We start from the raw sequence: 72089 nt of genomic DNA on the forward strand, positions 1-72089 counted from the left end.
TGCTAAAGTTGCCAATAGAACCTAAATCCCCCCCCCCCCCCATTAGGTTCTAACAAGTGGTATCAGAGCCATTTGAAAATACTTTTCAAATCCTTTTTATGGCAAACCTAGCGAGTGATTATGCTCAAGGGCAATCTACTAATCGTCCTCCTCTTTTTAATGGCATAAACTACGGGTATTGGAAAAATCGTATGTCCCTATATATCCAATCCGTAGACTATGACCTATGGAAAGTGACGGTGAAAGGTCCCTATACACCTATGAAAATAGTTGATGGGGTTGAAATTCCTAAGGGAATGGATGACTTTTCAAAAAAGGACATGAAATTAATTTCGCAAAATGCTAAAGCTATGAATATCTTGCATTGTTCCTTAGATATGAACGAGTACAACCGGATATCGATGTGCTCATCTGCTAAAGAGATATGGGACAAGCTAGAGATATGTCACGAAGGCACCAACCAAGTGAAAGAAACAAAGATCGACTTACTCCAACTCAAATACGAAACATTTGAGATGGAATCCAACGAAGATGTTGACACCATGTTCCGAAGGCTTACTCAAATCATCAATGAGTTAGCACAATTGGGAGAACAATATCCTACCAAGCAAGTTTGGAGGAGAGCTCTTCGTGCCCTACCAAAAGAATGGGATGCAAAGAGAACCGCCATCATCGAATCCAACAAAGGGGACACTGCCGCCTATGATCTTGATCAACTACATGGGACCCTAAAAACCCATGAGTTAGAAGTGTCCACAAGAAAAGAATCAAAGAAAGAAGATGTCAAGCACAAAGGGATAGCCTTGACTACACAAGTCGAAGAAGATGACGATGATGACATGGCTCTCTTCGCAAGAAAATTCAAGAAATTCATGCGAGGAAACAAATTCAAAAAGGACAAGAAACCTGAGAAAGAAGTGACCTGCTACAACTGTCAAGAACAAGGTCACTACGCCAATGAATGCCCACTCAAGAAGAAAGTGGACAAAGGAAAGAAGAAAGCCCTACTAGCTACCTGGAGTGATAGCGACGACGACGACGAGGAAGCAAACTTCTGCTTAATGGCTAAAAGTGATGACATCGTCTCTGACGACGATGACGAGGTACCTACTTACGATGAACTCTTACATGCTTATAAAGATATGTTTGATATGGTTAAGGTTCTTAGAAAAGAGAATAGAAATCTTAAAAAGGAATTAGAAACTAAGGAGCATGATAACCTTAGACTTAAGGATGACTTAGATCACTTAGAAAAATCTTTCGATAAATTCAATGTGAGTAGCAATAAATTGAACAACCAACTTAGCATGCAGAAATGTAGCTTTGATAAGGGAGGAATAGGCTATGGTAAAAAGTCTATAGACTTTGCTAGTCTAATAGCTAAAGCTAAAATGAGATCAACCCCTACTTGTTCTTATTGTTGCAAATCTGGTCATGTTAGACATAAATGCAGATCATTGAAATATCAATATGTTCAAAAGAGCTATATGAAATGGAGGCCTAAGAGTACTTAACAACTCATTAGTCGGCATTATGAGATCAAAATCTAAGGGAGTTCAATATAGACCGGCTTAAAAATGCCTTGACTTGCGGCTGGTCTCCCTGTTGAACGTTGCTCTGTCCAAGGAAATAGGTTTTTAAAGTGGCCATATGCCCTACCTACTACTGGGAGCACTCTTGGAAAGTGGCGATGATGTTGCTATGAGAGACTGAACTCTTAGAAGTCTATTTTGTATCTCTCTTTTCTAACATTGTGGACCCAAAAGAACTAAAGGGTACCAAAATCAATTATTTTCAGGGAAACAAGAAAAATGCTCTCCCTAGCATATGGTATCTAGACAGTGGATGTTCTAGACATATGACGGGGAACAAGGATCTTCTTCAATCAATCAAACCAAAGGAGAAGGGGACTGTCACCTTTGGAGACAACAGCAAAGGAGTAATTGAAGGCATCGGCTCAATAGGTATATCTAATTCTTGTCTAATTGATGATGTACTCCTAGTGAAAGGACTTAAGCATAATCTACTAAGCATAAGTCAATTGTGCGATAGAGGTTATGAAGTCAAATTCACTCCCCAACACTGCACTGTATCATTTATTAGTGACAAATCCATAAATTTCAAAGGATATAGAAGTGAGAACGTTTACAAGGTCTCTTTAAATAATTTATCTTTATCAAATATAAAAAGCCTTGTATCCGTTAATGTTGATGACAACATTCTTTGGCATAGACGATTGGGTCATGTTGGTCCTAGTACCATCGAAAAACTTTTAAAACTTGACTTAGTCGTTGGTATGCCAAAACTTGATTTGAAACTTGATTCTGTTTGTGATGCGTGTCAATTTGGCAAACATACAAGGGAATCTTTTAAAAGCAAAAATTTTGTATCAACTTCTATGCCCCTTGAACTTCTCCACCTAGATCTATGTGGTCCCTCGAGGAACGCTAGTTTAGGAGGAAAGCTTTATGCGTTTGTCATTGTAGATGATTTTTCACGTTACACGTGGACATTGTTTTTAGCTCACAAAAATGATGCCTTTGAGTATTTTAAAACTTTTGCTAAACGAGTTGAGAATGAGAAAAATCTTTCAATAAAACAGATCCGTAGTGACCACGGAACTGAATTTCAAAATGAGAATTTTTCAAACTTTTGTATAGAAAAAGGCATCGGTCACAATTTTTCTTGTCCTAGGACTCCTCAACAAAACGGGGTCGTTGAGAGGAAAAATAGGACACTAGTAGAGATTGCAAGGACCATGTTATGTGAGCATTCTCTACCAAAATATTTTTGGGCTGAAGCAATGAACACTGCCTGTTACATCATCAATCGCGTATCAATAAGGCCAATTCTCAAGAAAACTCCATACGAGTTATGGAGGGAGAGAAAGCCTAACATTTCATTCTTTCGGGCTTTTGGTTCTAAGTGCTTCATTCACAACAATGGTAAGGACAACCTTGGCAAATTTGATGCCAAATCCGATAAAGGTATTTTTCTTGGGTATTCTACTACAAGTAAGGCTTATAGAGTATTCAATAAGCGCACCTTACTTGTTGAAGAATCAATGCATGTTATATTTGATGAATCTTTGTTAAATATTTCTCGCACTAACAATGATGATATAGAAATACTTGAAGAAGAGATGGTTTCCTCAAGCTTAAATGATATAGATGCTACAGTTGAGGAAACACCACTTCCTAAGGAATGGACACATCACAAAGATCATCCTAAAGATCTGAAAATTGGAAGTCCATCAAAGGGAGTATCTACTCGCTCTTCTCTCAATAATATTTGTAATCATCTTGCTTTTGTTTCTCATGTTGAGCCAAAATGTGTTGATGATGCTTTACTTGATGATTCCTGGATTATTGCTATGCAAGATGAGTTAAATGAATTTAAACGCAATAATGTTTGGGATCTTGTTTCTAGGCCGCATGATAGACCTGTGATAGGTACTAAATGGGTGTTTAGAAATAAACTTGATGAGCATGGCACCATCACTAGAAACAAGGCTAGGCTCGTAGCTAAAGGATATAGTCAAGAAGAAGGCATTGATTATGATGAGACTTATGCTCCTGTTGCCCGTCTTGAATCCATTCGTATGTTACTTGCTTTTGCATGCTCTAGAAATTTTAAATTATTTCAGATGGATGTTAAAAGTGCTTTCTTGAATGGTGATTTGAAAGAAGAGGTCTATATTGAACAACCTGATGGCTTTGTTGATAATTTGTTATCTGATCACGTATATAGACTCAACAAAGCTTTGTATGGATTGAAACAAGCTCCTCGAGCTTGGTATGAAAAACTCTCTTCTTTCCTTATTACCAATGGCTTTACTAGAGGAATTGTTGATATTACTTTGTTTACCAAACATGACAAAGATGATTTATTAATTGTGCAAATTTATGTTGATGACATAATTTTTGGTTCTACTAATGAAACTCTTTGTCAAGAATTCTCTAAGTTGATGCAGGAACACTTCGAGATGAGTATGATGGGGGAACTTAACTATTTCCTCGAATTACAAATCAAACAGTGCAAGGATGGGTTCTTTGTGAACCAAAGCAAATACATCAAGGAGATTCTAAAGAAGTTTGGAATGGAGAACACAAAATCATCATCCACACCGATGAGCACAGCAATCAGACTCGACAAGGATGAAAATGGTAAAACTGTAGATCAATCTTCCTTTCGTAGTATGATTGGCTCCTTATTATATGCTACTGCTAGTAGACCGGACATTATGTTTAGTGTTTTCTTGTGTGCACGATTTCAATCATGTCCAAAGAAATCACATTTGTTCGCCTTAAAACGCATTTTCAAATATCTTTCAAATACTCCAAATCTCGGCTTGTGGTATTCGAAAAATTCTTTCTTTGATTTAAAATCTTATTGCGATGCCGACTTTGGTGGATATAAGGTGGACCGGAAAAGCACTAGTGGAACCTGTTTCTTTTTAGGAAACTGTTTGGTTTCTTGGTTTTCCAAAAAGCAAAACTGTGTTGCGTTATCAACGACCGAAGCCGAATATATGGCTGCCGGTAGTTGTTGTGCGCAAATTCTTTGGATGAAGCATCAATTGCTCGACTATGGCGTCTCTTTTTCAAAAATCTCTATTTTCTGTGACAACACTAGCGCCATATGTCTTACAAAGAATCCGATTCAACATTCGCGCACCAAACATATTGACATTCGTCATCATTTTATTCGTGACCACATCGAACGAAATGAAGTTGAACTTCAATATGTTGACACTAAAAATCAAATTGCCGATATTTTTACAAAACCACTAGATGAAAATACTTTTATTCGTTTGCGTGGTGAACTTGGCATGATTGAGTTGTAATCACTTGTGGACATAAATAAATTTAATGTCATATTAAGGGGGAGCTTAATATAAAATTTGAGCAACTTAATTTTGGATAATACAAATTAATTGTATTTATTCAAAGTTATAAAGCTCACATTTTATGTGAAATTTATGTGTTGCTTTTTAGAAATCATATTTAATTATCATGTTTTGTATTTATTTTTCCAGTCTTTTTGATTATCACAAAAAGGGGGAGAATTAGTTTGGTTAAATACTTTAACTAAGGGGGAGAGTTAGTTTGCTTAAATGCATAGAGAATAAAAAAATTGGTTATTTGATAAACAAACTCTTCTTAACTAATTGTTTAATTTAGGAGGAGTTTTATTCATGCAATTATATTGTGCAAATTTAAATTATTTATTTAATATTGTACATTTATTTCTCCTATTTAACCAAGTTTTGTGATCATCAAAAAGGGGAGATTGTTACGCCTTAAACGCATACAAATCTCGTGTTATGAGATTAATGTTTTTAATGCATTAACAAATCTCATATTATTATGTTTTGATGATTACAAAACTCGGTTAATTGTTACTAACCATTTAAAGTGAGACTTTGCAGATTAGATCATATTAACAATCAAATTCTTGGAAGTTACTTTGAAGTTGTAAAAGAAATGGACAAGGACAAGCCAATATTATAAAGCAGAAACTTGCAAAATTCACCGGGCACTTTCCGGTCATCCAAATCAGATCTCCAACAATGAAAATCAAGATCAGGATGTTCTCAAGCTTCTCTCCAAATTTCATAGCAATCCAACGGCTGGATATGGAGATATGAGTTTTTTTAACAAAGCTGCACAGTACTTACTTCTGCAAGGAATGAACTATGAAGACTCAACTTCAGAAAATAACTGGGAATGCTTCGGTTATTAAAATCCGATCTCCACCGATCACATGGATTTCTATGATGTTTTAAAGTTTGTATCCGAATTTCAAATTAATCCAACGGCTGAATATGGAGTTATGATTTTTGCAAATATGTTGAACAGTAGCTATTTCTGCAAGGAGCTAACTGCTGAAGTATCGGATTCAGAAGACTACTGGAATCGATGGAGGCATCCAAATCCAATCTCCACCAATCACGATCCATTTCAGGATGTTAAAAAGATTGTGTGTTAATTTCAGGCCAATCCAACGGATGGATTGTGAGATTCGAATTTTTGAAAAGTAATGCTCAGAACAAAAGCGAGAACGTGATTTTGCGACTTCCGAGATTTACTGAAAATGTTTGACTCGTTAGAATCAAATCTCCACCGTTCAGATCGAAGATCCAGATGTTTGCAAGCTTCAGTTTAAATTTCAGATCAACCCAACGGTTAGATTGGAAGATATGATTTTTCCACAAAAGCTGCTCAGTGCTGGAAAAAGAAGGCAGCGGCGCCTACACTTTGTCTCTACTCCTTGGCTTCCCAATAAACGCTCCAAGCACACAAATTCAAATTCAAATCTTTGCCAACTATAAATAGAGGCTTGCCAAGACCATTTAGAGACATCCCAACTCATCTCTTCTCTCCTTTGCAAGCAATTTCTTACTATCAAAGTGTTTGTGTGATATATTTGAGAGTGTTTGTAAAAATAGTTTGTGAGTTGGTTGTGCTATTGTTGTAAACACTTGAGTGTGAAGCCAAGTGTGTTGTGCTATCGTTGTAAGAACTTGAGTGTGAAGCCAAGTGTTGTGTTGAGGCTATCCTTGGAGCCCTTAAGGCCAAGAGTGTTGAGTTGTATCGGCGCGGTGATCGTGTCAAGTTGTAAGGCTATCCTTGGAGCCATCAAGGCCAAGACGTTCGAAGTGCTAGTGGATCCTTGGTTAATCGACTTAACCAAGAAGGGGAGACGTAGACGATTTATCGTCGAACTTCCATAAACATCTCTTATCCCTTTTACTGCTTTATTTACATTACGTATTTATTTACCGCACTTATTTATTTGATTGCTTAAGTCTTCCGCTTGCGTACTTGCATAATCACTTTAAATTGCTAAAGTTGCCAATAGAACCTAAACCCCCCCCCCCCCCCCCCCCCATTAGGTTCTAACAATATGTATTGTTAATAACATTTTAGAAGACAAAGAATCTTGTGCATGTTTCTATTTGGTAAATCCTAGTTTATATTCAAGAATGGATGTATTTGAATGTTAGGATTAATTTGTCAATGCATGTATAGTATTTAGCAGCTTGTTAAAGAGTATATTTATGCATGTTCCATGGTTGACAATAAGAGTGTTTCCTGCAGATTTTCTGGAAATACAGCTCGCTCGATCGGTAGGATTTCACCGATCGAGCGAGGCCTTTATTTTGCAAAACAGAGGGTTGAGATTTTATGCCCGCTCGATCGGTAAAGTTTCACCGATCGAGCGAGGCCAATATGGATGCAGACCCAAGAGTTTTTACTTTGTGCTCGCTCGATCGGTAGAGTTTACCCGATCGAGCGGGGCCTTCTTTAAAAAAAAATAAATTTTTTTAGCTCTTGGTTTGAACAATCTTTTATTACATGATTAATTGTCTATTAATCGTTAATTGCCCTAAGATGAGATTAGCAACCCGGGTCCCCACACTGCTAGTGCCCGACCCTCGAACGAATGGCTAAGACGCCCAAGAATACACTAGATAAGATAGGGAAAAGTGTGAAATGAGCTAGGAGAAATGATCTCGGATGACCTATTTATAGGCATCGATCGGATGTTTCGATCCCTGCATGAATGCCACGTTCCAAACTGTGAACGTCGGAAGCTCCGATCCCCACTTCGGACCTTCCGATCCCATGCATGCAGTGATGTGTCCAAAGCCTCTTGACACTTAAGTATACGTCCTAGTTTGGACCCTCTGATCCATGGTTCAGACCTTCCGAACTCCCGCGTGTCGGTACTTCATTGCCACCTCACACTCGATATGCATTACTTAACACTAATCGGACCTTTTGATCTGAGTTTGGACCTTCTGAATTCTTCCTCTGCATCCGATCTTGGCTTGAACAGTTCAATGCTTCCGAACTCATCATCTTTGGACCTTCTGAACCCTTTGGTGGTTCCCAAGTCTGGAAATCATATTCTGAACTTGATTATGCCATTGATTTTTTTTATATTAATAACCTTTAATCTTTTTTAATATTTAACCAATTTAAATTGGTCATCAGGTTACTACAGTTTATAATCAATAAAAAAGTTATTCTTTATTTTCATTACAAAAAAAAAAATTTGATATATATTTCTTCACCCTAGATCTTTCCTTCCGTTCCTCTTCAATTTAAATAATGACTCCAAGCGAGTCGCGTGTTGATTCTGGTTCTTCAAAAATAATTATGATATTTTGATAAATATATTAAAATCGTTAATGACACTCTAATAATTAACCCTTATATTCATTCAAATAAATGAATGAAGAGATGCATTCTCTAATAAGGGTATTTTGTTATTAAAATGTCAATATGAGATCGATCAATCATTAACTTATCAAATAATCTGCTTTAAATTTTAAGATTTATTTCAAAATACCTAATTTAAAAATAGACCTACTCTAAAAATTAATTAAGACGGAGGGGTTTAGAACAATTGCATTAATAAGGTTAGGGTTAACCTGGAGTTTATCCATTGTGCACCTAAAGATAACAATTGCGGGTTTACATATCATAAAAAAATCATATAAATAGTACCTTAAATTAAATATCATTTTAATGTTAAAAATAAGCTCAAGGGTTTCATAACAATTACACTAATTAAAATCGGCTTATATACAGACAATTTTATGTTCTATCCAATTAATTCAAAGGAATTGAACAAAATAACACCCTAAATTACAATAAGTAGGTCTTTTGTGACGTTCTTACAGATCATACTGGTTGATTATGATCCATATATGTATTGAAAAATAATATTTTTAATGAATCAAGTGGGTCCAAAAACCCGTTGCACAAAATTGATCCGTGAAAAGGTCTCATAGGAGTTTTTGTGAATTTCAATTAAGAATAAGGGTGATCATGGTGTAGTTTGGTCGGATTTGTCATAAAATTGTGAAATTGAATTGCCATGTGCGATTCGTTAGAAATACTTTTAAAAATCACAGTTTTTCAAATAAAATAGGATGTGTGATTTTGGGCGCCTTTTGGTCAGTTAGGCAGTTTTTAGAGTTACTATCACGCACCGATCCCTCGCCCGCGCTAGCGGGACTGCACAGTGAGCCCTATAGAAACTACTTTGCATTCGTCATTGATAAGTACATTTTGTATGCATTAGTTCGTGATATTTTTATGTTATTTTGTGTGCATTCATATTGTTTTGTGTGTTTTTATGTGTTTTATTGTATTCATGTGTATTTCACTCTCCAAATTTTCTTTGTAGGAAAAATAAAAATTAAAAGAGTTTTGAAGATAAGAGAAGAGAAGAAAATAAAAAAAAAAGTAAAAAAAAAGAAGAAAAAAACAAGCGCTAAAGAAGTTGGTTGCACAACATGTAGTGCAAACGCACAACATGTAGTGCAAACGGAGAAAATAAGCGCGTTAGCGCATGGAAAAGCAGGCATGAGAAAGCGCAATCGCGCAACAATGCAAGGTGTTTAGTGCATGAAGTTGGCGCTGAAAAGAGGAGCAATCGCGCAACAATGCAAAGTGTTCAGCGCATGAAGAAAATTAGAACACGCGCAAGCAAGCTTTACACCTCGCGCAAGCGTGAAGAGAATTTCAGAGATTTGAGGGCAGGTCGCACGCGAGCGAGCTTATGCCAGGCGTGCATGCGAGAGGAGTTAAAGCACTGTCTTGAAGGATTGCGCGCGAGCGCGATATTTTTCAGGCGCGAGCTCGTGTTCCGACGTCAGAATTATTTTGAGAATTATATTTCATGAAGGAAACAAATTGATACAGGATCCAGACACTATAAATAGGAGATTTTAATATTTTTAAAGGGTTCCAGAATTTCAGACGGAGTCAACGTGGGAGGCGGCTACTGCTTGGGAGAAGATTTTCTCTTCTTTTCTTTTATTTTCTTTTGATTTTTTATGATTAAAAACCTTGTTTAAATCATGAATTTATTTATTGAATAGTTTTCTCTTTCGATCAAGGCCACGTGATTGGGCCAGACAATTTATGTAGAAAAATTGATTTGTTTATTTGAGATTTTCAGACTTGATTTTCTTTTATTGATTATCGAATTTATATTTGTCTTGTGAATTTCTTGGCCAGTTATTTTCTTGCATGTTAATTGATTCTAATTCGACAGATGAGGTTTCGATTTTGATCACTTCGATATTCAACATAGTGTAAAATTGACTAGAAATAGAATTCGGTTTCATTATGCGGTTTGGCTGTAAACTAAATTTTCACAGTTCGTCATGCATTCAAATTTGATTATAATTACGAAAGATTAATCCGTCAATATTGGAATATGTTTGATTGTTCTAGAAATAGTCTTTTGAACAAATTGGAAAATTTTTCGTGAATTAAGATTAAGTCCGAGTCTTAAATCGACTGCTTGTTACATGAATTGTCTGGTACCTACGTGTGTCACTGATCGAGCTTTTTCCAAATTGAATTCAACCTTTAATCTCTGCTGCGTTTTAGTGAATTTAATTTTTTTGCAATTTTATTTACTAGTTTAAAATCTGAAATCGCTCTTTTTGATTAGTCTAGATTAAGTAGAAATAATAATATATTGGTAGTCATATTTATACAGTCCATGTGGATTCGATACTTAGACTCTCTGTCCACTTTAATATTACTTGACCTAGTCCACTTGCTAGTTGATACCGATTTAGCTGGTCAGTCATCGCTTTACTAAAATGATCAACCCAAATTGCTATAGAAGTCCATTGTAGCCCATATAAACTCATAAATCTTTCATTTTTCCCATGTGAGACAGGAGTAACACAATCACTCCTCTTTCAGAAGACGACTTCTTCGTCGCAACCTGACCTTTGATCCACTAGGACCGAGAATCTAGAGATGGCTCCTACAGGTTCAAGAGATGGGGTATCACAATCACCCCTTCTTCAGAAGGCGACTTCTTCGTCGCGACCCGACCTTCGATCCACCAGCACCAGGAATCTTGAGATGACTCCTACAGGTTCAAGAGTTGGCTCCCATCCACGTAGCACATATTTTCTGGGGTCGGCCAGCTGGTGACCGTCTCTGATACCATTCTGTCACGTCTCGGGCTCTAGCCTGCGCGACTGCACAATGAGTCCCTATAGCAGCTACTTTGTATTCGTCTTCGCTTTACGAAAATAATTAGCTCATGTTGCTATAAAAGTTCATTGTATCATATTATAAATTTATTTTAAATCTTTCATTTTTTCATGTGGGATAGATGTATCATAGTTACAGTGATGATGCATGTGCTCTCTTTCTTTACCATATATATTTATCCTCAAATAAAAATATACAATTTTATTTAACTCCAACACAATTTTATTTTACAGACTTGCATGATCAAAGCATGCAAATTAAATATATTATAAAAGTAGAAAATTAACCACTTGTCGTTTGGTTTGAGTGATATGATAAGTAATCCATAGATAAGTAATATAATGTGAATTAAAAATAAATAAGAAAAAATAGTTAATTCATTATTTGATTTGATGGATAGATTATAATTTATTTGATTTAATTGATGTAAAATTATTAATTAATAAATAGATAAATAATATGACGAAAATAAGACGAAATTAATTGGGATAAGTTATACATAGATTAATAATACATTAAACCAAATAATGCCCATCGACAATGATCGATATTCAATTAATTCATTCAGATATTATTCCAGTCTTACAACTGATGAGTAGAGACAGAAGAATAGATGAAACAAAATCAAAATCAAAATCAAAATTAAAATTAAAATTAATTTGAGCACAAATGAAGTTGCATGATCAAAGTTGTCATGCAAGACTGATTAAGAATATCAAATGATCAAACAATAATGCATGGGAAATGAAAGGTACTTGAAAGAAGTACTTCTTGAATTCAGCCTCCGATGGATGGATGAATTTAATTAAATTAATCAGTTCACCAAATTGCATTTTGTCCTGATCTCACCCTTATCAGTTCCGGTGAGCACGTCGATTTTGCCCATCTTCACCATGGCGGCGGCGAACTTGGTAGCCCATGTGTATCCATATTGAGCATTGTTCAACACGATTTTCTTGGTTAAAGGGCTGTTATACAAGGTTTGGTCCGAGGTGAAAAGACCCTTGTTGAGCTTCAAACCCACGTAGTACTTGTTGTCCAAAATCTTAGGGGTCAAAGAATCAAGATTGGTTGTAGGGTTTACTGTTGTGGTCCCATTAACCGGGGGAGGACAGATTGTTTTCAAGAATGTTGCATACTTGGGGTCTAGGGTCGGGTCGACGGTCGGGTATAGACGAGTGGAGAAGGAAGTGCAGTGCGAAATGCCGATGGAGTGAGCGCCGGAGAGTGTGACCATTTCATCAAGGGTCAGCCCTTTTCTGGCGAAGTTGTCTCTGAGAGCTGTGGCATTGAAGAATGGTGGGGGAAGGTTCAGAAGGGGATCCAGTATTAAGGAGACGTTCCCGTCGCGCCGACCGAACGGGACTTGGTAGTATATGTTCCCCACTTTCCATGCACTATCACGAGCTGCGAATGCGAGAATGTCCGCACAGGAAACGACGCCGGGGCATCGGATCTCCAGTTCGGCTTTGGCGGCATCTATGATCTCGAAGCCCCGCAGGCTTCCCTTGTTTGGGATGCTTTCCTTTTCGGAATTTGGTCCATCCAACAGCACAGAAGCATCACATCCCTATAAAATTAAATTATATATATATATCCATGAGCTAATTAAGATCAAATATATATATTATTATTGAAAAACAACAAACATCTAAGATGATCATTAAAATTAATATATATATATATTTATATCCTACTTACCCGGACGAAGCAATCGTGGAAATGCAACCTTATAATGCCAGCAGCAAGGCCAGGGTTAAGCCTAACGAATTTGCTCACGTACTTCTGCACTATGAATTCTGCCGGAGGACAAGACTGCCTGTAAAATCCCACCCTAAATGGTGACTGCAACTTCAGCGGCACCGCATAAACCGAACAAGATAAAATGAATTCTCGTTAGAAATACTTTTAAAAATCACAGTTTTTAAAATAAAATAGGATGTGTGATTTTGGGCGCCTTTTGGTCAGTTAGGCGGTTTTTAGAGTTACTATCACGCACCGATCCCTCGCCCGCGCTTGCGGGACTGCACAGTGAGCCCTATAGCAACTACTTTGCATTCGTCATTGATAAGTACATTTTGTATGCATTAGTTCGTGATATTTTTATGTTATTTTGTGTGCATTCATATTGTTTTGTGTGTTTTTATGTGTTTTATTGTATTCATGTGTATTTCACTCTCCAGATTTTCTTTGTAGGAAAAATAAAAATTAAAAGAGTTTTGAAGATAAGAGAAGAGAAGAAAAGAAAAAAAAAAGTAAAAAAAAAGAAGAAAAAAACAAGCGCTAAAGAAGTTGGTTGCACAACATGTAGTGCAAACGCACAACATGTAGTGCAAACGGAAAAAATAAGCGCGTTAGCGCATGGAAAAGCAGGCATGAGAAAGCGCAATCGCGCAACAATGCAAGGTGTTTAGCGCATGAAGTTGGTGCTGAAAAGAGGAGCAATCGCGCAACAATGCAAAGTGTTCAGCGCATGAAGAAAATTAGAACACGCGCAAGCAAGCTTTACACCTCGCGCGAGCGCGGAAGAGAATTCCAGTGATTTGAGGGCAGGTAGCACGCGAGCGAGCTTATGCCAGGCGTGCATGCGAGAGGAGTTAAAGCACTGTCTTGAAGGCTTGCGCGCGAGCGCGATATTTTTCAGGCGCGAGCTCGTGTTCCGACGTCAGAAATATTTTGAGAATTATATTTCATGAAGGAAACAAATTGATACAGGATCCAGACACTATAAATATGAGATTTTAATATTTTTCAAGGGTTCCAGAATTTCAGACGCAGTCAACATGGGAGGCGGCTACTGCTTGGGAGAAGATTTTCTCTTCTTTTCTATTATTTTCTTTTGATTTTTCATGATTAAAAACCTTGTTTAAATCATGAATTTATTTATTGAGTAGTTTTCTCTTTCGATCAAGGCCACGTGATTGGGCCAGACAATTTATGTAGAAAAATTGATTTGTTTATTTGATATTTTCAGACTTGATTTTCTTTTATTGATTATCGAATTTATATTTGTCTTGTGAATTTCTTGACAAGTTATTTTCTTGCATGTTAATTGATTCCAATTCGACAGATGAGGTTTCGATTTTGATCACTTCGATATTCAACATAGTGTAAAATTGACTAGAAATAGAATTCGATTTCATTATGCGGTTTGGCTGTAAACTGAATTTTCACAGTTCGTCATGCATTCAAATTTGATTAGAATTACGAAAGATTAATCCATCAATATTGGAATATGTTTGATTGTTCTAGAAATAGTCTTTTGAACAAATTAGGAAATTTTCCGTGAATTAAGATTAAGTCCGAGTCTTAAATCGACTGCTTGTTACATGAATTGTCTGGTACCTACGTGTGTCACTGATCGAGCTTTTCCCAAATTGAATTCAACCTTTAATCTCTGCTGCGTTTTAGTGAATTTAATTTTTTTGCAATTTTATTTATTAGTTTAAAATCTGAAATCGCTCTTTTTGATTAGTCTAGATTAAGTAGAAATAATAATATATTGGTAATCATATTTATACAGTTCATGTGGGTTCGATACTTGGACTCTCTGTCCACTTTACTATTACTTGACCTAGTGCACTTGCTAGTTGATACCGATTTAGCTGGTCAGTCATCGCTTTACTAAAATGATCAACCCAAATTGCTATAGAAGTCCATTGTAGCCCATATAAACTCATAAATCTTTCATTTTTCCCATGTAAGACAGGAGTAACACAATCACTCCTCTTTCAGAAGACGACTTCTTCGTCGCAACCTGACCTTTGATCCACTAGGACCGAGAATCTAGAGATGGCTCCTACAGGTTCAAGAGATGGGGTATCACAATCACCCCTTCTTCAGAAGGCGACTTCTTCGTCGCGACCTGACCTTCGATCCACCAGCACCAGGAATCTTGAGATGACTCCTACAGGTTCAAGAGTTGGCTCCCATCCACGTAGCACATATTTTCTGGGGTCGGCCAGCTGGTGACCGTCTCTGATACCATTCTGTCACGTTCCGGGCCCTAGCCTGCGCGACTGCACAATGAGTCCCTATAGCAGCTACTTTGTATTCGTCTTCGCTTTACGAAAATAATTAGCTCATGTTGCTATAAAAGTTCATTATATCATATTATAAATTTATTTTAAATCTTTCATTTTTTCATGTGGGATAGATGTATCATAGTTACAGTGATGATGCATGTGCTCTCTTTCTTTACCATATATATTTATCCTCAAATAAAAATATACAATTTTATTTAACTCCAACACAATTTTATTTTACAGACTTGCATGATCAAAGCATGCAAATTAAATATATTATAAAAGTAGAAAATTAACCACTTGCCGTTTGGTTTGAGTGATATGATAAGTAATCCATAGATAAGTAATATAATGTGAATTAAAAATAAATAAGAAAAAATAGTTAATACATTATTTGATTTGATGGATAGATTATAATTTATTTGATTTAATTGATGTAAAATTATTAATTAATAAATAGATAAATAATATGACGAAAATAAGACGAAATTAATTGGGATAAGTTATACATAGATTAATAATACATCAAACCAAATAATGCCCATCGACAATGATCGATATTCAATTAATTCATTCAGATATTATTCCAGTCTTACAACTGATGAGTAGAGACAGAAGAATAGATGAAACAAAATCAAAATCAAAATCAAAATTAAAATTACAATTAATTTGAGCACAAATGAAGTTGCATGATCAAAGCTGCATGCAAGACTAAGAATATCAAATCATGATCAAACAATAATGCATGGGAAATGAAAGGTACTTGAAAGAAGTACTTCTTGAATTCAGCCTCCGATGGATGGATGAATTTAATTAAATTAATCAGTTCACCAAATTGCATTTTGTCCTGATCTCACCCTTATCAGTTCCGGTGAGCACGTCGATTTTGCCCATCTTCACCATGGCGGCGGCGAACTTGGTAGCCCATGTGTATCCATATTGAGCATTGTTCAACACGATTTTCTTGGTTAAAGGGCTGTTATACAAGGTTTGGTCCGAGGTGAAAAGACCCTTGTTGAGCTTCAAACCCACGTAGTACTTGTTGTCCAAAATCTTAGGGGTCAAAGAATCAAGATTGGTTGTAGGGTTTACTGTTGTGGTCCCATTAACCGGGGGAGGACAGATTGTTTTCAAGAATGCTGCATACTTGGGGTCTAGGGTCGGGTCGACGGTCGGGTATAGACGAGTGGAGAAGGAAGTGCAGTGCGAAATGCCGATGGAGTGAGCGCCGGAGAGTGTGACCATTTCATCAAGGGTCAGCCCTTTTCTGGCGAAGTTGTCTCTGAGAGCTGTGGCATTGAAGAATGGTGGGGGAAGGTTCAGAAGGGGATCCAGTATTAAGGAGACGTTCCCGTCGCGCCGACCGGACGGGACTTGGTAGTATATGTTCCCCACTTTCCATGCACTATCACGAGCTGCGAATGCGAGAATGTCCGCACAGGAAACGACGCCGGGGCATCGGATCTCCAGTTCGGCTTTGGCGGCATCTATGATCTCGAAGCCCCGCAGGCTTCCCTTGTTTGGGATGCTTTCCTTTTCGGAATTTGGTCCATCCAACAGCACAGAAGCATCACATCCCTATAAAATTAAATTATATATATATATATATCCATGAGCTAATTAAGATCAAATATATATATTATTATTGAAAAACAACAAACATCTAAGATGATCATTAAAATTAATATATATATATTTATATCCTACTTACCCGGACGAAGCAATCGTGGAAATGCAACCTTATAATGCCAGCAGCAAGGCCAGGGTTAAGCCTAACGAATTTGCTCACGTACTTCTGCACTATGAATTCTGCCGGAGGACAAGACTGACTGTAAAATCCCACCCTAAATGGTGACTGCAACTTCAGCGGCACCGCATAAACCGAACAAGATAAAATGAATAATGTGATAAATGTGATCAGTAATTTGCTTTTAGCCATTTTGTTCATGTATTAATTGAACGCCTTAAAAATATATATCTATCTCAGGTTGCTGAGATCGATATATATTTCAAGACAAAAATGCGATGAAATATGGAGAATTGATTGTCAGTTTTTATAAGCAAATCATTATGATTTTTAAAAGGACTGACTTGTGTGGAAATTCACAAGTTTCAATTTCTTATAATATTGGTCCCCACTAATATCCAACTTGTTGAATCGCATATTTTATTTTAATAATTTTAGTACTTATTTGGGTAGCACTATCAGTGATTATATATTATTGTTTATTATAAATGAATAAAGATATACATATAGATCATTGAGGAATGTAAAATGTTTCTTCTGCGCAAACTATATATATAAAGTCAACCACGTTTTATTTTAAAAACTTTGATATTTTAATACATCATGCTTGCACATTTAGCTGAGAGAAGGGGATGTTGGGGAAAAATGGCCACGCCTCGAATTAATTAATTAATCCTTGAAATATGATAATAGGTATGCTTCTCAAAAATTAAAAATAAAATTTCTTGATCAGGGCCCCGGGTCAATTTAACATAAATATTGGAAAAATTTTAAAACATTTTATCTAAGATTTATAAATTAACATTTTTTTTATTAAAATCAAATAATAAGAAGACAATATCGAATATATTCAGAGAGTGCTCGCAAATTCCAATCACTAAAAACAAATTGAAAGGTATCGACAAGACATTATACAAAAACTTACGCAGTTATAAAACACGCTGATGCTGTCCTATGATGTTGGAAACATCAAAGGGCAACACCTCCTGAGACTTAACAAGTTCGAATGAAAATAGATAAGTTCAATCAATAACGAATTGTTACGAATAATAACGCAGCGAAAATAAATATAAAAAAATAAATAGTTAACACAAGAGTTACTGTGCACAAGTGCGATGCCTTCACTACAACAAAAATGATCATTAACAACAGTAGAAAGACAACGCTTTTTACAAAAAAGCGTTGTTAAAAAAATAAACACAACACTTTTACTGGAAAGTGTTGTCTTTATTTAATTTTTTATGTCATCAACAACACTTTTTATAAAGCGTTGTGTATGAGCGTTTTTTTAAACCAACTACAACACTTTATTAAAAGCGTTGTAAATGAGAGTTTTTTTTAAACTCTATCACAACGCTTTTTAATAAAGAAATAAATAAATATACTACTAGAATGCTTTGTTTAAAAGCGCAAGAAAAGAATACCCAAAACTATCCAGCCCATTTCACTTTACTCGATGAAAATCGATCGAAGTCCGATGCACGTCGTTGCTAGGCACAAAAATCTTTGAAGATCACTTGGATTTCGCCTTGCCCATTTCTTCCTTCGATTTCGTCTTTTCGAACTTTTCTGTCATCGTCAATCATTCAAATTAGAAATCGGAAGTGAAGAATATTGGATGCGGAGATTTGAAATCAAATCATGTAGATTTCGAAGGCAGAGATTCAGAAACTTCAATTGAAAAGCAGAGGAAAAATCAATCGATGGCGAAATCCAACAACGGGATGGACTGAAAATTTCTCGGCGCAAATCCTCTAGTGAGAATTTGAATCTTATCTTTCAAATTCTTTATTGTTAGAAACCCTAGTTTTGGCGCTGTTCATGGGGTTGTTTGTTGGTAATTCTGCCAGTTTGTTTAAATTCGAATTTGATTTTTGGGGACAATCTGATTTGATAGTTTTTTTTCTGGGCAGAAAGTTAGTGCAAGCTAAAAAAAAATCCAAGGAAAATGACAGAGACGGTGGCACTGGGTGAAATCCAAAAGAATTAAAATCTTGGAACCTTTGGATTCCTGCTGCTCCCTTCATAAGAATCGTAAGCTCAACCCTCACCTTTCGCATGTCCATAATTCCATTTATTCTACTATCTTAAGATATTTGAACTTCTCGTGAATTTTTAAGTTTATATTTCCTACTTTTTTGTAGTTCGTATCAAATATATCCTCTATTTTAGCACATATTTTGTATTGTATTTGTATTGAAGTAGCATGATTTTGTCTCAAAGACTTTGTGGCTATTTCTCTTAATGTTTGACAGTTATATGAGATTCTTTCCATGTATTCTCCTCGTTGGACAGCAGAAACCTTAGTAGCCATGCAAGAGGTGTGAAAAAGTAATCTCATATACTTTCAAGGTTTCACTTTCTCAAATCTTTCAATAAATGTAAGATATTATTGTGTGGATTGTCATATTTTGGAATCTTAGTTTGTGTATTATAGAAATGAAGAAAAAGTATCTAAATGACCAATTGTGTAGCTCATATGGTTTTATCGGTGTCAGCTCTTTTGATCATAATTTCGGTTCACTTGCTGTAGCAGTTTGTGCGCTGCCACAGCTAGCGCTTGCGCAAGTGTGCAATCCTTACCTGCTCTTTGTTACGGTCTCTTGACGGAATTCCCAGGAACACCATAATCCAGTTGGTAAATTACTCTAAATTTTTTTTTATCAGCTTTGTGTTTGAGTGCTTATGTGGTATCTGTGTCAATGAAACATATGTGAAGTTACTAAAAGTTATGGTTGGATATGGTTGGATTCTTCCAATAAAATTGTTTTAAGGCTGTACATTGTGCTTAGTTTTTGAAGTTGTTAGTGATGCTGCATGTTGTTTTATCCCTGCCCATAATTCGAGCTTTAGGACTGAAACTTGCCAACTTGCAGGTTTATCAGTAGCAAAAACTTGATGTTCATGCTTTTTGCTTAGCCCTTCATATTTGCTCGGGGTCATGGGCTGGGCAGAAAGCGTGGCGCAGATGTCAGCACAAGAGTTTTATAATCTAGGCTTTGCAGACTTGTCTTCTTCCATTAAGCCTGGTTAGTTTGTTTACATACCATGCAGCTGCTCTGTTTTTTCTTGCATGAATTACTTTTCAGTGCATTTCATCTTATTTTAATCGATTTGATGGTCCTAAAAGTCCTAAATTTATTTATTTGAATGATTTCATGTCGTTATGTTTTTATCAACTTCGATTATTCTAATGTTTGACATAGTATGTTCTTGATAAGTATGGTTTTGAATCATTCTCTTGTCTTCAACTTTTAAGTTAATTTTACCTTGTTTCTTATGTTTGGTTGGAAGTTGTTGTGGTCAATGACAGTGGAGGTGTCAAAAATGTAAGCATAAAGAGCACAGATTCTTGATTAGATTCTGGAGGTATTATTTGTTCTCTTATGCATATGATTATTTGAATTGTATTTCAGGCCTCTCACTTGCTCAAGTATGACTCGATGCTGGGTACGTTCAAAGCTGATGTTAAAATAGTCGATAAAGAGACCATCAGTGTCGACGGGAAAGATTAGTGGCAGCTAAGTTCCAGCCCAAATTGTTGACTGTAGGATGCTGCCTGCAGGTGAGAAAATATGTGGTTGCTAGATTTATTTTGAAATTTTTCCCTTTTATGTCGTTATATTCATGAACGATGCATGATGATCCAGAACTTACAGATATGAAAAAGAAGGCAAACACTAAAAGTTTGAAGGAAATGGATTTTCTCTTGAGGTAGCTTATGTACTTAGATCATTCATTTAGCAAAATGTATGTGATAATTATGGAGATTTAGAGGTCACTGTTTGATTATATCTTGGATAGCAATCATAAATCAAATGTCTACACTCTACAACAATCAATACCTAATTTGCTGTAACTGATAGAATTTATGGATTTTACTCTACGATTTTCAATTTTTTTTCCCTCGAAATAAAGGATTTTGAGACATGGGAATTGGGAAGAATATTCTTTAGCCATCCAACCTATCGTTTACAGATGCATCATTTTTTTTGTTTCGTCTATTATAATTTTTCCTCCCTTTTTTTGACTTATTGATCATGGCATAAGTTATTTTAATCAACAAGTAAATTTTTAGATAAAAAGGAGTCTATACAACTACATTGGCATGTCTAGGAAAAACAAAAGTTTTTATACATTCTTGAGGTCAACTGGATCTTAATGCTGCTATGTTTAGCCGTCACTCTCGATTTTAGAGACATCAGGAGATTAGGCAATGCTTCAGGTACATATTTTTTGTTTCCTGAAGATCCAAGGTTCTTAGTCTAACTAAAGTTTTATGTTTTTCTTCATGAAGGGTTGGCAGTTATCACCGTCATGTTGGTCACTGAAGCTTTAGTGGAATCTTTATGGTCAGCTGATTTATATCTTGAGTAATAATAATTGAGGGGAGAAAACAGGGGAGACAAGAATGCAGATGATTTCTTTGGAGAAATTTGGAGAAATGATTTAGAGAGATTTATTTTGGATTGCGCTTGGTATTATTTTGGGGGAATAAAGTCAATGTTTTATATTCACTGAATCTTGTTGTTTTCAAACTTTGTTTAATAAATCATTTTTGGAAATTAATAAAAATTGAATAAGAGATTTTGTTATGAGAAATTTTTCTGGTATTCTGTATCCAACACTGTAAAAATTGCGTTTTTAAAGCTATATTTTGGGGTTTAGATAACAAGCTTCTGGGTTGACTCCACCTAGCTCAAAAGTTGATACGTATAATTGCAATTAATTGTTTGATTCATGTTTATCTTTTTTTTTCTTTTTGTTATATGGGTACAAATTTTTTGAAAGCAAGAAATTGTTCTAAAGTCTGTCCTCTTATAATCTTATTCCTCCTAAGTTTTTTTGGTTGATGTTGTGGATTAGTTCAGTCAAACCAAACATTCTTCACAATCCCTTGTCAATAATTAGTATATAGGGATAATTCGATTAGATCCCAACTAGAGAAAGGAATTACATGATAATATATCTGTCAACTGTGGATATCTGGTTAGGAGAGAAGTCGTTGTAGAATTATATCGGATGGTTCTTTCATACTTAGATTGATAATTGATTATCTATGCTTAAGCATAATAATTATTGTTTATTTTCTTTTTTAGTGTTTAGTAATCTTTTATTGATTTGTTCTACTCATCGAGAAAGCTATTCAACCTATAGCTTTTATGAAAGGTCCAGATGCATTATTCAAACTTGTTTTCTTTTCTTTTTTTAAATTTTTTTTTTTGAAATGCTTTGCATATTTTTAAACTAAAGGTCACTCAAGATATAAATCAGTAGCAACCATGAAGATCCAATGTTTTTAGTCTAACTAGCGAGATACATTGTGATATTCTTATGCTGATATCTAGAGGACGCCAGGTTCTAGTCTTGTGATATTTATGTCAACTTTTTGTAGTTTCTACGTTGCCATGCTGGAGATCTAATTCCATGTTGGTTGTATTTTGGATTTATTGTTGTAGATTTGATAATTTCAATACATTAGTCTCTGATATGGAGTAAGGGAATTGAATGATGAAGATTATTGTTTGGTTTACTTTTGTTGGATATACATTAATAAGGCTGCTCTGTTGTAGCACCTTGAGTTGGGGCAGATGGTTGTCTCTGTGAATTACATCTCTTGATTTAGGGGCTTCTGGATTTGTTGCGTTTCTGGGCTGTTGGAGGCAGTGTTGTGCAGTGGATTTGGGATGTTTGGAGTGAATTTGGCACTGTTTTAGGCACCACTGTTCTTTTGGACGTGATTCAAGTTTTTGCACACCAAGTATTTGAGATTTTGATTCTCTTAAATTACAACTTTCTTGCACGAGGTACTTGGCTGTTCATTTGCTATTTTATTACGCTCTGGTATTGATTTATTATTAGAAGATTCATGTTGTTTTTTATTGATAATTCTGATTTTTGGAAATTTTTGATGGTGTATTGTAATATGATCTTTAGCCTTTTCTGTCTTCATGTTTGGGATGTTAGCTACTGTCATGAATGCAATATTTTTGCAATCAACGATGGAGAGCATTGGCATTTCAACAAGAGTTCAGACTGCATTTCGCATGTCAGAATTTCTAAACCATACATAAGAAGAAGAGCCATTCGGCATTTAGAGAAAGGAAGAGTTGTAATTTTTGCAGCTGGTACTGGGAAATCGCTTTTTCACAACTGATACTGCTGCAGAACTTCGTTGTACAGAGAGTGAGTCCATTTCTATGACTTAAATGCTTATATATATTAATATGATATTTGTTGAATGTTATTAAACCATAAATCCCACTTGCTTTTCCTTTGTATTGTATAAATATATTAAGTGCCATCCATTTTCTTTCTAGAGTCATGAATTATTTTGTTCCTTATATTGTATCATTTTATTGGAATGGTGCATGAGAAACTGATGTTGCATTTTGTGTAGTTAATGCGGAAGTGGTGCTGATCAAAGCTACAAATGTGGATGAAGTTTTTGATGAAGATCATAGGAATAATAAAAATGCAGGTCTACTAGTTTATTGAGTTAGAATTAGATTATTTTTTATATTTGAATGACTTGTAATATTGGAAGATTGTATATTAAATTTTATTTTACAAATTTTTGAATTTTGAGTGATTTATAATATTAAAATTGTGAATTAATTTTTTTTTGTTTTTTATTTGATAAAAGACAACGCTTTTTAAATGTTGTCGTATAGGATTTAAAGCGTTGTTAAAGCTAGTGTTGTAAAAAAGTCAGCTCAACGACAATGCTTTTTATGCGTTGTCTTTTTGAGAAACGACAACGCTTAAAAAAGCGTTGTCGTTTCTCAAAAAGACAACGCAAAAACAACGTTGTCGTTGAAAAAAAAGCGTTGTCTTTTTTAAAAAAGACAATGCGGAAAAAGCGTTGTCGTTGAGCGGTTTTTTTTACAACACTGGCTTCAACAACACTTTTTTAGCCACATAGACAACGCGGAAAAAGCGTTGTCTATGACCTTTTTTTTTTGTAGTGCTTATGACAAAAAATAATTACTAGGACAAAGTAATATTCAATTACAAAAATTAATCCTAGTAAACCAATCAAAGTTAAATATCTCAACACGTTGATAAATCCTAACACCACTCTAAATTCAATTCTAGGATGGAAAAAAAACCAAAGAGTGTAAAAACAAAAACCAAATTTTTTAACAAGTTGAGAAGTTAAAACCACACCCTAAAGCTATAAAACATGTATAGAAAACCAAATGGTGTATAAACAGAAACACAGCCGCAAGGTAGAAAGCCAGAAATATCTTCAATATGCAGTGGCCAGGGTGTTGTCAGTCGGTGTTTTCCAACACGTCGAACAACACCAGAAAGCAGCGATAATTCTTTAATTGGAATATGTGATCTTCGATGGTTTGGTTCTTCAGAATTCTTCTCTTTCGATTAATTATGTTTATATTTTGCTCTCTCATTCAAGCTCTCTCCATCTCACGATCTCTCTTTTACTGTCACGCCCCGACACCAAGCCTATATGACATTGGTGTTATTTAATGTTTCCACATTAAACAAAAAACCTCGGTTTTCAAAAATTCAAATAGCAGTCTATTCATTCACAAAAACTGAAATACATTGTCATTCATAAACTGAATTCACATCATCTTTAAAATGCTTAAACAATTAACAGAAAACTATCTCATAAACTTAACAATAAAAGAGTCTTAAAACGCAGCGGATAGAAAATAAATTAAACTAATAAGTCTTCTTCTTTCTTCACCAGCCCCAAAACTCAATTTGCTCATCTTCTTCTAGTTCTTTCTCGTTCTTATCTGATATGGTTTTGGGTGGGTAAGTGATATGGTTGTCACTCAGTAAATGGAATAAAATTATCCCAGCCTTTAAAATCATTTTAACAGTGATATCATGTGTATAAATATATCAAAACAGAACAGAGCGGAACAAAAATTCGGTAATAAAAAATAACAATAATCATTTTATGCACTAAATTGTATTATCAATTCGTGGCTAACTGATATCAGTTCCTTATATGTTAACCTCTAAAGGGTGAGGCCAGTAATCAGTAGTTAGAGCAGTAATGTTCAGAATATATATTCTTACCACTAATTCACAAGATTCAGTGCACCAGAAATCAGTAATCAGAGTTTCAGTTTTCGGACCCACAAGGGAAGCCTGCTCGGCTTCGAGATCATAGATGCAACCAAAGCCAAACTAGAGATCCGATGCCCCGACGTCATTTTCTGTGCGGAAATTCTCGCATTCGCAGCTCGCGATAGTGCATGGAAATTTGGGAATATATACTACCATGCCATGTCCCACCCAGTCGGCGCAACGGGAACGTCTCATTAATACTGGATCCCCTTCTGAACCTTCCCCCACCATTCTTCAATGCCACAGCTCTCAGAGACAACTTCTCCAGAAAAGGGCTGACCCTTGATGAAATGGTGAAACTCTACGGTGCCCACTCCATCGACATTTCGCACTGCACTTCCTTCTCCACTCGTCTATACCCGACCATCGACCCAAACCTAGACCCCAAGTACGCAGTGTTACGCCTTAAACGCATACAAATCTCGTGTTATGATATTAATGTTTTTAATGCTTTAACAAGTCTCTAAATATTATGTTTTGATGATTAAAAAACTCGGTTAATTGCTACTAATAGTTTAAAGTGAGAAATTTGCAGATAATAAAATTTTTTCTCTAAGAAAATTATTGGAAGCAAGAACCGATAAGCCAAATATTGAAGAAAATTTTGAAGTGTTTGAAACTGCCAGAGTTTGGAGGGTCTGAAGTTAGGTTCGGACCATCTGAAGAGTTTCAAAGATTTATTAAAGATTTGGATGAACAGCGCGGAGGCCACGAAGACATCACTCAGAAGATCTAAAGGTAATTCGGACGGTCCAAAGATTTTCCAGGAATTAAAAATGTTTCGGAGGCACGCTCGGAGGGCACGAAGATACAGTTCGGACGATCCGAAGTATGGATCGGACGGTCCAAACAGCTTTACGGCGATGAAAAGATTTTGTCGGAAGAAATTTGCCGAAATGAATTTAATGCAGCCGTTCGGACGATCCAAAGACAGTTCCAGACGGTCCGAACAGTTCCTCAGCCGCAGAAATTTGAATTTGAAACAGCTGCGTTCGGAGGCTCTGAAGCCAGTGCGAACAGTCCGAACTCACTCGAATCAGCAACTATAAATAGAGGCATTCCAAGGTCATTTGAATCCAAGCAACTCACCTTCGAGTATCTCATCCTTCAAGCAATATTTCAAGCATTTGAAGCTTATTTCGAGTCCCTCAAAAGATATATGTATCGAGTTGTAATAAACGCTTGAAAGTTGTTGTTGTATTCACTCGAGTGTGAAGCCCGAGTTGTTTCGAGTTGTGAGGCTATCCTTGGAGCCCTTAAGACCAAGTGTATCGAGTTGTATTGGCGCGGTGATCGTGTTGTTGTTGTACGGCTATCCTTGGAGCCATCAAGGCCAATACATTTGAAGTGCTAGTGGATCCTTGGTTAATTGACCTTAACCAAGAAGGGGAGACGTAGACGATTTATAGTCGAACTTCCATAAACATATCATATCTTTTTTACTGCTTTATTTACTTTACGCATTTATTTATCACATTTATTTGATTGTTTTAAGTCTTTCTCTTGCGTACATGCATAATCGCTTTAAATTGCTAAAATTGACAATAGAACCTAAATCTCCCTCCCCCCCAATTAGGTTCTAACATTCAGCATTCTTGAAAACAATTTGTCCTCCCCCAGTTAATGGGACGACAACAGTAAACCCTACAGTGAATCTTGATTCTTTGACCCCTAAGTACTATTTAACACCCCGTTTTTATCTTAAATGAGTTTATTTGAGTTAATCGGAGATTACAGATTTCACGAGCTGGCTCGATTTTGATCAGGGTCTATTTTGCAAAAATTGGATTTTTCAGGGACTAAAACGCAAATAGTGGATTTGTTATATTATCTACACTTAGAAAGGATTTGACTTAGTCTCCTTTGCATTATCTTCATCTCCTCCATAAGTTCTCCACCATTGAAGACGCCTCCTTAGGCTTTCAAGCTTTCATAATCCAGTCCGAGCTCGATCCGGTCGTTGGAATTTATTTCTGAAGGCAGATTATCGATCACTGCAGTGAGAGCTCTGTTATATTGTAAGTTCTTCTACGATCGGATACATTCTAGTTTTTGGATGTTGTTAGAATCGTTTGAGATTCGAGTATGTTGTTCTTGACAGAGTTCTGATCGTTTATTATCTGTCGGTTTTGAATTAGAGCGACGTTCGGTTTTGTTATGATTTTTGGAAGCCATTTTCGAAAATGTGGATTTTGATATTGATGGGTTTGCTTAGTTATTGTTGTTTTGGGCATTGATATGAGGTTATATCGGTATTGAACTGCTGTCTGCGTTTTCGGTTTGTTCAGTTTATAGCCGTTATGCCGTCGGTTTGAGTTTTGGAGATTTCGAACCATTTTTGTATTGATTGAAGCTTTGGCTTGTGAGTGATCATGGTTTTTGATCAACTCTTGTATTCGTACAGATTCGTTGGAGTTTGTCGAGCCCTGTGTTAGCAGCATTGTTCGTCGAGAGTTGGACGAAGAACGGTAAAGAGATTTCCTTGAACCGTTGTTTGTTGTTTAGGTTGTATAGTTGTTGATACAATTTTTTTTTGTAGCTTGTCCAGATTTGGATCTACGACATTGAAAGGTAAAAGCAGTCATCGTGGCGGGATAGCATACTCGGGACAATTGGTTCTCGAGTTTCCTTTTCAAATCACATATTGCATCTACACTTGTTCTAGCATGAGGAACTTGTGTCTTGTTGATTGATTTTGCTTTTGACTATGTGGCTTATGTTTTATGTTTCGGTTATGCATTCATCTTGAGCCTACGTTGATTCAGCGGGCAGAACCGCCCTTTTTGTTTGGACGTTTGGGAACTATGATTGAGTGGCCTAGGTCGTAGTCGTATCGCCTAGTGCTAGCATACTCATTATGGTTGCTCAAAGTCTCGAGGAGTGAGATATATGGCATCTCCTCGATTGGGAGAGTCGGTGAGTCGTCACATGATCTCATCCTCGGGATCCCAAAAGCACAGCAGCAATCCTTCGTTTATCAGATTTGATATCCTGGTTTAAAGACATGCATTTCATTACGTTGCTATTGACTGTGTTGTTGTCTTGAAAGCATGTTTATTGTCGTATTATTTTGATATGTTGCTTTTATTGGGATTATCATTCTCACCGGTTTATCCGGTTGTTGCTTTGTTTTGTATGTGTACTTGGCAACAGGAAGGGCAGGATCAAGTTAGCATAGACCTGGTTAGCGTCAAGAGCAAGGGATAGAAGTGAGACTCGTTTAGAAGTCGAATCTGCATGTCAACCTAGTTATGTTTTGCGAACATGTTTAGTCATTCGAACTTCTCGTATTTGTTTTGTAAGCAAGAAACGATGTAGGTACTATCGAATTGAATGTTTCTCTTCCCTAAACCTTTCTGGTATTGTTATTGGCTTGTCAAATACTTTTAATGCAAGTGTTTAGGTTTTGTTGAGTTTATTTCGGTGCCTTAGCTTTTCTGGGCGAGAGGACGGCGCGGGCGCGGGCGCGGGCGCGGGCGCTCTTACTTAGAGAGCGGGCGCGCTGGTTTTTGCGCAGCATCGGCGCGGGCGCGCTGATGTCAGCGCTGGCGCGCGAGCCTTATTTAAAAAAAAAATATAATTGTTTGCTTCTAATCTTGGTTTCTTGTTTACTTATCGATTGTTGTCCGATATTAGTTGATTAGAAACGAGGTCTCACATACTATGTGTGTAACGCCCAAAAATTCTTCACGTAAATCCGCATGCATAACTAGGAGATTTAATAATTTTAAAATAATGTGAAAATGTGTTAAATTGCTTTTATGTGATATTATGTGAGATTTGATTTAATTGCATGTTTTAAATATTATTTCAGCATTTAAACCGCTAGGTTTTGATTTATGAGTTTAATTGAGAAAGTTATTTTATGATCGCGTAGGCGGGACCGTCGACGGACGAGATGTTAGTTTTCACCCAAAATATTTTATCAGATTTTTAGGAGCCTTAAAATATTATTTTATGGTAAGATTTTAAGAAAATTATGGTATTTATATATGTATATATGTATGTTCCCGTTTTTACCTAAAATAAGTCATTTTAATGACTTTTATTAACTTTTAAAAATCTTATATTTTTATATTTCGGGATTTAAGTTAAATATCAGATTTAATTATTTTGTATTTAAGAGTTTTAAGTTTATTTTATTTTATTCAATAATTACTTAATATCTTAACCTTGTTTTATTAAAGATTTAACCTAATCCTACCCCTTAAACATACCGTAAATTCACCTAACCGCCTCCTCATCCCTTCTTCCCCATCTCCACGTTCCCCAGTAGAGAACTCAGCCCCATAGCTGACTTGTAAGATTTTTCCTATTGTTTTGAAGATCCATTTGTCCCGTAAAGTCGTACGCGCGATTTAGACGTCGTTTCTTGCAAATATTCATCAAGGCACGTTTGATTCCATTCTTGAACACCATTTAGATCATATTACAAAGTTTTTTGTGCATGAATGATCTGATAATGCATGTGTATGTGAATTGAAATTAAAATACTCAAGTTCGTTCATGCATGCACTCACGTTTTTACACTTGTTGGATTGATTTGATTCATGTTTCTGGCCATGGAGAGTTCGAGCCTACTATCCTATGTTTTATGGGTCTACAAGGGTCACTTGGGGTCAGGTATGGTGGGTGGAAAGGGGCTGGAGATGGCTAGGACCGAAGCCTTCTACCTTGGTTGCAAAGTAGATTATGGCAGTTTCGGGATTCCCGAATCGTGGGTCGCTAGGGCGGTGTAGGGATTGGTTCAAGGCGACGCTTGGTTCGTTGGAACCGCCCATACGTGGGCTATGTCTGGGAGATGGAGCTCCGGCCATTCGGCGGCCGAAGCTGGCCTGCTGCTACATAGCCAAGAGTAAAGAATATTGAGAGGGGGGGGGGGGGGGGAGTCTGTACGTGATGGGTTGGGAAATTGGGTTTCTTTTTTTTTTATTTTTTATTTTGGGTTATGGGTTTTTAGGCGGGCCGGGCTTGGGTCTTGGGTCTGGGTCCGGGTTCGGGTCGGGTCACGTCTTGATGGGTCAAATTAATTTTAGTCCGGGTCTACATTTTTATTAATTAGGCTTGGGTATTTTATTTTAATTAATTAAGAGTTTAAGTTAGTAAATTAATGGGTTGGGCTTGATTAAATTAATTAATTAAACTAATTTAATGGGCTTTAATAATTATTGAGGTGAGCCCACTAATTTGTCATGGGTCGTGTGATCCATGAGAATTATTGGGTCAAGTTGTGTTGTGTTTAGTAATTTTATCGGTCAAATTTATAAGTTAATAAGTTGATGGGCCTAAATTATGTTTAAGTGAGCCCATTAGTTTCCATGGGCCTGGGAGCCCATGAAATTTAATGGGCCAGGTCAGGTTGGGCTTTTGGGTTTTTGAGTCAGTCTAGGAATTTATGGGTTTAAGTTAAGTGGTCAGCAGCTCGAACAAGTCCTTGGAAAAATAAATGTCCGTAAATATATATTTAATTCATGCATGTATTTTTATTAGGTATATAAGTATGATTTTTAAGAAAATAAATTAAATATATATTTACGGACAAATTTTCATGAAATAAAGAGAATTTTTATGTTCATGCATCATTAATAATTTTTACGATAAGTTTAAGTGCATGTTAAGAAAAATACATTTTTATGAAAGTTGAAGTGAAGGTGAAAAGTGATGTGGTTGGAGGCCGAGATACCTGGGCCCGGTGACCTTCTTGATAATGTTTATGTATGATGAGCATATGGATCCAGCTGAGAGGGCTGGTGAAGTGGCAGTACAGAGGTGGAAACCCCACCTCCGCGTACGTTGATTTTTAGATTTATCAATCGCTTAGTATGAGGTCACCGACATGGATACGACCTGTTAAGAACTAAGAAATCATGATAAGTCATTTTATGAGATTTATTAAGTATGATGATTTATGTTATTGCATGATGATTAAGCTGTATAATTAGTCATTTCATGTTTATATGCATATAATTTTAAGATCATGCATGTATAATTATTATTCACGTATTTTATATGATGTGTGCTTGTATGTGGTTTCATTTTGTTATATAAGGATAGAACGTACTGAGCCTATAGGCTCACTAGATTTAAATGGTGCAGGTGAGCAAAATGTCAATGAGGACAATGTGTTCCCGACTGGCGGCGAGAGCGTATGAGTTTCCAGACGGCTAGTACCCGTGACCATAGCTCTATTACGATATTTATGTTGAGATTTAAAATATGTATTTCCGCACACGATTAATTGATTTAGATTTTTAGTATATGCATGATTGTTAGATTTAATTATTTTATTTTAAAGTTTGCATGCATTTTGGTATAGAATTATTGTTTAGGAATTTTATTATGAAAATTTTTATAAATTATTATTTAGTAATTAATGTTAGTTATTTAGTTGCATGCATGTACTTTTATTATTATTTATGTTTATCGTGTAGATGTATATTAAATTAAGAAAAGTTATTTTAAAGTATGATGTATATATATATATGTATGAGCATATATATTTTTATATTCACTATTTTATAGTTAGAGAGTAAAAAAAAATTTCAGTAGAAGTTTTAGGACGTTTCAATGTGGGTTTGAAGATGAACAAGGGTCTTTTCAACTCGGACCAAACCTTGTATAACATCCCTTTAACAAATAAAATCGTGTTGAACAATGCTCAATATAGATACACATGGGCTACCAAGTTCGCCCCCGCCATGGTGAAGATGGGTAAAATCGAAGTGCTCACGGGAAATGATAAGTGTGAGATCAGGAGAAAATGCAATTTGGTGAACTAATTAATTAAATTCATCTATCGGAGGCTGAAGAAGTACTTATTTCAAGCTTTCATTTCCCATTATTGTTTGATTTGATCATTTTTCTTCTATTCTTTGCATTGGATATTATTGTTTTTGTTGGTATTTTAATTATATACCACAATTAAGTAAGATTAAATATATCAATATTATTATCTCATAGTATAATATTTGATATATCAAAGTGCATCCACAATTTGAGGTGAAGTAGAATTTTGGTTAGGCCATTTTGGTTAGGCCATTGCAGGAGTCCTATAAAATAGGTAGTCCCTAGTTGACAGATACATGAACAATACTGACTGTCACGCCCTGAAATCGAGCCTAGTTGACATTGATGTTATTTAATGTTTTCACATTTAACAACAAGTCTCGGTTTTCAGAAACTCAAATACCAGTCTATTCATTCATGAAAACTGAAATGCATTTTCATTCATAAACTGAATTTATAATATCTTTACAATGCATAAACTAATAACACAATTCGATCCTTAACTGATCAATAATAGAGTCTTAACGCAGTGGACATAAAATGAATCTAATCAATCTTTTTCTTCTTCACCAACCCAGACTGAATTTTCTCATCTTCATCTAGTACTTGTTTCTCGTTCTTATCTGAGATGGTTTTGGGTGGGTGAGTGATATGATCGTCACTCAGTAAATGATAGAAATCATCTCAGCTTTTAAAATCATTTTAACAGTAGTTTCATATATAGAAATATATCAAAACAGAATAAAATAGAACAAAAATTCGGTATTCATCAGTAATATATGACAGAAATCGGTTTTTATGCACTAAACTGTATTATGAGTTTGTGCTAACTAATATCAGTCCCTTATATATGTTACTCTTATAAAGGCTGAAAATGGTCAGTTAAAGGTGAGGAAAGGTTCATTTATTGTCATGAGAACCAGAAAAAAATGGATTGTACTCACTGCAAGGAAGCACGGTGGTTGGGAATTCAGCAACCATGATTAAAGCAGAAACTGATATGGCAAAAATATGGCACATGAGGCTTGTCCATGTTAGTGAAAGAGGATTAATAGATTAATCCAAAAAAATCTGTTGTGCGGTTATAAACGAGCTGCTTAAAATTTTGTGAGTATTGTGCTCTTGGAATGGCCAAGAGTATGATACTCGTGACCAAATTTACGATATAACAAATAAAAATATATTTGTAAATTTAGTTTATCTACTAGTGAAATAAAATTAAGATTTTTAATTTTAATTTTATTCTAAATTTCAGTTCTCATCTTAACATATAGTAAGAATTTTTAAATGAATTTTACATGTAAAGAGAACTTAATATTTTATTTACTAATCCTATGTTCAACATAATGATTTATCTTAATTGTCATTTTAATGTGGAATATTTATTAGTGTTTAAAATGATAACCGATTTTATAAATTCATTTCAATGTGATAATAATTTTTTCTGATTAAATTGACAATTTTTCATGTCTTTTTTTTTATAATATATATATATATATATATATATATATATATATATATATATATATATATAATTCCCAACACACCATATTTCACATGTTTCAAAATGTAGGAAATTGAATGGGCAAACTTGATGACAACGTTAATTATTAAAATAAAGTAAAATTATTGTGTTTATAATGAAGATTAAATGGGGATATGAATGTCTCATTGCCCATTCCACTATATATAGCTTTCACCAAATGTAATATTATAATATATACATAAAAAGAGATGGAAATAAATTAGTTGGTAGACATGTAGATTTCCTTCAAACACTCATATTATAGTTAAACTCTTATAGCAATGGGTAGATGAAGCTTATAGAAGAAATTTATATCAGTACTCGATTCAACAAGATTTTTCAGATAAGTGGGCTTATATATATATATATGTTTTAAAATAATGATGTTCTTGATTTTGAAAACTTGATCGTATATTACTCGTTTCATGTCATTTGATTTAGTTTCATGTTTCATTCTGCACGATTCCTTGTTATGCACTGTTAGAATTCAACTTAAGAAATGGTAGGGAAATTCCAAAAACATGATATGATATAAGGCCCTGATGTGATGAGTTATAATAACCGTTTAAGGCCTCATCCCCTTAGAATAATAACAATTAGGGACTGATCAGTAGCCATGATTAACGAGATGAATAATAGTGTTAAGTCTAAGTGCATGCTTTCAGTTTTGAGATATTCTGCTGCCTTGTTTCGAACTCTGATTTTTTCTTGTCTTGAATTATGTTGCGACATGCACTGGAACATGCCTCCTTTGAATTAGTATTATTTATATATATTCGATATTTGTGTGTACGATCGGCCCCCATTTGCTGAGTGTTTTTCAAAAGAGCAATGCTACATGTAAAACCAAATTTGTACAACAATTTTTACACCACAAAAAAATTCAATACAAAATTTTAATTTATCAAATCTCACGATACATAAAATGCAAAATTTCACGATATCATATCAAAATCTCACGAGATAATAGCAAAATATCACGACATAATTGTTGTAAATATCGTTGTACGATATATTTGTTGTACCTCTAGCATTATTCTTTCCAAAATACTCAACCCCATACTTCTCTCCCTAGATAAAAATGAAGAAGAACTTGAAGATGAAGAGCATAACTAATATTGGACTGGTGAAAAAGGAAAAATTTAGAAGTGCTGCTATTATTTGAGTTTTTTTGTTCCTATGATGATAAGTTTTAGCTTCCGCTAATGTATTGGTTTATGATTTTTCTTTTGGGATGTAAGAACAAATTTTTTCATTAAATAATATACTGGTTTTTGGTTAAAGTCTGTACTATGAGACTTGCTGTTTTTGAATGTTATTTGAAAACAACGCCGATGTTGACTAACCCTAGTTTTGGGGCGCGACAAAGAGGGTCAAGTTCAATACAGGAATTCACAAAAAATTAAGCCCTTTGACTATGTTCATGCTGATTTATGGGGTCCTTCACAAACTCAAACTCTTGGAGGTGGTAGGTACTTCATGTCCATTGTCGATGACTTCTCGAGAAGAGTTTGGATATTCATTTTGAAAAACAAGGCAGAAGCTTTTGGAATGTAAAGGATTGACATGAAGTCACTTCAAACAAGTTAGGATACAAACGAAAGCATTTAAGGACAGACAATGGTCTAGAGTTTGTCTATAAACAATTCGATGAATTCTGTAGGAAAATTGGGATCACAAGACATAAGACCATGTCACACACTCCTCAAGAGAATGGCCTAGATGAGAGGATGAATTGAACTCTCCTAAAAAGAGTAAGATGTATGTTGCTAAATGCAGGGCTACCAAAATCCTTTTGGGGTGAGGCTGTAACAACAACATGTTACTTAATAAATAGGTGTCCCTCAGCTGCAACAAATTTTAAAACACCGATGGAGCTATGGAATGAAAATCTAGCTGATTATAGAAACTTGAAGGTGTTTGGATGTATGGCCTATGCTCATACAAGGCAAGGTAAGCTGGATGCAAGGGCAAAGAGGTGTGTCTTCATTGGATATCCACCTGGTGTAAAAGGTTATAAGTTGTGGTGTTTAGAACCAGATGAAAATAAATGCATTGTTAGTAGGATGTCAGATTTGATTAATCGAAAATGGGATACCCTCCACACACTCAAAAAGGAAACCTTACAAACATGAAAGAAACTGGTATATAACAAATTGAGGTGGAGTCTCAAGAGTTAAATCTACAAAAAATGATATAGATAAAGTAAAAGGAAAGGATGATGATGATGTACAAGTAAATGAATTGGATAACTATGCTCTTTCCAGAGACAGACAAAGAATAGCTATAAATCCACCTATGATGTATGGACATGATCTCATGTCTTATGCATTAAATGTGGCAGAAGACATTACATACAAAGAAGCTTTAGGTTGTAAGGAAAGAAAGTTTTGGGCAGAAGCAATGAAATAAGAAATGGATTCTTTAATGAAAAATCAAACTTGGATACTTGTGGATTGACCTAAAAACCAAAGAGTTGTGGGGTGTAAATGGATCTACAAGAAAAAGGTGGGGATTCCAGGGGATGAGAAAGAAAGATATAAGGCTAGACTTTTAGCAAAAGTTTTACACAAGTAGAAGGGATAGGTAGATTTCAATGAAATCTTCTCCCAATGGCAAAACATGGTTTCATAAGATTAATCCTTGAACTTTGATTGTTTTAATTGGAGTTATTGGGTAATGTTTCTCAAAAGTTTTAAAATAAAAATTTCAAGATTATCTCTTCAAGAAAAATAAAAAATAATAATAAATAAAAATCAAGATCATTCATGAGTATGAAAGCCCGGGTCTTCCATTAATTGTAATAAACATAAATTTGGAAAATATTTGAACATTTTATTTAAGATGTATATATAAATATTGAACATTTTTTTAATTAAAATCAAATAATTAGGAAATATTCGAACGTATTTAGGGATTTTTTGTGTAGTCACATGTCCCGGATAACCTACTTAACAGAACTAATAACATGTGGTTAACTTGACAAAAACATAATTAAATAAAACAACAAAAACAACTTAATTATTACAACCCAATCGAAAGACGCGACTATGAATACCCAAATATAAGATAACCATATCAAAAAACAGTATGAATAAACCAACTGAAGGAAACCAAAATATCACTCCACAGAAAAGCTGCAGCCTCTGCCTCAACGAATGCTCCCGCTAGGTCTGTCCAACCTAAGGCCTGTCCTGTGGAATATGGTGTTAAAGAAATACAACCGATGACGTGAGGTATAACAGCGCTCAATACGAAAAGTATGAGTATGCACATGCTATGAGTGAATAAATGCAAATGTACAGGGTACCGGAAAACTATCACGATCAAACTTTGCTTAGTCAGGAAGGCGTCGTGGTATATAGCACGTTGGGCCGTCGCATTAGGAGGTAGCTCCCAAACTAGAATACTCAGTGGATATAGGTAAACTGATCCCGTTCTAGCTAGTCCAACCATGTACTAAGAAATAAGGGGTTGAGTGACCCTACTACATGCTTATATCAAGGGTATACATGCTCAACATAAAATGCATGCAACATAATAATTGTGACATAATATATACACATAAAACATGCCAGATAAACATGAAACATAGAACATGCATACTCAACTAGAAAATCTCGGATAATACATTCGTACCTCTAACCAGCAACCTACCAACTCCGACTATATATTATTGTACGTTTAATTATATAAATGAATAAAGATAGATCAATTTGAGGAATGTTTCTTCTGCACAGACTATATATATATATATATATATATATATATATATATATATATGTCAAACAATTGTTTTCTAAAAAAAACTTTTTGAATTTTTTAATATATCATGCTTGACCATTTAGCTTTGACTGTGTAGATTAATATTCCTTGAACTTTGATTGTTTTAATTGGAGTTAGTCGGTAATGTTTCTCAAAAGTTTTAAAATAAAAATTTCAATTTAATCTCTACAAAAAATAAAATAAAATAAAAATCAAGATCATTCATGAGTATGGGGGCCCAGGTCTTCCTTCCATTGTAATAAACATAAATTTTGGAAAATTTATGAACATTTTATTTGAGAAGTATAAATGAGACATTTTTTTAATTAAAATCAATTAGATAGTATTCAATCGTATTTAGGTTGTGTTTGTATAGTGGCTCGTCCCGGATCACCTATTTAACAAAACTAATAGCATGTGGTTAACTTAACAAACATATAATCAAATAAAATAGCGGAAACAACTTAATTATTACAACTCAATCGAAATACACGAATATCCAAATATAATACAACCATTTTGAAAAATAGTACGAATAAACCAACTGAAGGAAACCAGAATACCACTCCTCGGAAAAGCTGCAGCCTCTGCCTCAATGACCGCTCCCGCTAGGTTCGTCCAACCTAAGGCCTGCACCGTGGAATGGGATGTCAAAGAAATACAACCCAAGATGTGAGCGATAATAATGCTCAATAAAAAATTATGAGTATACACATGCTATGAGTGCGTGAATGCAAATGTACAGGCTACCAAAAAACTATCACGGTCAAACTATGCTCAGTCACAAAGGAGCAGTGGTATGTAGCACGCTGAGTTGTCACATCAGGAGGTGACTTTCATACCAGAATACTCTATGGATATAGGTGACCTGATCCCGTACTAGTGGGTCAAATCATCTACTAAGAAATAATGAGCTGAGCGACTCCATTACAGGTTTTTATCAATGGTACACGCTCAACATAAAATGCATGCAACATAGTAATCGTGACATAATATATGCACATAAAACATGCCATATAAACATGTATACTCAACCAGAAAATCTCGGATAGTACTTTTGTACCTCTAACCAGCAACCTAGCAACTCTGGCTCAAAAGTCCAAGTCTATAAGCAAGTAATTATCATATCATTTATAGCTTACTAAAAGACTTAACTATATTAATAGCTACTCCCAAAAGCTACTAAGAGTCTAAACTTATACATGTGTTTGTCGTCAGCCCGTTGCTATTCAAGCCCCTGCCTCTTGGACACAGCTCTGTTGTTATCTCAAAATTTCCCTGCTAGTGCCCAGTGTCATGCCCCGAAATTGGATCTAGTTGACATCGGCGTTATTTAACGTTTTCACATTAAACAATAAGCCTCGGTTTTCAAAAATTCTAGAAGCCAGTCTATTCTTTCATGAAATCTGAAATGCATTGTCATTTATAAACTAAATTTATAATGTCTTTACAATGCATAAACAAATAACATAATTTGACCCATAACTAATCAATAATAGATCAGTCTTAACGCAGTGGATAGAAAAATGAATCTAATCAGTCTTCTTCTTCCTCACCAGCCCCAAAACTGAATTTTCTCATCTTCATCTAGTTTTTTCTCGTTCTTATCTGAGATGGTTTTGGGTGGGTGAGTGATATGGTCGTCACTCATTAAATGGGAGAAATCGTCCCTGATTTTAAAATAATTTTAACAATAGGCTCATGTACAAAAATATTTCAAAACCGAATAAAGCAGAACATAAATTCGGTAGTCATCAGTAATAACAGTAGTAATTTTATGCACTAAACTGGCTTATGAAGTTAGTGGCTAATTGATATAAGTCCCCTATATGTTACTCCTCTAAAAGGTGAGGTCAGTAATCATAAATCAGTACTAAGAGTTCAGTAGTGTTCAGAATATATATTCTTACCATTAGTTCACAAGATTTAGTGCATTGGAAATCAATAATCAATATTCGGTTTTGGAAATCAAGATTTTAAACACAATATCATGTTGAAATCAATTTTAAATCGTATCGCCCACTACAGAACTGGACAAAAATTCATTATTTTTAAATGCCCACTTTCCGGATACTGCTAGAATGTTTCGATTGTTCTTGGAGTTTTTTTTTCACTTGCCCAACTGATTGCTCAACTGGACTCCCTCAACTGAATACTTGACCGACTACTTTTTCAATTTATGCTGTGTTTTTTTCTTAGAGTTTGTGTATCCCTTTCTCATAATCCGACTACTATTTATAAGCAGAATTCTAACTGTTAAACTTCTTATTATTGCCCCTAATTGCCATAATTGTCATTACTCCGAGTTAACGTGTCAGTTACAACTCTAGAGTAACTTCCACCTGGGATTTCAGTCTCGTGGAGCTGGACTGGTCTTGGTCAATTGGTCAGTTCAGTTTACCTCAATTCAGTCTACCTCATTTCAGTTTACCTCACCAACTGAAATTTCGGGTTCTCTTACCCAGCCCTCGAACGAATGGCTAGGATGCCCAAGAATACACTAGATAAGAGAGGGTTAAGTATGAAATGATCTAGGAGAAATGATCTCGGATGACCTATTTATAGGCATCGATTGGACTTTTTGATCTGTGAGACCTCAGTTCTAAACATCTAATCAAGGAGTAAACTAACAAGCAAGCATTAAAAGCCAAGAACATTTTTTTTTAAACAGGAAGGGGCCGCGCCCCACATCAGCGCGGCCGCGCACGGTGCCCTAGTTGTGATACGATCAAGGATAGCTCGCATGCTGATCAAGTGGCTAAGGATCCATTGGAGATGTCAAGAGGACCAATTACGAGAGGTCGAGCTAAGAGATTCAAAGATGCGCTTCAATCTTTGATGGTGGATTGTCAAGAAGGCATTGGAATGCTTGAAGATCATTTTGAAGGGTGTTACAATGTTATTGAAGTCCAAAGAAGTCAAGAGAGCGGAGAAAATGTCGAAGAGAATTCAAAAATATGCAACACATCCCGAGACGTATGCGCGCCCGCGCCTCCCTGACATGCGCCCGAGCCTGACCGACAGAACTTCATGCGAGCCCGCGTCTTCGAATTTTACACACAGTTCGGCGTGTTGTGTGTGTGCGAGACTTTTTTGATATTTTGGCATTATTTTCTATATTTTGAGTCTTTTAATTATACTAGGAAACTTTCTAGATGATATCTTTGATATCTTTAGGCTATATTTTGCGTTATATTTTATTTTTGATTGTAAACTATAAATACTTTTATTTTATTTCGTTAATAATAATTCAGATTCAGTTTATACAAAAATTATTAAAAATTCTCTCAAGAATTTTATTCAAAGCTTTGCTTTGTTCTTCAAATCAAACTTTCTCAGTTAACTACTTGGAAACGTTTGTCGATTGTTTCTCACTGAAGATTGTCAGATACAAGTTTATCTGAAGGTTTTCTTTTGTTTCAATTGTTGTGGTTTCTGTTGTTAATCGTACCGTCGGTTAAAGGTGGAAATCCAAAACCCTACCAATTTTACTTGTTTCAAAGATTGGGCAAAACTTTGATTGTTTTGTTTATTGGTTAGAGGGTGCGATTCAAATTGTAATCGTGCTTACTAATCTTACACAACAAGATTCATATCATTTGGTATCAAAGCCAGGTTTTGAATCAAGTAAGTACCTATCTTCATCTATCTCTATTCTTCGTGTTCTTCGTGTTCTTCGTTCTTCATCTAAGTCTATTCTTTATCAAATTTCTGTGTCATTTCTTTCAAACATGTTATCCAAGTCTCGTGTCTTGTGCTACAAGTTATAAATTTCAAAAAAAAAAAAAAAGAAAAATCGGTCAAAAAAATATATATATATAGTGGTTTGAAAATCTGAAAAAAAAAAGTGAAGAAAAGTAACTTGTGGCCAATTTCTTTGTCTTTATTCATCCTTGAAGCTAGTCAGAGTCAAGTTGTCCATAAAATTTCCTACTTGTGTTTGTGCAATCTTTGTGGGTCAATTTTCAAGCGTCTAAAAGTTTTAAACTTGAAGGTTTGAATCTTATTCTACAAAGCAAAGCCTATCCATAAATTTGAGTGAAAAAAAAGGAGTGCTTGAGTAATTCGTTTGGAGTGAACTGTGAGAATTTGTGTGAGGAAGTTTATTACTAACGATTTTCTTGCAGGTACCATGAACCCCAATAAGGATGTTAGTGAGAGTGTGAACCAAGGAATTTCCAACGTTCAAATGGATGAGTTGATGGGGCAGTTGACTAGGGCGATGAGATCGGAGTTAGAACCTCTTCATGAGAGGATGAGTAAGTTGGAGGAGAGTAGTGGTAGTGGAAAGAAAAATAAAAATAGGAAGGGGAATGATTTTGAAGACGATGAGGAAAGTTTTGATAAGAATTGGGAGGAGGAGAGAAGAGTACTGTGAGACCTCGTTTCTAAACAACTAATATCAGACAACAAGCGATAAGTAATCAAGAACCCAATAAATATATATATATTTTTTTAAAGGAGGCTCGCGCGCCCGTGCTGACATCAGCGCGCCCGCGCCTACATCCCGCAAATCCCAGCGCGCCCGCGCCAAAGGAAGCGCGCCCGCGCTCATATCTCGCAAAGAGGCCGCGCGCCCGCGCCAACAACCGCGCGCCCGTGCCGTCCCCTCGCCCAGAAAAGTTAAGGCACTGTAATAAACTCAAACAAAACCTAAACACTTGCATTAAGAGTATTTGACATTCCAATAACAATACAAGAAAGGTTTAGGGAAGAGCAACATTCAATTCAATAGCACCTACATCGTTCTTGCTTACAAAACATATACGAGAAGTTCGAATGACTAAATATGATCGCAAAACATAACTAGGTTGACATGCTGTTTCGACTTCTAAACGAGTCTCACTTCTATCTCTTGCTCTGGACGCTAACCAGGTCTATGCTGACTTGATCCTGCCCTTCCTGTTGCCAAGTACACATACAAAACAAAGCAACAGTCGGATAACCGGTGAGAATGATAATCCCAGTAAAAGCAACATATCAAGTAATGAATATACAACATGCTATCAAACCACATATTCAAGTCGAAGTTAATGATATGCATGTCTTTAAAACCAGGATATCGAATCTGATAAACACGGGAGTATTGCTCTGCTTTTGGGATCCCGAGGATGAGATCACGTAACGACTCACCGACTCTCCCAATCGAGGTGGTGCCACGTATCCCACTCCTCTAGACTTTGAGCAACCATAATGAGTATGCTAGCGCTAGGTGAAATACTACAACCTAGGCCACTCAATCATAGTTCCCAAACGTCTAACAAAAAGGGCGGTTCTGCCCGCTGAAATCAAAGTAGGCTTAAGATGAATGCATAACAGAAACATAAACGTAAGCCACATAACAAAAACTCAATCAATCAACAAATACAAGTTCCACGTGCTAGAACAATTATCAATGAAATATGTGATTTAAAAAGGGGAAACTCGAGAACCAACAGTCCCGAGTATGCTATCCCGCTACGATGACTGCTTTTACCTTTCAATGCAGTAGTTCCAACTCTGGATAAGCTACAACAAAAGGTTTAATCAACAACTAAACAATCCAACAACAAAGGCAACGGTTCAAGGTAATCTCTTTACCGTTCTTTGTCCAATTCTTGACGACCAAATGCTGCTAACACAGGGCTTGACAACTCCAAATGAATCTGTTCAGATACAATCAAAGATCAATTACCATGATCGACTTACAAGCCAAGTTCAACAACTTCAAAAACGGTTCAAATCTCCAAAACTCAAACCGACGGCATAACGGCTATAACTGAACAAACCGACAACGCAGACAGCAGTTCAATAGAGATATAACCTCATAAAAATTCTAATACAACCAAAACAAAGCAAACCCATCAATCTCAAAATCCACATTTTCGAAAATGGCTTCCAAAAATCATAATAAATCCGAACGTCGCTCTAATTCAAAACCGACAGATAATAAACGATCAGAACTCTGTAGAGAACAACATACTCGAATCTCAAACGATTCTAACAACATCCAAAAACTAGAATGTATCCGATCGAAGAAGAACTTACGATATAACGAAGCTCTCGTTGCTGTGATTGCTAATCTACCTTCAGAAATAATTTCTAACGGACGGATCGACAAAATCGGAGAATTCCAAAGCTTGAAGAAACGTTTTGGGCGCCTACAATGGAGGTTCACGCTTTGGGGAGGAAGGAGAAGTGATCTAAATAAAAATCTAAGTGTAGATAATATATTAAATCTCCTATTTGCGTTTTAGTCCCTGAAATTTCCAAAATTTGCAAAAAGGACCCTGATCAAAATCAAGTCTGCTCGAGAACTCTGTAATCTCCGATTAACTCAAATAAACTCATTAAGATAAAAACAGGGCGTTACAATTCTCCCCCACTAAGAATAAATTTCGTCCTCGAAATCAACGAGAACCATAACTCATAAGATAGAATAAAGAACTAAGGACAGTAAGAAGAACTCACGTCATCCGAATAGCTCCGGAAATCGCTGTCTCATGTCAGATTCTGTCTCCCAAGTCGCTTCCTCGACGCTGTGACGGCTCCACTGCACTTTCACCAACGGAATCAACTTGGTTCTGAGTTGTTTCTCCTTCCGATCAAGGATCTGAATCGGTCGCTCAAAGTAGCTCAGAGTCTCGTCTAACTCGGCTTCGTCAGGCTGAAGGATATGAAATATCTGGTTGATACTTTCGCAGCATAGAGACGTGAAAAACGTCGTGAATACCAGATAAAGACGGAGGAAGTGCAAGTCTGTAGGCAAGATCGCCTATCTTCTCGAGAATCTCGTACGGCCCGATGAATCTCGGAGATAACTTCCCTCTCTTACCGAATCTGACAGTGCCTCTGAAAGGTGAAATTTTCAGAAAGACTCGGTCTCCCTGATCAAAACTCGGAGGTCTACGCCTGACATTCGCATACTTCGCCTGTCTATCTTGAGCTGTCTTCATTCTGGTCTGAATGATCTTAACCTGCTCTGCCATATCTCTAAGCATCTCCGGTCCCAAATCTGGTGACTCGGATAAATCATCCCAAAACAACGGAGATCGGCACTTCTTACCATACAAAGCCTCAAAAGGCGCCATACCGATACTCGCTTGGAAGCTGTTGTTGTAAGAAAACTCGACAAGAGGCAAAGAATCCTGCCAACTAGTGCCAAAGTCTAGCACTACCGCTCGCAGCATATCCTCTAACGTCTGGATAGTCCGCTCTGACTGTCCATCGGTCTGAGGATGATAAGCTGTACTCAGATGCAATCGAGTACCAAGTGCCCCCTGAAGACTGTGCCAGAAGTGAGAAGTGAATCTAGGATCTCTGTCTGAAACGATCGACTTCGGCACACCATGCAGTCTCACAACATTGCTAACATACAACTCAGCCATCTGATCATGACGATACGTCATCCTGTACGGAATAAAACACGCAGACTTCGTCAATCGGTCGATCACTACCCAAATGGCATCGCATCCTCGAATGGATCGTGGTAGCTTCGTGACGAAATCCATGGAAATGTGATCCCACTTCCATTCAGGAACAGATAGACTGCGCAACAGACCTCCTGGTCGCTTCCGTTCTGCTTTCACCTGCTGACAATTCAAACACCGAGATACAAACCTCGCTACGTCGCTCTTCATTCTCTTCCACCAAAACTGAATCTTCAGATCGTTGTACATCTTACGACCTCCAGGATGAATACTAAACCGACTGCAATGAGCCTCTCGAAGAATACGCTGCCTCAAATCCGAAATATCAGACACAACAATACGGTTATTCACATACAGTACATCATCTCTAACCTGGAATTCAGACTGATGCCCAGATCTGACTTTCTCTACTGAAACCTGAATGCTCGGCTCAGACTTCTGTGCTTCTCTGATTGCAACAAACAACTCCGGTTCGGCTTGAATAGCAAACACTCTGATAGTCTCCCTATCTGTTTCAAACTCTAAACCAGAAGTGCAACAATCATCGATCAACTGAGAAACACCAATAGTAGAAAGAGATAAAGAACAAAGCTTTCGGCTCAACGCATCTGCAACTGCATTCGACTTCCCCGGATAATACTTGATCTCACAGTCGAAATCTTTCAACAGATCTAACCACCTTCTCTGTCTCATATTCAGCTCTGCCTGAGAAAACAAGTACTTAAGACTCTTATGATCAGAAAAGATCTCGAAGGACTCACCATAAAGATAGTGACGCCAGATCTTCAGAGCAAAGACGATCACAGCTAGTTCAAGATCATGAACCGGATAACGAGTCTCGTGCGGTTTCAGCTGCCTCGATGCATACGCTATCACATGCTTATGCTGCATAAGAACACAACCCAAGCCTCGGTTAGAAGCATCACAATAGACTGTGAAACCTCCAGTACCTTTCGGAATAGAAAGAATTGGAGAACTGGTCAGTCTCCTCTTCAGATCAACAAAGCTGGCCTCACAATCTGCAGTCCAGACAAAAGGCGCATTCTTCTGAGTCAGCTGGGTAATAGGCTTGGCAATAGACGAGAAACCCTCGATGAAACGACGGTAATAACCAGCTAAACCCATGAAGCTTCGGATCTCCGGCACTGAAGTAGGTCTAGGCTAATTCATAACCGCTTCAATCTTGCTGGGATCGACAGAAATCCCATCTCCAGAAATGATATGACCGAGAAAGACAACTCGATCCAACCAGAATTCACACTTAGACAGCTTGGCAAACAACTGCTCAGCTCGTAAAATCTGCAGTACGGTCCTCAAGTGCTCTGCATGGTCAGTACGGTTCTTCGAGTAGATAAGAATATCATCGATAAAGATAATGACGAACTCATCTAAATAACGCTGAAAGATACGGTTCATCAAACCCATAAAAACCGCTGGAGCATTAGTCAAACCGAACGGCATGACTATAAACTCAAAATGACCATACCTCATTCTGAATGCGGTCTTAGAAACGTCTTCCTCTCGCACTCTCAACTGATGATAACCTGACCTCAGATCAATCTTAGAGTAGACAGAAGAACCCTGCAGTTGATCAAACAAGTCATCTATTCGAGGTAAAGGATACCTGTTCTTAACTGTAGCCTGATTCAATTGACGGTAGTCGATACAGAGCCGCATAGAACCATCCTTCTTCCGAACGAATAGAACAGGAGCACCCCAAGGCGACACACTAGGTCTGATGTATCCCTTGGCAATTAAATCCTCAAGCTGCTCCTTCAACTCTCTCAATTCAACAAGTGCCATACGATAAGGAGCTTTTGAAATAGGTTGAGTACCTGGCACTAAGTCAATGCTGAATTCAACCTCTCGAATGGGTGGCAATCCAGGAACATCTTCCGAAAACACATCAGCAAAATCTCTAACCACTGGTAAGTCAACCAAAGCTGGGCTAGATTTCAGTACATCAACCGCATAAACCAAAAATCATTCTGCACCTCTCTGTAACAAACGAGTCATAGATAACACTGAAACCAAAGGAATTCTAGATCGAGAACCCTTACCAAAGAATTTCCACTCGTCTGCCATTTTAGGTCTGAACCTGACAACTTTCAGAAAACAATCAACTGTTGCCCTGTACTTGGTCAAAGCATCTATACCGACAATACAATCAAAATCTGACAACCCAAGCACAATACAGTCGAATTCTAACCAATTCCCCTCGAAACAAAGTTCACAGTTCTTGACTAGTCGGACAGAAACAATTCCTCCACCCAAAGGTGAAGTAACAGCTACTACTGTAGGCAACAATTCAGTTGGCAAAGCATGCAATAACACATATTTCTCAGAGATAAAGGAATGGGAAGCACCTGTATCTATCAAGACATGAGCAGAATGACCGAAAATCAAACAGTTACCTACTATGACATCGTCAGGTGCTGCCTGAGCCTGATCCTCTGTCAATGCAAAGACTCGTGCTTGCTGTCTCGGAGGCTGATTTGCACTAGAGCTACCTCCCTGTCTGTTCTGCTGTTGCTAGGGTTGGAAAGAGTGCACTGCCGACGACTGCCTCTCCGGCTGAGCTGCAGGTCTAGACGAACTCCCACTCTGAGCTCTATCTTTATTACGTTGAGGGCACACTTTAGAGAAGTGTCCCGGTTGCTGACATGTGTTACAATTGCCGAAGACTCCCACACACTGATCCGGTGAGTGTCTTCCTCCACACTTGCTGCAGTACAAGGATGATGACCCAGAACTCGGTCCCGAACCGAATTGCTTCGAACCACTGGAACTGGACGAACTATTCCCCTGTCTCTTGAACTGTTTACCTCTTGCCTTGTACTGATCCTTTCTGTTTCCCCCACTGCTTCCACCTTCATACCTCTACTGTTGGTTCTGATGTTGAGGTGGCTGATTCTGGTACTGAGATGGTTGGTTCTGATACTGCCTCTGCTGCTGAGGTGCTACCTGATTACCTCTTTGCCTCCACAAGCCTGCTTCTGCTCCCTTTGCGTAATTCATGGCATCCGCAAAGTTTCTAGGCCTGTTGGTGTTAACCAACGTGAAGACATCGGGGTTCAACCCGTTGATGAACTGATCTGCCTTAGCTTCTTCATCTCCGGCAATTAGAGGTGCAAAACGCAACAGACTATCGAACTTAGCCACGTACTCTTCAATGTTCAGATTCCCTTGCCTCAGATTTGCAAACTCTGCTCCCTTATCCTTACGATACGAGATAGGAAAAAACTGCTTATAAAACTCAGATTTAAAAAGAGTCCAAGTAACCTCTGTACCTCTACTCTCGAATGCTTTCTTTGTCATGATCCACCAGCTCTTAGCACCACCACGCAGCTGATGAATTACTAACCTGATTCGGCGGTCATCTGTGTAGTCAATGGAATTGAAAAGCTGATCAATATCATCCAACCAACTCTCGCAGTCAACTGGATTTTCTGAACCCATCAACAACGGCGGATTGAACGACTGAAACCTCTTCAGCAAGGTTTCCATAGGCGTTGCTGAAGCATCCAACTGATCAACTTCAGTGCTAGCTTGCTCAGTCGCAGGGATAACTGGCGGTGTGTTTCTGTTTATCACTCGACGAGGACCCATCTGATAATCAAAGGTTAGGACACGAGATATCTCAATCGCTACAATCAGTGCCCTTACAACCGCTTGCAATACCGGATACCAGTCGGTAACAGAAACAGTTATATCTCAAGTAGATCATGCTTTATAAATTAAATCACATAACCATGTAATTCAATAATTCTCAATAATAAAGCATGCTCGCATGGAATTAAGTACACAGTTAATATAATTCAAACACATGCGAGGAGTCAATACACGCAGACTCGATCTACCCGCTCACTCTAGTTCGACCAAGAATCTTAACTCTCTGATACCACTTAATGTGAGACCTCGTTTCTAAACAACTAATATCAGACAACAAGCGATAAGTAATCAAGAACCCAATAAATATATATATTTTTTTTAAAGGAGGCTCGCGCACCTGCGCTGACATCAGCGCGCCCGCGCCTACATCCCGCAAATCCCAGCGCGCCCGCGCTCATATCTCGCAAAGAGGCCGCGCGCCCGCGCCAACAACCGCGCGCCCGTGCCGTCCCCTCGCCCAGAAAAGTTAAGGCACTGTAATAAACTCAAACAAAGCCTAAACACTTGCATTAAGAGTATTTGACATTCCAATAACAATACAAGAAAGGTTTAGGGAAGAGCAACATTCAATTCAATAGCACCTACATCGTTCTTGCTTACAAAACATATACGAGAAGTTCGAATGACTAAATATGATCGCAAAACATAACTAGGTTGACATGCTGTTTCGACTTCTAAACGAGTCTCACTTCTATCTCTTGCTCTGGACGCTAACCAGGTCTATGCTGACTTGATCCTGCCCTTCCTGTTGCCAAGTACACATACAAAACAAAGCAACAGCCGGATAACCGGTGAGAATGATAATCCCAGTAAAAACAACATATCAAGTAATGAATATACAACATGCTATCAAACCACATATTCAAGTCGAAGTTAATGATATGCATGTCTTTAAAACCAGGATATCGAATCTGATAAACACGGGCGTATTGCTCTGCTTTTGGGATCCCAAGGATGAGATCACGTAACGACTCACCGACTCTCCCAATCGAGGTGGTGCCACGTATCCCACTCCTCTAGACTTTGAGCAACCATAATGAGTATGCTAGCGCTAGGTGAAATACTACAACCTAGGCCACTCAATCATAGTTCCCAAACGTCTAACAAAAAGGGCGGTTCTGCCCGCTGAAATCAAAGTAGGCTCAAGATGAATGCATAACAGAAACATAAACGTAAGCCACATAACAAAAACTCAATCAATCAACAAATACAAGTTCCACGTGCTAGAACAATTATCAATGAAATATGTGATTTAAAAAGGGGAAACTCGAGAACCAACAGTCCCGAGTATGCTATCCCGCTACGATGACTGCTTTTACCTTTCAATGCAGTAGTTCCAACTCTGGATAAGCTACAACAAAAGGTTTAATCAACAACTAAACAATCCAACAACAAAGGCAACGGTTCAAGGTAATCTCTTTACCGTTCTTCGTCCAATTCTCGACGACCAAATGCTGCTAACACAGGGCTTGACAACTCCAAATGAATCTGTTCAGATACAATCAAAGATCAATTACCATGATCGACTTACAAGCCAAGTTCAACAACTTCAAAAACGGTTCAAATCTCCAAAACTCAAACCGACGGCATAACGGCTATAACTGAACAAACCGACAACGCAGACAGCAGTTCAATAGAGATATAACCTCATAAAAATTCTAAGACAACCAAAACAAAGCAAACCCATCAATCTCAAAATCCACATTTTCGAAAATGGCTTCCAAAAATCATAATAAATCCGAACGTCGCTCTAATTCAAAATTGACAGATAATAAACGATCAGAACTCTGTAGAGAACAACATACTTGAATCTCAAACGATTCTAACAACATCCAAAAACTAGAATGTATCCGATCGAAGAAGAACTTACGATATAACGAAGCTCTCGTTGCTGTGATTGCTAATCTGCCTTCAGAAATAATTTCTAACGGACGGATCGACAAAATCGGAGAATTCCAAAGCTTGAAGAAACGTTTTGGGCGCCTACAATGGAGGTTCACGCTTTGGGGAGGAAGGAGAAGTGATCTAAATAAAAATCTAAGTGTAGATAATATATTAAATCCCCTATTTGCGTTTTAGTCCCTGAAATTTCCAAAATTTGCAAAAAGGACCCTGATCAAAATCAAGTCTGCTCGAGAACTCTGTAATCTCCGATTAACTCAAATAAACTCATTAAGATAAAAACAGGGCGTTACAAGTACATAGGGGTAGACATAGGCGAGAAGCGGTGCGAGGAAAATATACGGAGGGTAGTAAAGAGGATGTGAATATCAGTAGTATTAAGATGAAAATTCCAGCGTTTCAGGGAAAATCTGATCCGGAGGCGTATCTGGAATGGGAAAAGCGTGTAGAGTTTGTGTTTGATTGTCATCACTATTCTGATCTTAAGAAAGTGAGGTTGGCAGTGGTTGAGTTTGTAGATTATGCATTAATCTGGTGGGATCAATTAGTGACCACTAGAAGAAGATGTGGAGAACCGCCTATTGATACGTGGGAAGAGATGAAGCGTGTCATGAAGAAGCGGTTTGTGCCTAACCATTATTATCGGAAATGTACAGGTATTTACAAACTTTGAAGCAAGGTCCAAGGAGCGTGGAGGATTACCACAAGGAGTTGGAGACCACGATGATTCGGACCAATATTGAGGAGGATAATGAAGCTACAATGGCCAGATTTTTGTGCGGTTTGAATAGAGAAATCCATTACAAAGTGGAGCTTCGCCATTGTTTAGATTTGGATGAGATGGTACAGACGGCTATGAAGGTGGAACAACAGCTCAAGAGAAGAGGCTGGTCGATTTCCTTCAGTTGGAGGATCGTCGACTTCTTGGCGTCCAAGCATTGCAAAACAGGAGGACAACAAGCAAGGGTTCAAACCAAAACCTAACACCAGATCGGAGACACCAAAGCAATTGGTTAAAGATACATCTGAAACTTCTAATACTCGATCTAGAGATATTAAATGTTTTCGGTGTCAAGGTATTGGCCATATCTCTAGCCAATGCCCAAATAAGAAATTGATGATTGTTAATGCTTGTGGTGATGTGGAGTCGGAGAGTGAGGAGGAAAGTTATGATGAAATGCCTGCGTTGGTAGATCCTGATAATGAGGATGGGTTGGGGATGTTGTTGGTGAGTTTTTGGTGAGTAGGAGAGCGTTACATGCACAACCTAGAGGAGAGGAAGAGATCCAGAGGGAAAATCTTTTTCATACTCGTTGTTTTGTAAAGGGAAAGGTATGCAGTCTTATCATTGATGGGGGTAGTTGCACCAATGTAGCGAGTTGCAAACTTGTGGAAAAATTGGGGTTGTCTCTTTTGAAGCATCCTCAACCATATAGGTTGCAATGGTTCAATGACTGTGCGGAGGTGAGAGTTAATAGGCGAGTTGTGGTGCCATTTTCTATTGGCAAAATATGTTGACGAGGTCTTGTGTGATGTGGTCCCTATGCAAGCGTGTCATATTTTATTGGGTAGACCATGACAGTTTGATAGGAGAGTGGTTCATGATGGATTTAAAAATAAATATTCGTTTGTAATGAAAAAAGAGTCCATTGTATTGTTGCCTATGACTCCAAAGCAAGTGTTGGAGGATCAAATGAAAAAGAAAAAGAGAGATGAGGCCAAAAGAAAGAGTGATAAAAAAAGTGAGGTGACCTTAGAAAAAAAAATGATACAAGAAAAGATGAAAATAAAATTGAGCGAAAAGAGGCTGAAAAAAAAAATATATAGCCCAAAAGAGTGAGTTGAAAGATGTTATGAATTCTCAAATTTCACTTGTGTTGATGATTTATAAGGAGGTACTCCTTAACACAAGTGATATAGCCGGAGATCTTCCGAGCGTTGTTGTCTCTCTATTGCAGGAATTCGATGACTTATTTTCGGAGGAGCCACCTCAAGGATTACCACCGTTGAGAGGAATTGAGCACCAAATTGATTTGGTACCCGGGAGTGCATTGCCGAATCATCCAGCTTATATAAGCAATCCGGAGGAAACTAAGGAGTTGCAACGACAGGTAAGTGAGCTTTTAGACAAAGGTTTTGTACGTGAGTCAATGTCACCGTGTGTTGTGCCTGTATTGTTAGTACCTAAAAAGGATGGATCTTGGCGTATGTGTGTTGATTATAGAGCTATAAATAACATTACCATTAAGTATATGCATCCTATTCCTAGGCTTGATTATATGTTAGATGAATTGCATGGTTCATGTGTGTTTAGCAAGATTGATCTTAAAAGTGGCTATCATCAAATTATGATGAGAGAGGGAGATGAATGGAAAACTGTATTCAAAACAAAGTATGGGTTGTATGAATGGATGGTTATGCCTTTTGGTTTGACTAATGCACCTAGTACTTTCATGCGTTTAATGAATCATGTTTTGCGTGCATATCTTAGGAAGTTTGTGGTTGTCTATTTTGATGATATATTGGTATATAGAAAAAACTTAGATGATCATGCGGAACATTTGAGAGTTGTTTTAATCACATTGCGTGCTGAACATTTATATGCTAACCTTAAGAAATGTGTGTTTTGTAGAAAATAACTCATGTTTCTTTGGTTTGTTGTGAGTTCACAAGGTGTGACAGTTGATGAAAAAAAGGTAAGTGCTATTCGAGATTGGCCAACACCCACTTCTATTGGTCAAGTTCGAAGTTTCCATGGCCTTGCGAATTTTTACAGGAGGTTCATGAAGGATTTTAGCACATTGGCAGCGCCTATGACTGCTGTCATCAAGAAAAACGTTCCATTCCATTGGGGCGAGGAGCAAGAGAAGTCTTTCAATATTATTAAGCAAAAGTTAATTAATGCTCCTTTACTTGTTTTACCTGATTTTACTAATATGTTTGAAATTGAATGTGATGCATCAGATGTAGGGATTGGAGGCGTTTTGATGCAAGGGGGAAAGCCAGTGGCGTATTTCAGCGAGAAGTTAAGTGGAGCGTCTTTGAATTATCCTACCTACGATAAGGAGTTCTATGCATTGGTAAGGGTACTCGAGACATGGCAGCATTACTTGAGGCCAAAAGAGTTCGTGATTCATATGGATCATGAGTCCTTGAAGCATCTCAAGGGACAAAAAAAGTTGAATAAAAGACATGCCAAATGGGTAGCGTTCGTAAAAACTTTTCCTTATGTAATCAAGTACAAGCAAGGTAAGGAGAATGTAGTGGCGGATGCATTGTCGCGAAGGTACATGCTCTTAACTACTTTAGATTCTAAATTTTTAGGGTTTGAGCATATGAAAGATCTGTATGTGAGTGATGTTGATTTTGGTGAGATTTATGAGTCATGTATGCGTGGTCCAAAGGATAAATTTTATTTTCATGATGGCTATTTGTTTAAAGAGGATAAATTGTGCATTCCTAAGTCTTCAATTAGGGAGTTACTTGTTAGGGAATCACATAGTGGTGGTTTAATGGGGCATTTTGGCGTGGCAAAGACATATCAAACTTTGCATGAGCATTTTTATTGGCCGCATATGAAGCATGATGTTGAGAGAATGTGTGCGCGGTGTGTGACTTGTAAGAAAGAAAAGTCTAGATCACAACCACATGGGTTATATACTCCACTTCCAGTACCTAACGACCCTTGGGTGGATATTTCCATGGATTTTGTTCTTGGATTACCGAGGTCTAAGAAGGGGAGGGATTCTATTTATGTTGTGGTTGATAGGTTTTCAAAAATGGCACATTTTATTGCATGTCATAAATCAGATGATGTTTCGCATGTTGCAGATTTGTTCTTTAATTAGATTGTGAGATTTCATGGCATGCCTAAAAGTATTGTTTCTGATCGAGATACTCGATTTTTGAGTTATTTTTGGAAAACATTGTGGTGTAAACTTGAAACTAAGTTGTTGTTTTCTACTAGTTGTCATCCACAAACTGATGGACAGACTGAGGTAGTTAATAGAACTTTAGGGACATTGTTGCGCTCTATCCTTAAAAAGAACTTGAAACATTGGGAGGATTTTTTGCCATTTATTGAATTTGCTTATAATCGTAGTGTATATTATACTACGAATTATTCACCTTTTGAAATTGTGTATGGCTTTAACCCATTGAGTCCGTTGGATTTGATGTCGTTACCTATGAGTGAAAGGGTTAATATGGATGGCAAGAAGAAGGCTGAGTTTGTGAAGATTTTGCATGAGAAAGTACGTGCGAATATAGAGAAAAAGAATCTGGAGTATACTAAACAAGCGAATAAAGGAAGGAAGAAAGTTTTTTTTGAACCCAGTGATTGGGTTTGGTTGCATCTGAGAAAAGAGCATTTTTCGGAAAAAAGACGTTCAAAGCTTCTACCTCGGGGTGATGGACCTTTCCAAGTTTTGGAGAGGATCAATGACAACGCCTATAAACTAGATTTTCCAGGTGAGTACAACGTGAGTACTACTTTTAATGTTTCTGATTTGTCGTTGTTTGATGTAGGTGATGATCGAGATTTGAGGACAAATCCTTTTCAAGAAGGGGAGGATGATGCGATCAAGGATAGCTCGCATGCTGATCAAGTGGCTAAGGATCCGTTGGAGATGCCAAGAGGACCAATTACGAGAGGTCGAGCTAAGAGATTCAAAGATGCGCTTCAATCTTTGATGGTGGATTGTCAAAAAGGCATTGGAATGCTTGAAGATCATTTTGAAGGGTGTTACAATGTTATTGAAGTCCAAAGAAGTCAAGAGAGCGGAGAAAATGTCGAAGAGAATTCAAAAATATGCAACACATCCCGAGACGTATGCGCGCCCGCGCCTCCCTGACGTGCGCCCGCGCCTGACGGACAGAACTTCATGCGCGCCCGCGCCTCCCTGACGTACGCCCGTGCCTGACGGACAAAACTTCATGCGCGCCCGCGCCTTCGAATTTTACACACAGTTCAGCGTACTGTGTGTGTGCGAGACTTTTTTGATATTTTGGCATTATTTTTTTATATTTTGAGTCTTTTAATTATACTAGAAAACTTTCTAGATGATATCTTTGATATCTTTAGGTTATATTTTGCGTTATATTTTATTTTTGATTGTAAACTATAAATACTTTTGTTTTATTTCGTTAATAATAATTCAGATTCAGTTTATACAAAAATTATTGAAAATTCTCTCAAGAATTTTATTCAAAGCTTTGCTTTGTTCTTCAAATCAAACTTTCTCAGTTAACTACTTGGAAACGTTTGTCGATTGTTTCTCACTGAAGATTGTCAGATACAAGTTTATCTGAAGGTTTTCTTTTGTTTCAATTGTTGTGGTTTCTGTTGTTAATCGTACCGTCGGTTAAAGGTGAAAATCCAAAACCCTACCAATTTTACTTGTTTCAAAGATTGGGCAAAACTTTGAGTCTTTTGTTTATTGGTTAGAGGGTGCAATTCAAATTGTAATCGTGTTTGCTAATCTTACGCAACAAGATTCATATCAGGTTGCCGCGCGGCCGCGCCCTCCAGAGGCACGGCCGCACATGGCCGTGCGTGCGCGCTGCTCCTGCTGTTCCTGCTTCAAAAAACAATCCAAAGTATATTTAAAGCTCGGGAGAGTGCAACGATCATAGCCCAAACAACATAATCATGTATTGGTACACAAATCCAGCAACATACAATACAAGAACTAATAGAGTTGTTCAACTGCTCAACAGGATAGAACATGCATCGGTGCTAGCTATTACAAGCCGAATACAAAACATAACAAGTTCTAAACACATGCAAGACAACCTTCAATCCAAGTTCGAGTTCTAAACATGATTCAAAACATAAACTAGATTGTCATGCTAATACGAATTTTAAACCGAGTCCCACGACTAACTCTCCTTCTTGTTTCTAACCAGGTCTTCGCTGACTTGATCCTGCCCCACCTGTTGCCAAGTACACATACAAAACAAAGCAACAGCCGGATAAACCGATGAGAAAGATACTCCTAGTAAAAGCAACATAACAAGTAATGCAATCAATAAACATGCTTCCAAGGCAACACGTAATCAATATCAACGTAATGAAATGCATGTCTTTAAATTGGGATATCAATTCTGATAAATGAGGGATTGCTACTGTACTTTTGGGATCCCGAGGATGAGATCACGTAACGACTCACCGACTCTCCCAATCGAGGTGGTGCCACGTATCCCACTCCCCTAGACTTTGGTGCAACTATAAGGAGTATGCTGACTCTAGGTGAACCTCTATACCCAGGCCACTCACAGTATAGCCCCCAAAACGTCTAAACAAAAAGGACTGTTCTGCCCGCTGAAATCAAAGTTGGCTCAAGATGAATGCATAAGAAACATAAGACATAAGCCACATAATAAAATCTCAATCAATCAATCAAAATACGAGTTCCGCAAGCTAGAACGTGATTTTAAGGGAAACTCGAGAACTAACTATTCCGAGTATGCTATCCCGCTAACGATGACTGCTTTTACCTTTCAATGCAAGTAGTTTCAACTCTGGATAAGCTACAATAATAAGGTTATATCAGAACTAAACAACCTAACAACAACAACGGCTCAAGGTAATCTATTTACCGTTCTTCGTCCAATCTCTTAGACGATCCAATGTTGTCAACACCGGGCTAGACAACTCCAAACGAATCTGTACGGAGACAAAAGATGATCAACAACGACGATCAAACTCAATATCCAAGTTTCAACGACTCGAAATGGTTCGAAATCTCTAAACCTCAAACCGTCGGCATAACGGCTATAACTGAACAAACCGAAAACGCAGACTGCAGTTCAATAACGATATCAACTCATATCAATGCTAAGACAACAATAACAATCAAACCTAACACATCTCAAAACTTCATTTTCGAAAATAGCTTCCAAAAATCATAACAATTCCGAACGTCGCTCTAATTCAAAACCGACATATAATAAACGATCAGAACTCTGCCAAGAACAACATACTCAAATCTCAAACGATTCTAACAACATCCAAAAAATGGAACGTATCTGATCGTAGAAAAACTTACGATATAACGGAGCTCTGATTTCAGTGATCGCTAATCTGCCTTCAGAAATAAATTCTAAAGACCGGATCGAGCTTAGACTGAAATCAGAAAGCTCGAAAGCTCAAAGGGGCGGCTTCAATGGTGGGCAACGAGTTGGAGGAGGAGGAGGAAGAATGACCAAGTCAAACCATGAGTAGATAATATATAAAATCCACTATTTGCATTTTAGTCCCTGAAATTTCCAAAATTTACAAAATAGACCCTGATCAAAATCAAGTCGGCTCTTGAACTCTGGAAACTCTGATTATCTCAAATAAGCTCAATTAAGATAAAAATGGGGCGTTACAATTCTCCCCCTCTAAGAAGATATTTTGTCCTCGAAATCAAATAGACTTAAACACATAAGATAGAATAAAGAACAGAAGACAGTAAGAAGAACTCACGTCATCCGAATAACTCAGAAAAACGTTATCTCATGTCGGATTCTGTCTCCCAATTTGCTTCCTCGACCCAGTGACAGCTCCACTGCACTTTCACCAACGGAATCAACTTGATTCTGAGCTGCTTCTATTTTCGATCAAGAATCTGAATTGGTCGTTCAAAATAGCTTAGAGTCTCGTCTAACTAGGCTTCGTCAGGCTGAAGAATATGAGAAGGATCTGGATGATACTTCCGCAGCATAGAGACGTGAAAAACTTTGTGAATACAAGATAAAGACGGAGGAAGTGCAAGTCTGTAGGCAAGATCGCCTATCTTTTCGAGAATCTCGTACGGACCGATGAATCTCGAAGATAGCTTCCCTCTCTTCCCAAATCTGACAGTACCTCTGAAAGGAGAAATCTTAATGAATACACGGTCTCCCTGCTCGAAACTCAGAGGTCTACGTCTGACATTCGCATATTTCGCCTGTCTATCCTGAGCTGACTTCATTCTCAACTGAATGATCTTAACTTGCTGTAATGCCCCGTTTTTATCTTAATTGAGTTTATTTGAGTTAATCAGAGATTTCAGAGTTCACGAGCCGATTTGATTTTGATCAGGGTCCTTTTTGCAAATTTTGGAATTTCAGGGACTAAAACGCAAATTTAGAGTTTAATATATTATCTACACTTAGAATTCATTTGACTTAGTCTCTTATCCTTCCTCTCCTTCCCTTCTATCGGCTAGACTCCATTGAAGACGCCTCTTGGAGCTTTTGAGCTTTCTAATTTCAGTCCGAGCTCGATTCGGCCGTTGGAAATTAATTCTGAAGGCAGTTTAGCGATTACGGCTACGAGAGCTTCGTTCTATCGTAAGTTTTTCTACGATCAGATACATTCTAGTTTTTGGATGTTGTTAGAATCGTTCTAGATTCGAGTATGTTGTTCTTGGCGAAGTTCTGATCGTTTATTATCTGTCGGTTTTGAAATAAAACGACGTTCGGATTTGTTATGATTTTGGAAGCCTTTTTCGAAAATTATGGTTTTGAGATTTGTTGGGTTTGCCTTGTTTTGGTTGTATTGGCTTTGATATGAGTTGATATCAGTATTGAACTGCTGTCTGCGTTTCCAGTTTGTTCAGTTTATAGCTGTTATGCCGTCGGTTTGAGTTTTGGGGATTTCGAACCGTTTTTGAGTTGTGATCTTGGCTTGTAAGTTGATCATGGTTATTGATCATTAAATTGTATCTGAACAGATTCATTTGGAGTTGTCAAGCCCTGTGATAGCAGCATTTGGTCATCGAGAATTGGACGAAGAACGGTAAAGAGATTACCTTGAACCGTTGCCTTTGTTGTTGGATTGTTTAGTTGTTGATTAAACCTTTTGTTGTAGCTTATCTAGAGTTGGAACTACTGCATTGAAAGGTAAAGGCAGACATCGATAGCAGGATAGCATACTCGGGACAGTTGGTTCTTGAGTTTCCCTTAAAATCACATACTTGCATCTACACTCGTTCTAGCATGAGGAACTTGTGTTTTGTTGTTTTGATTGAGCTTTTGTTATATGGATATGTTTTATGTTTCTGTTATGCATTCATCTTGAGCCAATCTTGTTTTCAGCGGGCTGAACCGCCCTTTTTGTTTAGACGTTTGGGAACTATGATTGAGTGACCTAGGTCGTAGTCGTTTCACCTAGTGCTAGCATACTCTTTATAGTTGCTCAAAGTCTAGAGGAGTGGGATACGTGGCACCACCTCAATTGGGAGAGTCGGTGAGTCGTTACGTAATCTCACCCTCGGGATCCCAAGAGCACAACAGCAATCCCTCGTTATCAGATTTGATATCCCGGTTTAAAGACATGCATTTCATTACATCGTTATTGATTTCGTTGTTGTCTTGAAAGCATTTTTATTGTTGTATTACTTGATATGTTATTTTTTTACTGGGATTATCATTCTCACCGGTTATCCGGCTGTTGCTTTGTTTTGTATGTGTACTTGGCAATAGGTGGGGCAGGAACAAGTCAGAAGAGGCATGGTTAGCTCCGAGGAAAAGTTTTGGAAGTGAGACTCGGTTTAGAAGTCATGTCAATATGTTTATCTAGTTATATTAGAACATGTTTAGATCTCGAACTTCGTTGTTTATGTTTTATCGATTATGTGAGTCTTATGTTGCATGTTATAGACTGGTTCGTAGTTGATCAACGCTAGCATTTCATGTAATAACTGGAGAAGTTATGTTTTTAATGCATGAATTTGAGTTTGATGTATGGAATAACTTTTAGTTTGAGCTTCCAAGCTTTTTCTGCTCTGTTCTGTTTCTGCTGCAGGGGGGCGCCCGAGCTGCAGTTTTTAGCAGCCCGAGTGCACCCCAGTTCGAGTAATCCAGTAGCGCTGAACTTTAGGGCGCGCTCGAGCGGCAGTTTTTGCCCGCCCGAGCGCACCCCCCTTTTTATTGTCCAGTAGTGCTGGAGTTTAGGACGCGCTCGAGCGGCAGTTTTTGCCCGCTCGAGCGCAGCCTCCTTAAAAAAAAAAAAAATTCTTTCTTACTTTGGTCTTAGATCTTGTATGCTTAATTGTTGTTTAAGCCAAGATTAGTTGTTTAGAACCGAGGTCTCATATTAAGTGGTATCAGAGACTTAAGATTCTTGGTTGAACTAGAGTGAGCGGGGTAGTTCGAGTCTACATGTATTGGCTCCTCGCATGTGTATGAGTAATTTGATTGATTATTTATTACCATGCGAGCATGCTTTGTTATTTGAGAAATTAATTGAATTACTTGATTCTGTTATTTAATTTTATAAAGCATGAACTACTTGAGATATAACTGCTTCTGTTATCGACTGGTACCCGGTATTCCAAGCGGTTGTAGGGCACCAAATCGTAGCGATTGAGTATATCGTGTCCTAACCTTTGATTATCAGATGGGTCCTCGTCGAGAGTTAAACAGAAACCCACCGCTAGTTATTCCTACAACTGAGCAAGCTAGTACTGAAATGGTTGAAATGGATGCTACAGCAACACCTATGGAAACCTTGCTGAAGAGGTTTCAGTCTTTCAATCCGCCGTTGTTGATGGGTACAGAGAATCCAGTCGACTGTGAGAGTTGGTTGGATGATATTGATCAATTATTCAATTCCCTTGATTATACTGATGACCGCCGAACCAGGTTAGTCATTCATCAGCTTCGTGGTGTGGCCAAGAACTGGTAGATTACAACCAAGAGATCCTTGGAGAACAGGGGTACAGTTGTCATTTGGTCTCTTTTTAAAATTGAGTTTTATAAGCGGTTTTTCCCCGTTTCGTACCGAAAGGACAAGGGAGCAGAATTTGCCAATTTGAGACAAGGGAATCTGAACATTGAGGAGTACGTAGCCAAGTTTGATAGCTTGTTGCGCTTTGCCCCACACATTGCCAACAATGAAGAAGCCAAAGCCGATCAGTTCATAAATGGCTTGAATCCTGACATCTTCACATTGGTGAACACTGCTAGGCCAGACAACTTTGCGGACGCCATGAATCACGCAAATGGAGCAGAAGCAGGCTTGTGGAGGCAGAGGGGTAATCAGGTAGCACCTCAGCAGCAGAGGCAGTATCAGAACCAACCATCTCAGTATCAGAATCAGCCATCTTAGAATCAGAACCAGCAGAAGAGGTATGAAGGTGGTAGCAGTGGGGGAAACAGAAAAGATCAGTACAAGGCAAGAGGTAAACAGTTCAAAAGGCAGGGGAACAGTTCTTCTAGTTCCAGTGGTTCCTGACAGTTTGGTTCAGGGCAGAGTTCTGGATCATCAACCTTGTACTGCAACAAGTGTGGAGGAAGACACTCACCGGATCAGTGTGTGGGAGTCTTTGGTAATTGTAACATCTGTCAGCAGCCGGGACACTTCTCTAAGGTGTGCCCTTAGCATAACAGAGATAGAGCTCAGAGTGGGAGTTTGTCTAGACCTGCAGTTCAGCCGGAGAGGCATTCGTCTGCAGTGCACTCTTTCCAGCCTCAGTAGCAAAATAGACAGGGAGGTAATTCTAGTGCGAACCAGCCTCCGAGACAGCAAGAACGTGTCTTTGCTTTGACAGAGGATCAGGCTCAGGCGGCACCTGATGATGTTATAGCAGGTAACTGTTCGATTTTTGGTCATTCTGATCATGTTTTGATAGATACAGGTGCTTCCCATTCCTTTATCTCTGAGAAATTTGTATTATTGCATGCTTTGCCAACTGAATTGTTGCCTACTGTAGTAGCTGTTATTCACCTTTGGGTGGAGGAATTGTTTCTGTCAGATTAGTCAGGAACAGTGAGCTCTGTTTTGAGGGAAATTTTCTAGAATTCAACTATAATGTGCTTGAACTGTCAGATTTTGATTGCATTGTCGGTATAGATGCTTTAACCAAGTACAGGGCAACAGTCGATTGTTTTTTGAAAGTTGTCAGGTTCAGACCTGAAATGGCAGACGAGTAGAAATTCTTTGGTAAGGGTTCTCGATCTAGAATTCCTTTGATTTCAGTGTTATCTATGACTCGTTTGCTACAGAAAGGTGCAGAAGGATTTTTGGTGTATGCAGTTGATGTACTGAAATCTAGCCCAGCTTTGGTGGATTTACCGGTGGTTAGAGAATTTGCGGATGTGTTTCCGGAAGATGTTCCTGGATTGCCACCCATTCGAGAGGTTGACTTCAGCATTGACTTAGAGCCAGGTACTCAACCTATTTCAAAAGCTCCTTATCGTATGACACTTGTTGAATTGAGAGAGTTGAAGGAGCAGCTTGAGGATTTGATTGCCAAGGGATACATCAGACCTAGTGTATCACCTTGGGGTGCTCCTGTTCTATTTGTGCGGAAGAAGGATGGTTCTATGGGGCTCTGTATTGACTACCACCAATTGAATCAGGCTACAGTTAAGAACAGGTATCCTTTACCCCGAATAGATGACCTTTTTGATCAGCTGCAGGGTTCTTCTGTCTATTCTAAGATTGATTTGAGGTCAGGTTATCACCAGTTGAGAGTGCGAGAGGAAGATTTTCCTAAGACCGCATTCAGAACGAGGTATGGTCACTTTGAGTTTATAGTCATGCCATTCGGTTTGACTAATGCTCCCGCGGTTTTTATGGGATTGATGAACCGTATCTTTCAGCGCTATCTAGATGAGTTCGTCATTATCTTCATCGATGATATTATTATCTATTCAAAGAACCGTACTGACCATGCAGAGCACTTGAGGATCATCTTGCAGAACTTACGAGTGGAGCAGTTTTTTGCCAAGCTGTCGAAATGTGAATTCTGGTTGGATCGACTTGCTTTTCTCGGTCACATTATTTCTGAAGATGGGATTTCTGTCGATCCCAGCAAGATTGAAGCGGTTATGAATTGGCCTAGACCGACATCAGTACCTGAGATCCAAAGCTTTATGGGACTAGCTGGTTATTATCGTCGTTTCATCGAGGGTTTCTCGTCCATTGCTAAGCCGATTACCCAGCTGACTCAGAATAATGCGCCTTTTGTTTGGACTTCAGATTGTGAGGCGAGCTTTGTTGATCTAAAGAGGAGCCTGACCAGTGCTCCGATTATTTCTATTTCGAAGGGTACTGGAGGTTTTATCGTGTATTGTGATGCTTCTAATCGAGGTTTAGGTTGTGTCCTTATGCAGCACAAGAACGTTATAGCGTATGCGTCAAGGCAGCTGAAACCGCACGAGACTCGTTATCCGGTTCATGACCTTGAACTAGCTGCGATTGTATTTGCTTTGAAGATCTGGCGTCACTATCTTTATGGTGAGTCTTTCGAGATCTTTTCTGATCATAAGAGTCTTAAGTACTTGTTTTCACAGGCAGAGCTGAATATGAGACAGAGAAGATGGTTAGATCTGTTGAAAGATTTTGACTGCGAAATCAAGTATTATCCCGGAAAGTCAAATGCAGTTGCAGATGCCTTGAGCCGAAAGCTTTGTTCTTTATCTCTTTCTACTATCGGTGTTTCTCAGTTGTTCGATGATTGTTGCACTTCTGGCTTAGATTTTGAAACAGATAGGGAGACTATCAGAGTGTTTGCTATTCAAGCCGAGCCGGAGTTGTTTGTTGCAATCAGAGAATCACAAAAGTCTGAGCCGAGTATTCAAGTTTCAGTAGAGAAAGTCAGATCTGGGAATCAGTCTGAATTCCAGGTTAGAGATGAAGTCTTGTTTGTGAATAACCGTCTTGTTGTGCCTGATGTTGCGGAGTTGAGACAGTGTATTCTCCGAGAGGCTCATTGCAGTCGGTTCAGTATTCATCCTGGAGGTCGTAAGATGTACAACGATCTGAAAAGTCAGTTCTGGTGGAAGAGAATGAAGAGCGACGTAGCGAGGTTTGTATCTCGGTGTTTGAACTGCCTGCAAGTAAAAGCAGAGCGGAAGTGACCAGGAGGTCTTTTGCACAGTCTATCTGTTCCTGAATGGAAATGGGATCACATTTCTATGGATTTTGTCACGAAGCTACCACGATCCGTTCGAGGATGTGATGCTATTTGGGTAGTGATCGACCGATTGATGAAGTCTGCTTGTTTTATTCCATACAGGATGACGTATCGTCACGATCAGATGGCTGATTTGTATGTTAGCAATGTTGTGAGATTGCATGGGGTACCGAAGTCGATCGTTTCAGATAGAGACCCTAGATTTACTTCGCACTTCTGGCATAGTCTTCAGGAGGCTCTTGGTACTCTATTGCATTTGAGTACAGCTTATCATCCTCAGACAGATGGACAGTCAGAGCGGACTATCCAGACGTTAGAGGATATGTTGCGAGCGGTAGTGCTAGACTTTGGCACTAGTTGGCAGGATTCTTTGCCTCTTGTCGAGGTTTTTTACAACAACAGCTTCCAAGTGAGTATCGGTATGGCGCCTTTTGAGGCTTTGTACGGCAAGAAGTGCCGATCTCCGCTGTTTTGGGATGACTTGTCCGAGTCACCAGATTTGGGACCGAAGATGCTTAGAGATATGGCAGAGCAGGTTAAGATCATTCAGACCAGAATGAAGTCAGCTCAAGATAGGCAGGCGAAGTATGCGAACGTCAGACGTAGACCTCTGAGTTTCGAGCAGGGAGACCGTGTTTTCCTTAAGATTTCTCCTTTCAGAGGCACTGTCAGATTCGGTAAGAGAGGGAAGTTGTCTCCGAGATTCATCGGACCGTATGAGATTCTCGAGAAGATAGGCGATCTCGCCTACAGACTTGCACTTCCTTCGTCTTTATCTGGTATTCACGACGTTTTTCACGTCTCTATGCTGCGAAAGTATCATCCAGATCTTTCTCATATCCTTCAGCCTGACGAAGCCGAGTTAGATGAAACTCTGAGCTATTTTGAACGACCGATTCAGATCCTTGATCGGAAAGAAAAGCAACTCAGAACCAAGTTGATTCCATTAGTGAAATTGCAGTGGAGCCGTAACGGAGTCGAGGAAGTGACTTGGGAGACAGAATCTGACATGAGACAGCATTTTCCAGAGTTATTCGGATAACGTGAGTTCTTCTTACTGTCTTTAGTTCTTTATTTTATCTTATGAGTTGTGGTTCTCGTTGATTTCAAGGACGATATCTCTTCTTAGTGGGGAAGAATTGTAACGCCCCGTTTTTATCTTAATTGAGTTTATTTGAGTTAATCGGAGATCGCAGAGTTCACGAGCCGATTTGATTTTGATCAGGGTCCTTTTTGAAAATTTTGGAAATTTCAGGGACTAAAACGCAAATTTTGAGTTTAATATATTATCTACACTTAGAATTCATTTGACTTAGTCTCTTATCCTTCCTCTCCTTCCCTTCCATCGGCTAGACTCCATTGAAGACGCCTCTTGGAGCTTTTGAGCTTTCTAATTTCAGTCCGAGCTCGATCCGGCCGTTGGAAATTAATTCTGAAGGCAGTTTAGCGATCACGGCTACGAGAGCTTCGTTCTATCGTAAGTTTTTCTACGATCAGATACATTCTAGTTTTTGGATTTTGTTAGAATCATTCTAGATTCGAGTATGTTGTTCTTGGCGAAGTTCTGATCGTTTATTATCTGTCAGTTTTGAAATAGAGCGATGTTCGGATTTGTTATGATTTGGAAGCCTTTTTCGAAAATTATGGTTTTGAGATTTTTTGGGTTTGACTTGTTTTGGTTGTATTGGCTTTGATATGAGTTGATATCAGTATTGAACTGCTGTCTGCGTTTCCGGTTTGTTCAGTTTATAGCCGTTATACCGTCGGTTTGAGTTTTGGGGATTTCGAACCGTTTTTGAGTTGTGATCTTGGCTTGTAAGTTGATCGTGGTTATTGATCATTAAATTGTATCTGAACATGTTCGTTTGGAGTTTTCAAGCCCTGTGTTAGCAGCATTTGGTCGTCGAGAATTGGACGAAGAACGGTAAAGAGATTACCTTGAACCGTTGCCTTTGTTGTTGGATTGTTTAGTTGTTGATTAAACCTTTTGTTGTAGCTTATCCAGAGTTGGAACTACTGCATTGAAAGATAAAGGCAGATATCGATAGCGGGATAGCATACTCGGGACAATTGGTTCTCGAGTTTCCCTTAAAATCACATACTTGCATCTACACTCGTTCTAGCATGAGGAACTTGTGTTTTGTTGTTTTGATTGAGCTTTTGTTATATGGCTATTTTTTTATGTTTCTGTTACGCATTCATCTTGAGCCAATCTTGTTTTCAGCATACAGAACCGTCCTTTTTGTTTAGACGTTTGGGAACTATGATTGAGTGGCCTAGGTCGTAGTCGTTGCACCTAGTGCTAGCATACTCATTATAGTTACTCAAATTCTAGAGGAGTGGGATACGTGGCACCACCTCGATTGGGTGAGTCGGTGAGTCGTTACGTAATCTCACCCTCGGGATCCCAAGAGCACAGCAGCAATCCCTCGTTATCAGATTTGATATCCCGGTTTAAAGACATGCATTTCATTACATCATTATTGATTTCGTTGTTGTCTTGAAAGCATGTTTATTGTTGTATTACTTGATATGTTGTTTTTTTACTGGGATTATCATTCTCACCGGTTATCTGGCTGTTGCTTTGTTTTGTATGTGTACTTGGCAATAGGTAGGGCAGGAACAAGTCAGAAGAGGCATGGTTAGCTCCGAGGGAAAGTTGTAGAAGTGAGACCCAGTTTAGAAGTCGTGTCAATATGTTTATCTAGTTATATTAGAACATGTTTAGATCTCAAACTTCGTTGTTTATGTTGTATCGATTATGCGAGTCTTATGTTGCATGTTATAGACTGGTTCGTAGTTGATCAACGCTAGCATTTCATGTAATAACTGGAGAAGTTATGTTTTAAATGCATGAATTTGAGTTTGATGTATGGAATAACTTTTAGTTTGAGTTGCCAAGCTTTTTCTGCTCTGTTCTGTTTCTGCTGCAGGGGGCGCCCGAGCTGCAGTTTTTAGCAGCCCGAGCGCACCCCAGTTCGAGTAATCCAGCAGCGCTGAACTTTAGGGCGCGCTCGAGCGGCAGTTTTTGCCCGCCCGAGCGCACCCCCCTTTTTATTGTCCAGCAGTGCTGGAGTTTAGGACGCGCTCGAGCGGCAGTTTTTGCCCGCCCGAGCGCAGCCTCCTTTAAAAAAAAAAAAATTCTTTCTTACTTTGGTCTTGGATCTTTTATGCTTAATTGTTGCTTAAGTCGAGATTAGTTGTTTAGAACCGAGGTCTCACACTTGCTCTGCCATATCTCTCAGAATATCCGGTCCCAAATCAGGTGACTCAGACAAATCATCCCAAAACAACGGAGATCGGCACTTCTTGCCATACAAAGCCTCAAAAGGCGCCATACCGATACTCATTTGGAAGCTGTTGTTGTAAGAAAACTCGACAAGAGGCAACGAATCTTGCCAACTAGTGCCAAAGTCTAGCACTACTGCTCGAAGCATATCCTCTAACGTCTGGATAGTCCGCTCTGACTGTCCATCGGTCTTAGGATGATAAGCTGTACTCAAATGAAATCGAGTACCAAGTTCTTCCTGAAGACTGTGCCAAAAGTGCGAAGTGAATCTAGGATCTCGGTCTAAAACGATCGACTTCGGCACACCATGGAGTCTCACAACATTGCTAACATACAACTCAGCCATCTGATCATGACGTTACGTCATCCTGTACGGAATAAAACAAGAAAACTTCGTCAATCGGTCGATCGCTACCCAAATAGCATTGCATCCTCGAACAGATCACGGTAGCTTCATGATGAAATCCATAGAAATGTGATCTCATTTCCATTCAGGAACAGATAGACTGTGCAACAGACCACCGGGTCGCTTTCGCTCTGCTTTCACTTGCTGACAGTTCAAACATCGAGATACAAACCTCGCAACATCGCTCTTCATTCTCTTCCACCAGAATTGGTTCTTCATATCGTTGTACATCTTACGACCTTCAGAATGAACACTGAACTGACTGCAATGATCCTCTCGGAGAATACGCTGTCTCAACTCCGAAATATCAGGCACAACAATACGGTTATTCACAAACAAAACGTCATCTCTAACCTGGAATTCAAACTGATGCCCAAATTTGACTTTCTCTACTGAAACCAGAATGCTCGGATCAGACTTCTGTGCTTCATTGATCACAATAAACAACTCCGGCTCGGCTTGAATAGCAAACACTCTGATGGTCTCCCTATCTGTTTCAAATTCTAAACCAAAAGTGCAACAATCATCGATCAACTGAGAAACACCGATAGTAGAAAGAGATAATGAACAAAGCTTTCGGCTCAAGGCATCTACAACTGCATTCGACTTTCTCGGATAGTACTTGATTTCACAGTCGAAATCCTTCAACAGATCTAACAATCTTCTCTGTCTCATATTCAGCTCTGCCTGTGAAAACAAATACTTAAGGCTCTTATGGTCAGAAAAAATTTCGAAAGACTCACCATAAAGATAGTGGCGCCAGATCTTCAGAGCAAATACAATCGCAGCTAGTTCAAGATAATGAACCAGATAACGAGTCTCGTGCGGTTTTAGCTGCCTCGATGCATACGCTATCACGTGCTTATACTGCATAAGAACACATCCCAAGCCTCAGTTAGAAGCATCGCAATACACGGTAAAACCTCCAGTACCTTTCGAAATAGAAAGAACCGGAGCACTGGTCAGTCTCCTCTTCAGATCAACAAAGCTAGCCTCGCAATCTGCAGTCCAGATAAAAGGCGCATTCTTCTGAGTCAGCTGGGTAATCGGCTTGGCAATAGACAAGAAACCCTTGATGAATCGGTGATAATAACCAGCTAAACCCATAAAGCTTCGGATCTCAGGTACTAATGTCGGTCTAGGCCAATTCATAACCGCTTAAATCTTGCTGGGATCAACAGAAATCCCATCTCCTGAAATAATGTGACCGATAAAGACAACTCGATCCAACCAGAATTCACACTTAGACAACTTGACAAACAACTGCTCAACTCGCAAAATCTGCAATACGGTCCTCAAATGCCCTGCATGGTCAGTACGGTTCTTCGAGTAGATAAGAATATCATCGATTAAAAATAATACAAACTCATCTAAATAACGCTGAAAGATATGGTTCATCAAACCCATAAAAACTGCTGGAGCGTTAGTCAAACTGAACGACATGACTATAAACTCGAAATGACCATACCTCGTTCTGAATGCGGTCTTAGGAACATCTTCCTCTCGCACTCTCAGTTGATGATAACCTGACCTCAGATCAATATTCGAATAGACAGAAGAACCCTGCAGCTAATCAAAAAGGTCATCTATTTGGGGTAAAGGATATCTGTTCTTGACTGTAGCCTGATTCAATTGACGGTAGTCAATACAGAGCCGCATAGAACCATCCTTCTTCCAAACAAACAGAACAGGAGCGCCCCAAGGCGATACACTAGGTCTGATGTATCCCTTGGCAATCAAATCCTCAAGATGCTCCTTCAACTCTCTCAATTCAATCGGTGCCATATGATAAGGGGCTTTGGAAATAGGTTGAGTATCTGACACCAAATCGATGCTGAATTTGATCTCTCGAATAGGCGGCAATCCAGGAACATTTTCCGGAAACACATGAGCAAAATCTCTAACCACTGGTATATCAACCAATTCAGGGCTACATTTCAGTACATCAACTGCATAAACCAAAAGTCCCTCTGCACCTCTCTGTAACAAATGAGTCATAGATAACACGAAATAAATGGAATTCTAGATCGAGAACCCTTACCAAAGAATTTCCACTCGTCTGCCATTTCAGGTCTGAATCTGAAAACCTTCAGAAAACAATTGACTGTTGCCCTGTACTTGGTTAAAACATCTATACCAACAATACAGTCAAAATCTGACAGCCCAAGTACAATACAGTCGAATTCTAACAAATTTCCCTCAAAACAGAGTTCACAGTTTCTAACTAATCTGACAGAAACAGTTCCTCCAACCAAAGGTAAAGTAACAGCTACTACAGTAGGTAACAACTCAGTAGGCAAAGCATGCAACAACACAAATTTCTCAGAGATAAAGGAATGGGAAGCACCTATATCTATCAAAACATGAGAAGGATAACCGAAAATCGAACAGTTACCTGCTATAACATCATCTGGTGCTGCCTGAGCCTGATCTTCTGTCAAAGAAAAGACTCGTGCCTGCTATCTCGGAGGTTGGTTCGCACTAGAGTTACCTCCCTGTCTGTTCTGCTGTTGTGGCTGGAAAGAGTGAACTGCAGAATACTGTCTCTCAGGCTGAGCTGTAGGTCTAGATGAACTCACACTCTGAGCTCAATCTCTACTATGCTGAGGGCACACCTTAGAAAAGTGTCCCGGTTGCTGACAAGTATTGCAGTTACCAAAGACTCCTACACACTGATCTGTCGAGTGTCTACCTCCACATTTGTTGCAATACAAGGATGATGATCCAGAACTCTGTCCTGAACCGAATTTCTTGGAACCACTTGAACTAGAAGAACTTTTCCCTTGCCTCTTGAATTGTTTCCCTCTTGATTTGTACTGATCCTTTCTGTTTCCCCCACTGCTTCCACCTTCATACCTCTGCTGCTGGTTCTGATACTGAGGTGGCTGATTCTGATACTGAGACGGTTGGTTCTGAGACTGTCTCTGCTGCTGAGGTACCATCTGATTACCTCTCTGTCTCCACAAACCCGCTTCAGCTCCCTTTGCGTGATTCATGGCATCCGCAAAGTTATCAGGCCTAGCAGTGTTTACCAAAGTGAAGATGTCGGGATTCAAGCCGTTGATGAATTGATAGGCTTTTGCTTCTTCACTGTCGGCAATGTGCGGTGCAAAACGCAACAAGCTGTCAAACTTGGCTACGTACTCCTCAATGTTCAGATTCCCTTGCCTCAGATTGGCAAACTCGGCTCCCTTGTCCTTTCGGTACGAAACAGGGAAAACCCGCATATAAAACTCAGTTTTGAAAAGAGACCAATTGACAACTGTACCTCTGTTCTCCATGGATCTCTTGGTCGTGATCCACCAGTTCTTGGCAACACCATGAAGCTGATGAATGACTAACCTGGTTCGGTGGTTATCTGTATAATCAAGGGAAACGAACAGCTGATCAATGTCATCCAAACAACTCTCACAGTCAACTGGATTTTTTGTACCCAACAACAAGGGCGGATTAAACGACTGAAACCTCTTCAACAAGGTTTCCATTGGCGTCGCTGCAGCATCCAACTGATCAACTTTAGTGCTAGCTTGCTCAGTCGCAGGAGTAACTGGCGGTGGGTTTCTGTTTATAACTCGACGAGGACCCATCTAATAATCAAAGATTAGGACACAAGATATCTCAATCGCTACAATTCTGTGCCCTAACAACCACTTGGAATACCGGATACCAGTCGATAACAGAAGCAGTTATATCTCAAGTAGTTCATGCTTTATAAATTAAATCACAAAATCATGTAATTCAATTAATTCTCAATTAATAAAGCATGCTCGCATGATATTAATTAAACAATTAAAGAAATCAACACATACGAGGAGCCAATACATGCGGACTCGAACTACCCCGCTCACTCTAGTTCAACCAAGAATCTTAACTCTCTGATACCACTTAATGTGAGACCTCGGTTCTAAACATCTAATCAAGGAGTAAACTAACAAGTAAACATTAAAATCCAAGAACATTTTTTTTAAACATGAAGGGGCCGCGCGGCCGTGCCCTAGATCGGTGTGGCCGCGCACGGCGCCCTGGTTTCCGCACGGCCGCACCCTCCCGAGGCGCGGGCGCGCATCGCGCCCTGTCCTGGCAGTGCAGGCCACGCGGGCGTGCATGCCAGGCTACGCGGGCGCGCTGCTTCTGCTGTTCCTGCTTCGAAAAACAATCCAAAGTATATTTAAAGCTCGGGAGAGTGCAACAATCATAGCCCAAACAACATAATCATGCATTGGTACACAAATCCAGCAACATACAATTACAAGAACTAATAGAGTTGTTCAACTGCTCAACAGGATAGAACATGCATCGGTGCTAGCTATTACAAGCCGAATACAAAACATAACAAGTTCTAAACACATGTAAGACAACCTCCAATCCAAGTTCGAGTTCTAAACATGCTTCAAAACATAAACTAGATTGTCATGCTAATACGACTTCTAAACTGAGTCTCACGACTAACTCTCCCTCTTGTTGCTAACCAGGTCTTTGCTGACTTGATCCTGCCCCACCTGTTGCCAATTACACATACA

The 72089-nt window shown here is 38.2% G+C and overlaps 2 protein-coding genes, 1 long non-coding RNA gene and 1 pseudogene across 12 annotated transcripts; 2 read left to right on the forward strand and 2 right to left on the reverse strand.

Annotated features, from left to right (window-relative positions):
* Positions 1-11856: 11856 nt before the first annotated feature.
* On the reverse strand, positions 11857-13100 carry LOC140888400 (peroxidase 5-like). Its single transcript, XM_073296077.1, has 3 exons — positions 13094-13100; positions 12744-12934; positions 11857-12612 (listed from the first exon to the last, which is right to left on the reverse strand). The coding sequence occupies exons 1-3, from the start codon at positions 13098-13100 to the stop codon at positions 11857-11859; spliced, it is 954 nt and encodes a 317-aa protein (XP_073152178.1).
* Positions 13101-15889: 2789 nt separating this feature from the next.
* LOC140888401 (peroxidase 5-like) lies at positions 15890-17006 on the reverse strand. Its single transcript, XM_073296078.1, has 2 exons — positions 16779-17006; positions 15890-16645 (listed from the first exon to the last, which is right to left on the reverse strand). The coding sequence occupies exons 1-2, from the start codon at positions 17004-17006 to the stop codon at positions 15890-15892; spliced, it is 984 nt and encodes a 327-aa protein (XP_073152179.1).
* A 1216-nt stretch (positions 17007-18222) lies between these two features.
* On the forward strand, positions 18223-23387 carry LOC140891975 (uncharacterized). 10 transcript variants are annotated; one of them, XR_012152691.1, is made up of 9 exons: positions 18223-18571; positions 18728-18848; positions 19070-19166; positions 19351-19452; positions 19691-19843; positions 20231-20379; positions 20465-22621; positions 22782-23000; positions 23215-23387. It is a non-coding gene; the product is annotated as an uncharacterized lncRNA (long non-coding RNA). The 10 variants fall into 10 exon arrangements; XR_012152692.1 differs by having other exon boundaries at positions 20474-22621; XR_012152685.1 differs by having other exon boundaries at positions 19070-19195; positions 19348-19452; positions 20231-22621.
* Positions 23388-24588: 1201 nt separating this feature from the next.
* Positions 24589-31702, forward strand: LOC140888402 (peroxidase 5-like; annotated as a pseudogene).
* Positions 31703-72089: the final 40387 nt, after the last annotated feature.

Source organism: Henckelia pumila, chromosome 3, assembly GCF_033568475.1.
Source record: "Henckelia pumila isolate YLH828 chromosome 3, ASM3356847v2, whole genome shotgun sequence".
Lineage (NCBI taxonomy): Eukaryota > Viridiplantae > Streptophyta > Magnoliopsida > Lamiales > Gesneriaceae > Henckelia > Henckelia pumila.

What these genes read in the sequence shown, in the direction of transcription:
- LOC140888400 (XM_073296077.1), bottom strand. An exon ending in TCCACGATTGCTTCGTCCGG is followed by an intron (nt 12,613 to 12,743) that starts GTAAGTAGGATA and finishes TTAATTTTATAG; the next exon opens with GGATGTGATGCTTCTGTGCT.
- LOC140888401 (XM_073296078.1), bottom strand. Translation starts at nt 17,006, where the DNA reads ATGGCTAAAAGCAAATTACTGATCACATTTATCACATTATTCATTTTA. An exon ending in TCCACGATTGCTTCGTCCGG is followed by an intron (nt 16,646 to 16,778) that starts GTAAGTAGGATA and finishes TTAATTTTATAG; the next exon opens with GGATGTGATGCTTCTGTGCT.